General features: G+C 44.6%; 3 protein-coding genes across 7 annotated transcripts; 1 reads left to right on the top strand and 2 right to left on the bottom strand.

The window, feature by feature from the left end:
* Positions 1 to 18,972: 18,972 nt before the first annotated feature.
* Positions 18,973 to 48,012, bottom strand: CBX5 (chromobox 5). Of its 3 annotated transcripts, none has more exons than XM_021686790.1 (5): positions 47,838 to 48,012; positions 29,131 to 29,308; positions 24,286 to 24,472; positions 20,949 to 21,049; positions 18,973 to 19,319 (listed from the first exon to the last, which is right to left on the bottom strand). In XM_021686790.1, the coding sequence occupies exons 2-5, from the start codon at positions 29,265 to 29,267 to the stop codon at positions 19,169 to 19,171; spliced, it is 576 nt and encodes a 191-aa protein (XP_021542465.1). In that variant the 5' UTR covers positions 29,268 to 29,308; positions 47,838 to 48,012; the 3' UTR covers positions 18,973 to 19,168. The 3 variants fall into 3 exon arrangements, with proteins under 3 accessions (XP_021542465.1, XP_044770756.1, XP_044770755.1); XM_044914821.1 differs by having other exon boundaries at positions 20,949 to 21,046; XM_044914820.1 differs by lacking the exon at positions 47,838 to 48,012 and adding an exon at positions 31,119 to 31,204.
* A 545-nt stretch (positions 48,013 to 48,557) lies between these two features.
* HNRNPA1 (heterogeneous nuclear ribonucleoprotein A1) lies at positions 48,558 to 55,089 on the top strand. Of its 3 annotated transcripts, none has more exons than XM_021686726.1 (11): positions 48,558 to 48,659; positions 49,213 to 49,329; positions 49,606 to 49,752; positions 49,897 to 50,107; positions 50,199 to 50,291; positions 50,373 to 50,465; positions 50,751 to 50,825; positions 51,010 to 51,168; positions 51,750 to 51,905; positions 52,176 to 52,241; positions 54,953 to 55,089. In XM_021686726.1, exons 1-10 carry the CDS (start codon positions 48,645 to 48,647, stop codon positions 52,229 to 52,231), a joined length of 1,122 nt encoding a protein of 373 aa, XP_021542401.1. In that variant the 5' UTR covers positions 48,558 to 48,644; the 3' UTR covers positions 52,232 to 52,241; positions 54,953 to 55,089. The 3 variants fall into 3 exon arrangements, with proteins under 3 accessions (XP_021542401.1, XP_021542399.1, XP_044770754.1); XM_021686724.2 differs by lacking the exon at positions 54,953 to 55,089 and adding an exon at positions 52,477 to 53,191; XM_044914819.1 differs by lacking the exons at positions 51,010 to 51,168; positions 54,953 to 55,089 and having other exon boundaries at positions 52,176 to 53,191.
* A 2,412-nt stretch (positions 55,090 to 57,501) lies between these two features.
* On the bottom strand, positions 57,502 to 64,508 carry NFE2 (nuclear factor, erythroid 2). The gene is made up of 3 exons (XM_044914818.1): positions 64,472 to 64,508; positions 59,957 to 60,125; positions 57,502 to 58,758 (listed from the first exon to the last, which is right to left on the bottom strand). The coding sequence occupies exons 2-3, from the start codon at positions 60,068 to 60,070 to the stop codon at positions 57,757 to 57,759; spliced, it is 1,116 nt and encodes a 371-aa protein (XP_044770753.1). The 5' UTR covers positions 60,071 to 60,125; positions 64,472 to 64,508; the 3' UTR covers positions 57,502 to 57,756.
* Between the last annotated feature and the right edge of the window lie 5,796 nt (positions 64,509 to 70,304).

Genomic DNA, 70,304 nt, shown 5'->3' with positions numbered 1-70,304 from the left:
TTCATCTCAAAAACATTTATTGAGCGCCTACTATGTGTCTGGCCCCAGTTCCTCGCCTCGACTCCCAGCCCTCTGGCCGCTCCCTTGGCTGAAAGGAAGAAGCAGGAGACCCAGGAGTGCCGATCTCCAGTCCGTGGCGCGGGGTAAGAGAGCTGAAGGTCGTCCGCGATTGGGTCGAGCTACTGGGGTAGGGCGGGGTGGTCGGACGCCTGCGGGTCTGGTGCTCGGGGACCGCAGAGAGGACACTGCGCCAGGCGCCCCCGCCAGTGCTCGAGCCTGGCGCAGGATTTCCCATTCTTGGCGCAAGGAAGACCCCTTGTGGCTGTTGTGGGAAAAGCCAGCAAGAAAAGGGGGCTAGAGCGGAGAGGTGACAGTCCCCAGCCCGGAGTCCCTTCTAGGTCTAGCCTGCGGTAGAGACTTGTTCCCTGGGAGGGCTTGGTGGCTAGCTGTGCCCAGCAATCCTTCACCCCATTCCCACACCCTCAAAACCCAACTGGGATTTCGGAAATAGAGTCTTCTCTCCAAATCACGAGAAGAAAAACAGACAACAGTAGCAAGTGTGACTGTGGTTAGACTTCTGGAAGGAGTTCTCTAGAAGCGGATGGGAAGCAGGAGGACAGATCGCAAAGAAGGGATGAAAGAAGACAGGCTTTCCGACCCTCCCTTTCCCTGGCGTTGGGGAGAGGGACATCTCTGAGGCCCGGGCGGGTGTGGGATTATCAGCCCCCGCCCAGAGGCTGCTTCCCGTTCACAGTGGCCGAAGCCCCACCAGCAGGGCGGCTCAGGTGGTGTCGGCGCTGCCAGGGACCGCTCTCCCTGCACCTTAGGCTGGGTGGGGGGTGCACAAGGTCACCATGGGGACAGGGAGGGGACCCCATGTTCGTCACAAGCGACCGTCAGGGTCCTGAGATGGGACCTGGGTGGGGAAGATGCCCCCCCACACCCTGTCTGAACTCCTTTAGGGAGCGGAAGAGCACTAACGGTGCTGCGCCCCTTCCCCCAGCCGTTGACGCTCCCAGCTACAAGGCTCGGGCAGTGTGAATTTGCATATATTTGCATACCCAGCTGTGCACAGCTGCATCCGGTTTGGGGCCATAAATTCGTGGCGGGCGGCTGCGGGCACGCGGGCCCCACGCGGGGCGGGCGCTCTCTCCGCACCCCTGAGCCGCGCCTGTCACGCCCCGGGTGCTGGCGGGTTCTCACGGCTCCCGGAGCAGCGGCCGGAGCAGCCCTGCCCTCCCCACCTCCCCCGGCTCGCGCCGCCTTCTGGGCGTCTGTGTGTGTCGCACGGCCGCCGGCCAGGCCTGAAACGCCAGTTCCCGGTTCCTCCGGCTCTCTGGGACTCGAGCCGGTCATTGTCTCCTGAATGTAGTCCCCTTTCTCTGATGCCTCGGACCAGGGGCTTCCGGTCAGATTTTCTTGCCGGGACTGGTGTGTAGCCTCCTAGGTGGTAGTCCTGCCTCCGGGGGTCCCTTGCTAAAAAACAGGTCTCATCATGGTCAACAGCTGAAAACTGTGGACTCCCTAGGCTTGCAGAAGAAAGCTTATATTGTTCACTCATGCCAAGGAAAACCCCTCACATTCTGCCGGCATCTCTTTAGCTTTAGCCTCATCAGCTGCATTGTAGCCAGACCCGGGCACACAACCAGACTTCGGTTACACCAAACCGCAGATCCATTAAACTCCCCGTGAGCTCTCTCCATCCACCTGGCGTTTACCTCTGCATTGTTTCCACCTGGACTGCCGCTCCCTGCTGAGGTTGACAAACATCCTTCAGTCGGTATAAAACGTTCCCTCCTCTGGGGAGATCTTAAGCTCTCTCACCTCTGGAAACTTTTAATGGCATCTACCATATACACGTTTGGGTAATTGCACCCACCAGATTGCGGGGCCCCTTCAGTTAAGACAGGAACTGTGTCGGGGCGCCTGGGTGGCTCAGTCGTTGGGTGTCTGCCTTCCGCTCGGGTCGTGATCCCGGGGTCCTGGGATCGAGCCCCGCGTCGGGCTCCCTGCTCAGCGGGAAGCCTGCTTCTCCCTCTCCCACTCCCCTGCTTGTGTTCCCTCTCTCGCTGCCTCTCTGTCAAACAAATAAATAAAATCTTTTTAAAAAGACAGGAACTGTGTCTGCTTCTTGCTGTTTCCCATTTCCTAAGCACAGAGCCTGGCGCCTAGGAGATGCTCAGAAATACTGAAGGAGAGGAAGGAAGGAAGGAAGCTGGCGATTCTCCCAGGCACTCTGTATGTGTGGAGTACATACAGAGACACTCAGGGCTCTGCGGAGTGCCATCCCTTACATGATATCTGTGAGCCCACAGGTGAGTCCCTCCTCCCTCTCCAGTTCCTTTTTGGTCCAAGCACCCCTAAGATTGTGAGAGGTGAGAAACCAGGAGGATGAGTGGAGAGCTGATGCAGTGAGAGAGCACTGGACTCACAAGTCAAGAGGTTTAGGGTTAAACTCTAGTGCTGCATGACCTTGGAAAAGCAACGTTCTCTCTCAGAGGCTCTTTCCTCAACTGGGAATAATGAAAATATTATTGACCACTTAATAGGGACTTCATAATGATTGAACGAAATAGTTCATAAAATGCTTACTACATGTTATTGCAGGCAGATGACATGAGGTTCCCTCTTGCCCCTTTCCCTGGGGAGGACAGCACCTCCACTAAATGATCCACGCTAAGAAGAGTAAAGGATTGAGGTTTCCAGGGTTCGAATTTCACCAGTATGCATTCTTCAAGAACCTGTGGGACAGCAAGACATTATCCCATGGGGTGGGGGTCAGACCTGCTTATGGACTTGATGGTCCTCACTGCTCTTCCCTCAATGGCTACCAGGGGGCAGCACAAACCCCCAAATCCCCGCAGGCTGCCTAACAGCTAGAGGCAGGCAACCCTTCTGGGCCATCTCCTGAAAACTGACTGAGTCCTGATCCCCAGCTCCCTCCCCTGTTCTTACCATCCCCTCCCTGGCACATCTTGGTGTCCTCTCCCTCCCCCCATCCCCAGTGCCTCCTGCTTCTTCCTGTGGCTTTGTGCTCCCTTGGCCAATTTACAGCAGGCTCTCCCAGGCCCTTAATTGCCCAGCCTGCCCTTGATTGTGAACAGTCTTGCCTTAAGCAGGCACCCCAGTGCCCATTAATCAACTGACACCTGGGCAGATCACAAAGGGCCGAACTCTTGAGTTTTGAAGTGTAAATGCATTCAATGCAGGAAAGCTCCAGTTTGCTGGATGCTTGTCTTACTAAACATTGGTCCCTCTGACTCCGATGACAAGACCCTTCATTCCTTTTTTTTTAATATTTATTTATTTTAGAGAGACAGTGAGCAGGGGGAGAAGCAGAGGGAGAGGAACAAGCAGACTCCACTCTGAGCACAGAGCCCAACACAGGGCTTGATCCCATGAGCCCGAGATCATGACCTGAGCTGAAACCAAGAATCGAATGCTTAACCAACTGAGCTACCCAGGCACTCCCCAAGACCCTTCATTCTTAACATTGACTTTATCCCCCAAGAGATGCAGTCTGGATTCAGCTTCACACCAGAGAGGAGTGTGCTCAACATGGAGGGAATTCATCTAGGGTTCCAGCCCACTCCCACCTATAGAGCTTCGACCGGGCATTTTCTGGGTGAGACAACCAGCAACTCCGTTAGCACAGGAGGCCATAGGTGTGCATGTGTGTCAGGGATTGTGACATTCCTCGAGGCTGGGCACCACTGGAATGCCCTAACTTCTCCTCCCACTCTCCCGGACAGAAGGACTTGCTGAACCTGTCCCTGCTAAGACACTCATCACCTTTTTTTGGTGGCGGTGTCCAGGTCCCTGGACACAACCAAGATACCCCTCCCTCATGTAGTGCCTTTCCCCCCACTCCCTATCCACAGCTCACCTTTCTTACCTTTCTGTTTCCTCTTTCCTTTTCCTCTCCCCTTATGCACCCACCCTTTCCTCTCCCATTTCCCCTCTCCTTTCTTCCAAGCTTAGTTTCTTCCTTCTTACCCTCCAGAAATCCTATCCTTTCTCCATCTCAATTGCTTTCCCCTGCTTTCCTCGGGGAGCTCTCCATCACCTTCCTCCAATTCCCCCATTCTGCCCTCTGTGCTTCCCCCACCAAGGCCCGAATGATTTATGAGCCACTTTTTTGGAGATCCCAAACTCAGAAACAGCCTTCTAGTATTTCAAGGGACATAATGTGCAAACACGACTGCGGGGAGAGCCTCAGGGATAAGGGTATTGAGACCAGGGTATTGAGAGCATATAAGGGTATTGAGACCTGCAGAAAGCAGAAGGGCAGGAGGAAGGCCTGTGGGGCTGAGGCCAGAGGTGGCCAGACAGTCCGGGCAGTGAAGGTCTTGCCAACTATTGTTGGTGTTCTCGGTGAGTTTCACCCCTGTTGGTGATGACGAAGACATCCCTTGATGTCATATCATGTCATTCATTTTTTTTTAAAGATTTTATTTATTTGACAGAGAGAGACACAGCGAGAGAGGGAACACAAGCAGGGGGAGTGGGAGAGGGAGAAGCAGGCTCCCATGGAGCAGGGAGCCCAATGCGGGGCTCGATCCCAGGACCCCGGGATCATGACCTGAGCCAAAGGCAGACGCTCAACCGACTGAGCAACCCAGGCTCCCCCCATCATGTCATTCTTTAAATTACGTTCCCATCCTTATTCACTGTTCATTCTATAGAAAGTCTGTAATGACCACCCCCCAAACCCCAACTCTGTCTTAGACCACGAGCTCCAGAAGGCAGGGGTGACATGGAACTCCCATCAGTAAAGCTCTTGGCTTTCAGAACTCTCCAGGATCCTCACGAGGAAGCAACAGAAGGCAAGTGGATACAGGGGAGACAAAGACACAGTTGGGGTGCACAGATATAGATCTGGGGGTCATGAGCCTTATCAAGAAGCAGTAGCTGAAATTATGAGAATGGATGAGCTATCTCAGGAGGAGGGAACAGTGCAATGAGAACAAGAGCTGAGAAGGGTAACCTTGGAACCACCACTATTTCAGAGGTAGAAGGCTGAGATAAAGCAGCCAGAGAGATAGGAGGGGGCCTTGCGGACCAGGGATCCTGCCAGAATCCATACTTCATACCTTCATGATCATTTTAAACAGTGACTGTTAAGGGGCACCTGGGTGGCTCAGTCGGTTAATCATCTGCCTTCTGCTAGGCTCAGGTCATGATCCCAGGGTCCTGGGCTCCCTGCTGGGGTGGGGAGGAGAGTCGGCCTGCTTCTCCCTCTTCCTCTGCCTTTCCCCCCTGCTCGTGCCTGAACACCCTTGCACGCTCTCTCTCAAATAAATAAAATCTTTTAAAAAAATAGTGATTGTTACGAATATATAGTGCTATGGAACTATTTTATGATGTTAAGTGAAAAAAATACAAAATGGTATACACACTACCTAAAAACAAGAATTTGCCTCATATGGACAAAATCCGGTCAAGCACAAAAACATAAAAATACATTAATTATATTAACATGATAGAATTACACTTTTTCCAATTTTTCCTTATGTTTTATTACAATAAAAGACAAAACATTTTGTGAAAAATGAAATTATTACTCAGTATTTGATGTGAGTCCCCCACCCCCCACCAGGAAACTGATACCCAGAGGGGGGAATTAACTTACCCAATATCACACAGCCTGACTGACAGGCTGTGAATGACAAAGCCTGACTTGAACTTTCACCTAATGATTTTTTTTCCCCGAGTACCAGGGCTGTTCTGGGCTGGTGCTTTTGCTATATCTAGAGTGAGGTCATTTGTGAGCTTCTATTGCTTCCTAACCTCTCTCAATCCTGCCATTCTTTGTGCCTTTGGCCTTCCAACATGCTGACTGGCCTTCCAATAGCATGCTGCCCCTGAGGCCCTCTCTGGCCTCCCTGCCTTTCCACCTGAACAGACACATTGCCTGCAATTTTCTGCTTCTGATCTGTATGGCTGTCCTGGTGCAGAGCTAAGAACAGCTTTTGTTTGCCTCTATTAATGACTTCTTCCTCTTGGCCCAGAGAAGCCCACATAAGCACCTTCCAAAGCCTGTGTGCAATCCAAAGCACCTTTCAATCATATTCATAAGTAAAGATATGAGGATTATCTGCTACTTTGAATTACCTAGATCGTTGCTTCCCCTATTAGACTCAACTTGGACTCAGTGGGTTTAATAGATTCATATGAGCCCAAACCTACATTGAGAGTTGTTTCCGAATTCTCATATACACACAAACCTGCCATTTATTTGGGAGGAAGGGGCAGCTGTTTGCCCCCTCTCCTGTTGGCGACAGCAACAGCTAGTCAGTTGTGAGCAATCTCTAATGCACATGAGGGCGTCCCCTCTGCAGCCACTGAGACATCTGTACTGCCAGCCCCCAATCTCCCCTCCCCCTCCACTGCCTGAGACCACCTGAAGCAGGATTGGGGATTGAGGGAGGAAACCATGAGGATTCCAGGCCCTCCCCCACGATGCCAGGGTAGAAGTTGAAGCCATTCAGGATGCTGTGGAGGGCCTCCTTAAGTAATCAAAAATATATTTTAGATTTTCAGGGCGCTCATCCAGTTCAGAGCAAAGACTATTCTAACTCAGAACACATGAGGGTAAATGCTAAGTTGATTCACTGCCCAGGGCTCTTCAGAAGTGAAGCGCCGGCTGTCTGTGTCTGGGTGAAGACATTGTGCGGGCAGCCGAGGCACCTTGGAGGGCCTCACAGGCCCTTCTGTGAGCTTCCACAGTGCTCATCTGGGCTTGGGCACACACACATCCCCTGCACAGCATCTGATTTTTCCAAGCCTCTCATCTCCCAACCTTCCTCATTTCATTCCATTCTCCCAGTTTCTCACAGGGACAACCTTGTACCTCCCTCTTTCTCTTCCATGTCCTCTATCCAAGCAGTGTCGTCCCTAACCACACCAGACCCAGCTCCTTAATCCAAAGTGGAAACCCTCTTCTCCGCTTCAAATGAAAAAAGCAAGGTGGGGATAATACACCCAACCACTGTTCCTCACCTCCCTCTATCAGCAGGCTGGGCCTGCCTTTTCGGGGTGGAGGAGGGAATCGGGGAAATGGTTTCTACCTGCCCCATGATCCCTTAGGTTGATGAATGGAGCAAGAAGACACCCCTCTGCCCAGAGAAGGAAGTTTTAATTCCTATGCTGAAAGGGAGCAACAAATTCAGACAGAAATAAGGATGCAATTGGTTTAGCTGAACAGCAACACCCCAGACGCCAATCACCTCAAGGAGGGTTATAAAATTATCAAAAATGATAATCTTAAAATTTTTACCAGAAAAATACCAGAGAACTGACTCTGCGTTTGTGGGGATGACAAGGGTCTCTCTCATATACAAAATCATGAAGTACTCAATTAAAAATAGAAGCTCTTTTTCAAGGTTTAGAGTCCCTGTTGTAGACATCATTGCTGAGAGAATCAGGAGGGCTGAGGATGGAGAGATGCTCCAACTCCCCAAGAGGAGAAAGGGGAGGAGGAAAAACACTGTACTTTTCTTTCCCTCTCAATTCCTTCCTGTGAGCCCTCTTATTAGCGGTCTATTCCTAGAAACATGAAAATAAAACAGGGAGAGGAAAAAAAGGGAAAAGGGAACTGAGAATGAACAGGAGAAAAAGGGAGAGGCAGGAAGGGCAGAGAAATGATGGAAAGAGGGAGAATCCTCTGTGTCCTGGTCTCAAAGCAGGATTTTTCCCCATCCTCGGCAGCACTTGTGAGAAACAGGTAGGCCAGCCTTGTCCCGGGCTGGGAGCATCCTGGTGGCTCTGAGCCCTCTACCTCCCAGCTCCTTGTGCAAATAAGCCTGGAACGGGGAGGCAGGAACTAGAGGAGGGGGTACTAGATGAGGGGGGTGCGTGACAGGACAAAAGGGCAGAGTCAGGCCCTGGTCTCTGGGAGTTAAAACATAAGGCAGCAGAGGGTTCCAGTGGGGGTAGGGGAGTCAGGGAACAGGCAGCAGGGAGGTGCTGCATGGTGTTGGAAATAGCAGGAAGGTATGGTCCATCTTGTGCACAACGCAGCGCAGGCAAGGGCTTCAGTTCACCTGCCCTCCTCCCGCGCACTGCAGATCTCACCTGCTCCCAACCCCCACCCTTGCTGCAGACATAGAAGCAGAATTTCCTCGCTGCAGCCTGCAGCAGCTGGGGCCCATCCCTCAGCTCACTGCCAGCTTCCTTCCCAGAAGACAGCAGTAGCAGGAAGGGGGAAGAAAGGAAAGGGTGCAATGATAACCCCAAACCTTTTCATCTCAGCAGCCCCCAGATTTATCAGCCAGCACAATTCTCAGCCTCTCTTCCTCTCTCCCTGGCTCATAACCAAATGATCACACAAGGCTTTGCTGAGAAAAGGCATGAGGCATCGCCTCTCCCCATCTGGGAGGAAGCATCACATTATACACAGAAAGAGATGCACCTGTTTCCAGAGGTGGCATGGGGTAGAAAGAGCTCGTAAAGAGTCCCAGATTGTTGCAAGAAAGATAATAATTTGATGGGGTTGAAATTAAATGTCCAAATTGAGGCTGCTTATGAAATTTAAAGGGGGTGGAGAGAACATGGGGTGGAGAGACCAGGAATGAGAAGAAAAAAGACAAAGAAAGAGAAAAACACACACGATACAGTAGACAAAGGGGAGAAACCATAAAAAATACAAATAAAGACAGAAGCTGAGAGAGGAGGGAGCCAGCACCTGGAAAGCAAGATGTTACAGCTGCAGAGGGGGTGGGGGAAGCAGGAGAGCAGAGGCAGGGGAGGAAACAAAGGCGAGGAGCCACAGAGCCCAGGACCAGACCCTTCCCCTCACGTGCCTTCAGCCTGTCCCTGACTTCAAGCAGGAGGGTTTTGAGTGAAAGGGTTCGTGAGATTTCTCAGTTGTTACCTCCCCCATCCCTGCTGGAGTTAAGAGCCCCCCAGGGCCCGTGTGGCGCACTCCCAGCTTTTGCCTTGCTTGCCTCCACGCCCCTCCGCAGGTCACCCTCAAGGCTCAGGGAGTACTTGGCGTGTCCACAGGCTGTAACGGGCTTCCCTCTGCACGCACTCATGGGCTGTAGCCCTCAACACCAGGGCTCCCGCTTCCTTCCAAGGGTGGAGGCTGCCTGGGGGGCCGCTTCCTCTAACAGAGCGCGTGTACCCGGCAGCCCACCTAAGCACAAACCCCTGCACTCGGTCCTCCATTTTCCCCAGGCTGTCAGCGCTGCATCGATCTCACTAGCTCTGCAGCCCTTTAGTGGAGACAAAAGGGGAAACAAAACAGCCCAGCTCCTGACTTGTCCAGCACACTGAGAGGCAACATTCCTGGGAGAAGAGTTATGAGCAATGATGAGCTCATCTGAATGAGTGCCATGCAGGCATACCCCCTGACACACTAGAGGGAAACAAAACCAAGACACAGTTGTTTAGGAGTGGGAGTGCGGGTGTCAAAACCCCAGAGCCGCGCCTTGTGCAGGCCCTAGGCAGAGACAAAGTGGCGTGAGGGTGAGAGAACTAGGAAAGGGAAGGGAAGGGGAGAAGCAGTCCCAGGCTTCAGAGGTGGGAAATAAATAATGTCCAGAAGGGGCTGGCTCTGAAGTGGACCAAATGGCTCTCCTGTCCCATGTTTATGGGGTCACGGACCATTAAACCAGCCAACCTACAGATGTCTTCATAAGACTTTACGAGATTAGACTGGGGAGACCCTATAACTCAGCAGCAAGAAGAGAAAACAAGAGGGGAGAATTGCAGATGAGAGATGTGGGAAAGAGAGCTCAGCCTTCAGCGGTGTTCTGTCTCAGTGGGAGGAGGTCTGGGTTCTGGGACCCCTCTGCCTTCCTCATTGCTCTTCTGTTTCTGTCTGTGTCCATTAGATTCAAAACTGCACCAGGCTTTCATTAATTAATAGTTTACATATTTTCCTCTTAAGCCAACTTCCAATTGCTCCCCCCGCCCACCCCACACAGACACACCATGTTCCTGACCCACAATCAACAGGTAGTCAGAGAAATAGTTTCTTTGGTATTTGCGAAGCAAATCAGAAGAGATAATAAAATAGCTGTATTTGCAAGCTCACATACACTGGGATTTTCAAGCCTGACTTAGATTGTCAATGCGGTTTTCCACAAATTCTAATAACCAGGAGCTGACTCTTCTGAGGTCCCTGGGTTGCTGAAGGCTAATATTTATTCTCTGAGCCACTGGCAGCAGAGATGAGTGCAGAGACCAGGAAGGCACAGTCTGAACAGGTTAAGGGAATAGAGTAGGAATGGGATACACAGTCTCTTATTCTCTCAGGCTTGCGCCACCCTGTGGCAAGTCAGAGACCAGCAACTGTTAGAAGAAAGCCCTTGTTGGGGCGCCAGGGTGGCTCAGTCGTTAAGCATCTGCCTTCGGCTCAGGTCACAATCCCAGGGTCCTGGGATCGAGCCCCGCATTGGGCTCCCTGCTCAGCGGGAAGCCTGCTTCTTCCTCGCCCACTCCCCCTGCTTGTGTTCCCTCTCTCACTTTGTCTGTCAAATAAATAAAATCTTTACAAAAAAAAAAAAAAGAAGAAAGCCCTTGTTCTGGAAGTCTCGCTGCTCTTTTAGAAAGGCATGTGTGAGGGCGCCTGGGTGGCTCAGTTGGTTAAGCGACTGCCTTCGCCTCAGGTCATGATCCTGGAGTTCCGGGATCGAGTCCCACCATCGGGCTCCCTGCTCAGCAGGGAGTCTGCTTCTCCCTCTCCCGCTCCCCCCTCTTGTGCTCTTTCTCTCACTCTCAAATAAATAAATAAAATGTTAACAAAAAAAAAAAAAAGAAAGAAAGAAAGGCATGTGTGACAACTGGCTGACATTCCAGGGACCAAATTAAGGAAGGGTGTCAGACCCAGATCTTCAAACCACCACTCAGGATCCGTATTTGAAAAGCAACCATTTATTAGAACCAATACAAGAGTATGAAAAGAGGGAAAAGAGGAGGGTGGAAGAGGGGGAGAGAATGAGGTCTGCATCAATGTCAGTTGTGGAAACACATAAATTGCCTACTTTTAAACATTTACATTTAAAAGGCGAACATATATATATATCACTTATCCTAAAAAAATAAAAAAAAAATGAAAAGCCGACATGTTTGGCTGAACTAAAACCAAGGAACACAACCAAAACTCCCCCCAAACCAAAAAGGTCCATAGAGAATTCAATTTCCCATTTTTCCACTTAGAAATCTGGCTACCAAGCGTGATGTGTTTTGCTACTCAGGACGGGACAGAGTGCGGAAAGAAGCCCAGCCTCTCAGAGTCCCTCACATCCCATCCTGTGGGAAAGGGTGGCAAGGCTGCTGGGCCATGGGTATATCAACTCCTGGCTACTTGGCAGGAGGTCAGACTGTGCTCTCTCCATCCTCCAGAATTCCACAGAACTACCAGGTGCCACCAGAGCTGGGGGAACAGAGCAAGTCCACAAAGCACGGAGAACCGGGAATGTGACCGCAGCAAGGGGCCAGGACCTTGTGCTTTTCCATGGGTTACATGTCTAGGGCCAAGGAGAGGGAAAGGAAAAAGAGCCCTGTTGGGAAGAGGAGCTGGCTGAGCCCACATCTGGGCAAATAGAAATAGTGTCCGAACTTTTCCCAAACCGGAGGAAAAACAGGTCAAAGTCAAGTTCAGACTGTGGACACTGAGAAAAAGATGACAAATGAGTACAGTTAAGTTGGATGAAGCTTTAAGAGTGTTAAACATATCTCTAGAAAAACATTTCCCAAAGTGGCTCTTTTCTGGTAGGGGATGGAGAAAGTGGTTATGTTTATTGAACCAGCTGATTCTTATGGGGAAGCAAAGAGTGCAGTGACTCAGTTTGGGGTGGGGGGGGGAACTCGATAAAACCAACGATATAAATTAAGCCCACTGTGTTCACTTCGCTCCTGAGACAGCTGAAGTCTGTTCCAATCCCATGGGGAATGGGGCCTTAATTCCCAACCCGCAGAGAGAAAAAAGCAGTAGCATCCCTGCCTCATAGTTCCCTAATCCAATGCTCTTGGGTCTGAAACAGCCTCTCTTTGTGGATGCAAGATATAGAAAATACTAAGTGCCTTCCCCCAGAACATCCTATGTCTGGACTATTAAGACTCCAACATTCACAAAAACACTGTCAACACCTGAACTAGCAGCTTTGATGAGGGGTGGGGGGCAGAGAACTTGCCGAGGTCACTAGTAGTTCCAAACCTTGGGACAGCTCAGTGAGGACTAAAGCCTAGGTCAGGTCTAGACTTTAGACTTCGGCTCAAGGCATCCTCCATCGAGGACCCTAAAGTATTCTACCAACTTTGATTTACAATGCCTCACAACACCCCTGTGAGGTAGGTCAGTATCATTAACCCCATTTGACAGATGGGGAACTGAGGCATTGAAAGGAGTGACTTGCCCAAGGTCAGCCATTATGAATCGGTTGAGGAGGTTGGCACACATAGTCAGCATCCACTCAATTCTTGTTTCACTCCCTAGGGCATCTTACTTCTTAGAGTGCACGTGCAAGCAAAAGAAGTCAGCAGGTACACTTCACTCTGCAAACTAGATGAACTCAACCAACCCACAAGTATTAACAGAGGGCCTATTATTTATCTGGCATAATGTGAGGAACCTTGGAGACACAGACTGCTTCTGAAAATCATGTGTTAATTGATGTTTTGCAAATAAAATTACATTTTAAGCATTCAGGGCATGAATTCTTTTGTAAAGAAATACTCACTTCACCATTAAGAGGTGAGGGAGTAAGTTACACTGATTTTCCGAAGTTCTATACTGAGTAACCCCTATTCCTAAATCCTAAAATCCAAGAACAAGACCTCATTCAGGCAAGAACCTTGTCCCCAGCGGTGGTCTTGGTAGTGCTCTGAGCTGCAAGGTCGGGGGAGGGGCGCAAGGCTAGCAACAGCAGTGGCCGCAGCACTCTCTCCAGGCTAAGCCAGGCAGTGGGATCTGGCCACCAGATGCCCTCCTGCTGCCGCCTGTCCCTCCCCTCAATGCCCACAAGGCAGCATCTTTCCAACCTTTCTGCGCCAGCCCAACTCCAGGAGTTGGCAGGATCTTCAAAAATGGCTCTCGAGATTAAGGATATAAATGGTGACCCCTAGTCTTCCATTCAGAGAGAGGGGATGAAGCATTCCTTAGAACTAGTTGTAAGACTCTTGTAATATTCTTTAATATCCCAACAGGGGCATAACTCTTGGACGAAAGAGTAAAAGAAAAAACACCTTCTCCCCCCCCCACCCCCCAAACTTACAACTGGATTCTGGCAGTAATCATTATGATCCTTAACCTAAAACTAGGGGGAAAAATACTAAATCCACAGTTAGCCCCAGCTTAGAATTAAATCCTAAAGCTACTGGAAACTGCAAAACACTGACTTGAGCTTTAAAAGCTCTGTGACACAATTAAATTCTTATCTTCTCGGGTCTCCTTGAAGAATCTCCAGGCAGGAAGCCCCTCTTTTCCTCTGTACCCCCTCGAAATAGCCAGAGCAGCAGGACTCTACATACATCTGAAGCTCAAAGAATGATTTGCCAACACACACAGTATAATGTCCACCAGGGATACTCTCATTCCAGGCAGGACCAACCATCCCAAGACCTAAATATTAACCTTTTTTCATTGATTGCTGGTCACACTGGAAAAGTCCAGGTGATGATAATGTTCAAGACATTAAAATGACAATGACAGTTCAGGTTCAGTCTGTTTGGAATTCCTCAGAAAGTGTGATGAACTGGCCACTGGCACCTAGATCAACTGTGAGGGTCACACCTGCCAATGCCAGGGGACATCTCTCTCTCTCTCTCTCTCTCACACACACACACACACACACACAAACAGAATGGCAAGATAAAAAGTTCATTGCATTCAATTTAGCCTAATTTCTTGATAACAGTTTCCTATTAGATTTTCCGATTAATACTGATGGCTCTTACCTAGGCTGTGATAATTAGGTTTTGATCTATTGTGACATTAATGATCACAATCAGTTGACTTTGAAATTGTCTTAATTAATGGCTCTTCCCTCCTCAGCTGCCTCCAGCGCAGGTTCTGTCCCCTCCCCCCACCACCTTGTTTTAACTCTTTCTTACTGATCCCAGAGACAAACAGCATTGGAGGATCACTTTCTTCCCAAAAGCCAAGATTTTAAACTATTTTAAAATATTTCTGACAGAAGAACAATATGAGATGATGAAATGAGGATCAGGATGAAAAGGCAAGAGAACATGCTGTCAAGGCATAGAAAAAATTCCATGTCAGAAAACAACCAAAGTCAAGCATGATGTTAGAGTGGCAAGGACAAGCTGAAGTAACTCTAAAAAGATGAGGTAGTTTAAAATTCAAGAAATCCAGCGCAAGCACAAAGAAATTAGAATTGTTTTTATGAAGCTATCCAAAGAACCTTCACATTTTAATTATCCAGAACAGTTACTCTTCATTCCTGGGAATTCTCACTTCCAAAGTTAGTCAACTCTCAATGATCCAGACAGAGAAAAGCATCTTTTTCTTATGGTTACACAGTTCGGAATAAGAAACTTCTTCAAGTCAGACTGCTTCTCAGCAGGGCTAGGCCTCACTCTAGACTTCCCTAGATTGATTAAATCTGAAATGCCAGGGTATGTGCACTTCCCGGAGAGGTTTCCACATAATTGACACACGTCTGCTTAGAAATCACCACCTTGCAGTGTTGAATAAAACTACACTGCACACAGTAGATACTCATGTGTTAAAAGATGTGCCCCTAAGCCTTTAGCAAATCCCTTGTCATTGAAAAGTATGTCCTTGTTTTAGGCTTAAAGCCAACCTCAAGTTAATTCCCCCAAAAGGGATGAGAAACAAAAACGTGTGAGCAACTCTGATAAAATGTCCATGAGGAATAAATGTTACAGAACCCACAATAATGTAACACCACAGAACTGGATCTGCAACACAGATAATACTTTCCACAGGCAAGAATTAACCAGACCATTAAATACTTTGGCAAAGAGCCCATAACAGGGATCAAAAAGCGGGACTCTCAATCCCCACTCACCTGTTATTTTCTCTCTCAGCAACAGCACTGCTAACCAACCTTCAGTTATCCTTATTTTCTGGAATAAAACAAGCCCTTGTTATAGTCCATCCATGGCCAGTTAGCTCAGTTCATCCAAGGTCCAGGTCTATCCCCCTATGAACTGTCACCCTCCTACTGTCCCCAAATAAAAAATGTGTACCCATTTGTAGCATTTATTTCACTGAACTATTAACAGTCAGTTCATCCCACATCCCACATCCCACAAAGAAAGTTCTTTGTGGTCAGGGACTGTATCTTCTTGAACTCTGTACCCCCAAGGCCAAAAAAATGCTTGTGGAATAAAATGAATGTTGATGCACACTAAAGTGGCCAGAATATGGACAGCTCAATACAAATCCACACACTATTAATTGGGTGGGGCACTGAATTCTGAGCACATCGCATACTCCTGGGTGCAAGGCTGGTAACATCTCTGTTTTTGAGAATGTAACTTTTATGATTAGCCATAAAGCCAGCATGAAACTAGAATATACTGGATTCAAACCATTCCTCTCTCCACCTTGCCACAGGTATGCCTGCTTGGCAGTCTGATTACAAAGGTACAGACCTCCACACTACAATTTTTAATCTAAAAACCTAAACCAAAAGGATGGAATCATGGATGCAAAATGAGCTTTCCCTTTGATCTCATTTGTGAGGAACAACCTCCACATTTCAAATCTAATGACCTAACCCTGCCTGGTGTTCTCATGTCATTGGAAAGCGATATTTTAGGCCCTTGAATTCAAACCCTAAGGGCAAAGACAATTGCTCTCTAGCCCAGACACAAGATAGGTCCCTCTGACCCCTCACTGCACCTGAGGTGAGTTGGACTAAACACAGATCCAACAAAATTGCATGAAAATCCCAAGTACCCTCCAAAAAGCCCTAGGATCTGACCTGAAGGGAAGGAAAATGGACTGCAGGGTAGCTACAGAACAGGAATGAAGAGAGTTAAGAATAACCTAACTGCCCAAGCTATGGAACAGGACTAACCTTTCATCACCAACAAAGAGCAGTACACAGATATGGCTGTGGGACAGTCAAGGACCACCTAGACTTGATTAAGGAACACCACAGGCTCAAATGCTCCCTTGGGCAGACAAAAACTGGACTGCGGGAGGAAAATGATATGGTTCTCTCCAGGTTAAAAATGGGTGCTTCCATCAGGGCTGATGTTCCTAACAGCTAATCCTAACATGAGGGCACTGACCCAGTGCAGGGCCCAGAAAAGCAGCTATACTGACCTACTAGTAAACTCTGCTGGGCAAGGCTCTGCTACCTTCTATGGAAAGGGAGATCCTTGAATGCTGATTACTAGAAGAAATTCAGCATTAGAAAGAGGTTTGGAAAGAAGACTAAGTAAATGCAGGAAAAATATGCTTCGAGCACCAGAGACCTATATGTTTAGGAGTGCTTGGCCCATGGCTACTAACTCTTCTGAGGAGAAAGCCCCATGAAGACAGGTCTCCATTTGAGGTCACAATTCTGCAAGGGCCAGGAGAGCTGTTCAGAACTAACAAAGCCAGAGACACAAGGCAGGCATCTGGTTTCCCTTCTGCTGAGGGCTGAAGCCAGAACCGGACTCTGACTGCCTACATTCCAACCGAAGCAGCTGTGGGTAGGCAGGGAGAAAACAACTGTTCTGGCAGCATTCAGTACAAGACCATGATTCAATAAACTGTGAACAGAAAAGATGGAGTGAAGAATAAGGTATGAAAGAGCTGATGAGTAGTAGATGGTACTTCCTTTGCTAAAAGAAAATCAGATTTTGATGAATGTCTTAAGCATCACCTATAACCACAGCAAACACGTGCCCCAGCTTTCTCAGGACCAATCTCAGCAGCAACTAATTCTGTTGTGTTCTTTGTCCATATGTTGATTTTGGTCTGAAAAACAGTCACTATAGTTTACATGCCCACTGCTCCTGGGAGACACACACGGGCTCCATGGATAAGCTGTCATTTTCTCCACCTGCAAATCAACAGGCCCAGCTCACCACCTCAGGGGCTCTGGCCTACTTTTGTCTTATTCTTGTCTACCCTAATTATATCCTTGGCTACTTTGATGACAAATCTGCTTCCTGACCATCCATTCTTTCTTTCAGATGCCCATCAGATTAAGTACTAACCATCAATTATCTACCACTTGATCTAGGCCTTGAATTCTTTCAGAGTAAAGAAAGATGGAGATTAAAAACTCCTACCCACTTGAGGTACGGGTTAGGAGTTCTCACCCAATCACATTACCATTCAGAAGGATTTTCCTGGATGACTTAAACCAAGAGCTTCATTGTTCCAGTCTGTCATGTCACTGCAGCAACAGCTGTCTTCTCAACTGTGCAGTATAATTTTTGACATAATTTATACAAGCACACAGAATTCAATCAGCAGCTGAGCAGGAAAGCAATGGTAACAAATGCTATGAATGGGTATATGATTTGCATATTATTCAGCTCATCTGTGGACTGCAGCAATCTATCCATTCCCCTGATTACTCTGAAAAATCTAGAAATGGCTGACTGCTCCTGGCCAGAAAGCTGTAGGTCTTAAAAATCAAAAGCAACAACAAAAACAACCTCAATGGCTGGTGAACTCTAGAGTTAAGGCTATTTCAAGCATTTATTCTTAATTCCTCAGCTTTGGACTGGGACACGGATGCTCATAACCCTGCTATTTCCTTACTTTTAGTCTTGATTCTCTAGTCACCCCCCCCCCCCACCCAACTGAAAGAAAATGGCTAAAGAGAAGTAGGGCATTTCTTGGGGGGACAAGGATGGAAGGATAAGATCAAATAATCATCTCTCAATATAATAGCAAAGCACGAGGAAGCCAAAAAGGAAATATTCTGAATAGGGACAGAAGGTTGTGTCAACATGCTAATGCCAGGGCCTGTCACTCTGAGGTGATAGTCTTCCACAGAAACCTATTTTTAAAAATAAAATACAATGAAGAGTTTGAGGGTGGAAAAGGGGAAGAGTAGTAATACCTTGGGGACTCTTGGTGGCAAATCCAGGAGTCAACAAAGCAGGAAATTTATGACTATAAACGCTATGAATATTTAAAATTGATACTGTGGCCAATGGCTCCCCTCCAAGAATTCCCCACTGAAAATAATGGCATGGAAGGGAAACTTGGGTCCACTGAGAAGTGAGGGTCAGGTCTGAAGCCTCTTTGGTACCAGGAATGCTTTGGGAGGCCACAAAAGCTGGCAGGGCTGGAGGGTGCCTAGCACCTTGGCACAAGCAAGCACCAGGCAGTCACTCACACCTACATAAATATACAGTCCAAATGTGAGGGATGGAAGGAAAAAATACGTATATACCATAGGTGATCATAAAGACAACGTATCCTACCCCATCCTCCTCCTGTACGAATAGCTAAAAATCTCCACAGTTCATAATCTTGTCATTTTACGACAGACTACACCACCTTGCAGAAGCAGAATCAGGAATTGCTAAGAAACAAGGCCAAAAGTCCTGGGGCTAAGAGTGCCTTGACAAATCTGAGTGTAACATTTCAAGTCCTCCAAGGAATGGGGCTATTCTGGGAGGATAAGTGGGGATGAACAATAGAGGGTGGCCCAGAAGACCACACCAGGAACCCTGTATTCTACTGCGTAGAGCTGAATGAGATTGGGAAAGCCCCAACAGGTAGGCAGTTGCTATTGGCTTTTTAAAAAGACGGGAACATCTTTTCTATCCCAACATCTCAAAACAAAAGCTAGCTGGTCATCAACATGTTCTAAGAACCAAAGCAAGAAACCAAAATTCATCATCATTATAACAAAATCCCCCAATCTAAAAAGAAACCAACCCTGAAAAGATCAAGACTCTAAGGTGATTAAAAAGTTAAAACTCATCTTGAGGTCACAGGGGAGCAGAAGGAAGAGATCAGGGCAAAGGAAAAAACTGTGGGAATTACACAGTATGTAAATGCCTGGTCTTCACAGAGAGACACTTATCATGAATCAGACCATCAGTTATGTTACAAGAGAACCAATACCAACATTTCTCCTGTGGAGCACAGTGATAAGCACATTTTTTATGGATGTGTTTAGGATAGAAGGGGGTGGGCAGAAGGGAGAGGAGGCAGGGAGGTGAATGTATTATATACAAAGAGAAATGACAGAGACCACCCCCTCCTTTAGCTCTTTGCTGTTTCTTTCTCTTTGTTTTCCGCATCTTCAGGATATGCGTGCCATGTCAGTCTCTCTTCATAAAATGCTATCACAATCTGTGGACATTTTACATTAGCTTCTTTTGCAAGAACCAGGTCTGCTTCATCTGTGTCTTTCCTGGAGAGAGAGAATATGAGACTTAGAAGGAGAGGAAGTGAGAGTGAGAGAGAATCTATCTAAACCAGGGTTTATATTGTTATATGGATTTAACTGACTTGATTTCTTCTCCATCTTGATTTGAAGGTGAGAAGGACCCTAACAGCTCAGTATTTTCAAGGAGAAATTCAAGTAAATAAATTATCAGTGAGTATCATTTAACTACTACATCAGATGGAAGCAGAAATCTTCAGCTAGAACTTAGATGAAAACACAGCAGGCTTAATCAAAAGGCTGAAAATGAAGTTATATAAATTTTGCTCCTATAATTTTGATTTCTATGTATGAGTGAACACAATCAAACCTACAATCAGTCCTATTGATTATGCACAGAATGATCAATCCAGCTTCTGGATCATCTGAGTGAAAGGGTCTTAACCTTCCTCATCTTGTGGCCTTTTAAACACTCATTATCCTCTTGGTGAAAACAATGGTTTGGAATAATAAGTAAACAGAAACTTAAGTCCACAACAGTACTCACGTAAGGGAGAATAAGAATGTAAAATATAGCCACTAAAATGAAATGTAGGAATTAGCTGCAAATTTCAATTATCCAAGTTACAAACGCTCTACTACCACATATAACAAAAAATCTAGCCAGTCCCTTAACCAGTATTCCAAACCGAGAAAAAAAAAGTATTTTAAATTAAAATTCCACTGAGATGTGAGCAAAGACAACTATCTCCTTTTCTAGAAAATGGAGATGTTTAATTCATAGAGGTATTATGGGTGAGGAGAGGTGGGGAAAACACACAGCTCAGATCAGACACTCAAATTTGGACTGTGGTGAGAAAAAAAGCTAGTTAATATGTGAATGTAAATCATAAGTAACACATATGGCTGAGTGGGAAAAGCAGTCAATACAGCTCCTTACTTCTGACAGAGTATAATGATTCTTCAAATCTAGGCTTCTGGGTAATTTACCAGCAAAATTTCGATCAGATAAAATATTAAACCTTTTGATTCTACAACTTTAAGGTAAATTAGCTTCCTCAGTGGCAATGCAGCACGAAGCCTCTATTTAGAGACCAAACTTAAATCACAAGCCCAGAACACTTGGAAACAGAGAGGTAGTGAGGGTCACACCATAAATCACCCTGTCTTTAAGAAACCAAATTGAGGGAAGTAACTACCCTTTCCTCTAAGAGACACCCCCTCCACCGAATGAAGTAACTTACACTTTGCTAGTATTAGTCTTAATGCTTTTTGTTGAGATTATTCAGTTGTTTTGATCCTCCGTGATGGCAAAAAGCCTCACTCAACTCCTATCTCATGGCCACAGGCTCGTGGTCTGACGGTAAATGATTCAGAACTGTGTAAATAAATGGTTAGGTCATGTCTATATGTATCCTACCTCAAAGCTACCTTAGGTATTGGTGCTAAAATAATTTGGCTTAATACCAAAGCTTGAGAATGTCTTAAATCCACTCCCAACCCTAATTTCCATTAATACTAACAGATGATATCAGCCAAAGATCCTTGACAATCAAAATTCTTAGTTGGGGAATACTCCATCTTCCCTATCTTCCATATAAATTCAAGCCACTGGCAAAGAAACACAACTGTACAGTGAGGCCCAATCTCTCTCACCATTTCATTAGGAACATTAAATCGCCACAGGAATCTGTCGCCCCAATGATCTTTTCTGGTTCCAGTCCTCTCTCAAAGCCCCGAGCGATATCATTGCTCTGCTATAAATAGAAGATAAAGGTTACAGCTTAGAGAAGAGTAAAAAAAAACTCAGTTTCTCAGTTCAACAAAGCACCATCTAAGTTCATTTTTGTCACCAATTCAAAAAATTCTTAGAACTTAAGAAATACAGTACTGGGCCAGCCAGTGACGCCAAGAAATATTTTTTAAGAAGACGCAGTTGTTCTTCCAGTACTCCTTCAAGAATGAGCAGCGGCCCCTAAAACTCTTTCATAGTCCTTAAGATATTCTGGAGGCATCATCTAAGCACTCATCTAACCCTCTAATCTAATCTCCTTGATATTATGAATTGACTACCCCTAAATTGTTGCTTCCAAGATGATAAACAAGTCCATGCTTACCCGAACTAAACCCTTTTTCATTTTATAAACTTCAAATATACCAATCTTAATTTTTTTTAGACACTTAATTTACCTTAACCTTTACCAATATTTTTAATACTTCTTTCACACAGTCGTCTATATTGATGAAAGAACAGAGGTAAGAATGATTCAAGGCAGTATCATAAAACAGCAAATTTCTTTCAGAGCTCATGTACTGCAATACCCACACACTTGGGAGAAAAGGCCCTGGTCTGTGCCTATCCCCTCCTGATGTGGATGAGTTGTTAGCATTAGAGAACAGAACTGGACAGTGACTTAAAACAAACTGGTAATTTTCTTGGAGATTATTCAAACTTGGTCAAATGCAATCATGCCATTGAGACAGGAGCACAAAGTCCGATTCAGGTGTGATGGCACTGGTGAGAGCAAAACAGTGACATTTTAGACAAACCAGGTAATTTTAAAGACCTTATTACGGAAAATAATGCAAACTTATCTAGTAGCAACATAAAAAAGATTTAGTAAGATTGCCCAAATGAACTAAATCTCTGATGTCTGATTTTCATAATAATCTCTTTGATCTGACATTCACCCTGCTTTTTTCTGAGAGAAACAAAGTATTCAGGATCCAGGTGGTCCCCAAAGATACCAGAACCCACACTGGGAAGGAAATTCCATGCACGGATCAGGGGAGATACTGACTCAAAAACACAGCCTCTTTTGGGGGCGCTTAAGGGGAGGAGGTTCCCAGATGTGCACACAGCTGCTCACAGCTGGAATGCTGGCGCAAGAACTGAGTCATAAATCATAGCTGGCGGCTGAAAACAGTTTGCCACATAGAGAGGGAAGGGAAGAAAAATGTTCAAGCTGCTGAAAAGGAGCTGAGGCGAGGAAAATGCTAAAATCATCACACAGGCAGTAATCTTAAATCAGGCATAATGCCGACTAACAAATTTCTTCTGCAGTGGTCTAAAGAAAGAAACGCACCTTTAAACTCCTGTACCTTTAAAACATACAATCACCTATCTTCCCGGCTATCTACCTGACAGCCGCCAGCACTGCTGAGAATGCTGCCAGGGGCCCCAGATGAACATTACAAGGGATGTGTGGGGGTTGTTTTCAAGGTCAGCAGCATCAGAACCTGTCCTAGGAACGAAACTCTCTATGCTGGCCAGTAGGTCTAAGGCCAGACTGCTCCTTTTCGAAAGGACAGAAACCTTAGGTTGAGGAAATAGACACTGTATGTCACAAATGGCTAGTCACAAGTCTTCTGCTGTGCTGTTTTTTGGTCTCTTTAGTTAGAAAATGAATCAAATGACAAAAGCCAGAATACAAAGGACTAATAAAAAAGAAAAAAGAAAGAAAGAACCGAGTCTTAGCTCCTTAGAGAAGGGAAGGCATTCTCAAATTCCTTATCAGTACACTGTATCATAACGATAAACACACCAAAATAGAGTGGTTTTAAAAATAAGGTTGTAAAAAATAAAATTAATCAGGGAAACAAATAAGGAGAAAGACACGAACCTAGAGTCCACTTTCACTTGTAGCCTCCAATCTTTCACTCTTATTTCAATTCTTTTTCAAACGCTGATCTCCCATTTTCTCTACCACTTGTGTAAGTCTTTTAAAATACTGATGCCTAGGGCCCAACCCACAGAAATCTGAATTTAACTAGTCTGGGGTGTATCTTGGGTAAAAGGTCTTTTTTTTTTTTAAAGCCCCCCCACCCCACCCTGATGACTCTAATGTGCAGCCAGGGCTGAGAACTAATGTTCCAGAAAGGTGGATATCAAGTAGAATGAAGATAAATAGACGCTTATGGCTGTGATGCTAGAAGATTCAGAAGTGGACTTATTATGCTTTTATTTTATTAAACGTTAAGGGTATGACGCATCCTTCACCACAAAAGGCTTCATAACCTTGAAATAAATGAAAGGAATGGAAGCTGGGGTGGGGGGGAGTAGCGTGTGTGTCTATGTGTGTACACAGATGGAAAAGATACAGATGAAAAAAGAGGCAAGAGCAGTGTTTATGCTAGTTACTTGAGAACTAAAGATCAGTAGAATTAAAGCAACTACATCAAACCAAAATTTCATAAGCATACTTTTCAAACTGAACAATAAGATTCAAAAAAGATGAAAATTTATTTGGAATATGTAGAAATAATAAAATCAAAAGAGAATACACATGCCACTGGACCGTACACTTTAAAATGGTTAATTGTGGGGCACCTCGGTGGCACAGTCTGTTGAGCGTCCCACTCTTGGTTTCCACTTGGGTCGTGATCTCAGGGTCCTGAGATCAAGCCCCACGTTGGGCTCTGTTTTCGGGGGAACACAGAGCTGTGACTCTCTCTTCCCTCTCCCTCTGCCCTTCCCCAACTACACGCAGGCACGCGCTCTCTCTCTCAAATAAATAAATCTTAAAAAAAATAAAAACTAAAAACTAAAGCGGTTAATTTTATGTTATGTGAATTTCACATCAATTTAAAAAGGCAAGAGAATATAAAAGTTTGAAAGTGCTCTTTGAAACAAAAGGAAAAAAGTAGTAAACATTTTAAAGCCCTTTTCTACCCTTAAAAAGGTCACCAAGTCCCTCCCTTGTTAAGATAACTTAGCTGCCTATTTATGGAGAAGACAGGGAGCTGCCCGTTTTACAGGGACTTAATTTTGCTACTTTAATACAATTCAGTGGAATATATAGTACATTTCTCACGCAGCCAGGAGGGGGCGCTGTAGTTAATCAACATACCTCCTTGGAAGTTCTTTTGTTCAACAATTTACCTTGCAGGCCACCCTTAGAACTGAAACCACCAAAATACCGCTTGCGGGGTTGGAGGGGTGCGGCAAGAGGCAAAACAACTGTTTGTGGGAAAAGGGGGGAAAGAAGCTTACCTCTCTCTTTTTTTTGGATTTGATATCATCAGCATTGTTCGAGAAATTGGATTTCCTCTTGTTACTTTCTGACTTCTCCCTGGGTTTGTTATTTTCACCCTCCTTCATCTTCTTATACTTTTTCATAAACTCAGAAATTAGCTCAGGGCAATCCAAATTTTTCTCGGGTTCCCAAGTATTGTGCTCCCTGGGCACAAAGAATGGAAAAAAAAAAAACAAAAAAAGGAAAAGAATGAGGGGGAAAAAATCCAGCGCTTTCTTTTAAAGAAGACAAGTAGGCAAAAGAAAAAAAACCCTACACTTAAAAGAAATAACAAATTTGATCCTAGGAATCTAGCCAAGAGAAATGAAAAAATATATCCACAAAGAAACTTGCATACAATTACTTACAACAGCATTTTAACAGCCAAAAGACAGAAAACAATTCAAATGTCCATCAACTTGTGAATGGATGAATAAATGTGGTATATCTATACAGAATACTATTCAGCAACAAAAGGAACACAATACTAATTAATACATGCCACAACATGAAAGAACCTCAAATATAATATGCTAAGAAACCAGATGCAAAAGACTATATATTGTCTGATTCCATTTATATGAAACGTAGGAAAGACACACTTAGAGACAAAATGTAGGATTGGGATTAACTACAAATGAGCTCCAGGGAATCTGGGGAAATTATGGATATATTCTAAAACTGGAGTAATGTAATGGTTGACAACTCTCTGAATTTACTAAAATTCATTGAATTGTATACTTTCAATGAATGAATTTTATGGTATGTAAATTATACCTCAATACAGTTTTTTAAAACTCAAAATATGAATTCTGCTTTATAAAATAATGTGATTCCATATATATAATCATCTAATCAAATCCTGAGAGAATAATGTAACAAAGCATGCACCCCCAGTTATCTTAAACATGTTACTTATATTCTGAAGAAATGTCAATAAATTATTGGAAGATTGGAAGTAACTGTTAAGAAAAAAGGTATAAGGGCTTAAAAATCATTAGAATACTGGCAAACAGTAAGGAGAAGACTCAGAAGTGGGATTTGGGGGGCGCCTGGGTGGCTCAGTTGTTAAGTGTCTGCCTTCGGCTCAGGTCATGATCCCAGGGTCCTGGGATCGAGCCCTGCATCAGGCTCCCTGCTCCGCGGGAGGCCTGCTTCTCCCTCTCTCACTCCCCCTGCTTGTGTTCCCTCTCTCGCTGTGTCTCTGTCAAATAAATAAATAAAATCTTAAAAAAAAAAAAATTCACTAAAAAAAAAAAGAAGTGGGATTTGGAGTACATTAATTCAATGCTGTAGATTCAAGTCTACTGTTACTAGGTAGTCAAAATACATTTTTATATTAATAAGAAAACCCAAACTGAATAATTGAGCCTAATTAAACTTGAATCAAGGGAGTCCTATTATGAGGAAAACAAACAGTTATTATTCACAAAGTTGTTCTCTATTCCTGGCATGGGTTTTGGAAGACCAAACTACCAACTACATCACAAGCTTATGGAATCAAAGCATGAAATATACCTCCATGGGAAAAACCAGGCCAGGCATCCTCTTCACTCCTAGCCAGTGGCAAAGGTTCTTTTGGTTAAATAGTAAGGACTAGTTTATATTAAAGTACATCTGAAAATATATCATAGAAACAGTTTCTACAATCCTTTCATTGAGTTGAGAAAAAATTATTTAATGTATGTACTATCCATTTTAAATATTTTATTTTGGTTTTTAAATAAGGTATCTTTAAGATGGGCATGGTTTGAACACACGCCATAATAACTAGACTCAAATAAGAAGCAGAATAATGGAAAAAACTGATATTTACTCTAGATTTAAAACTTTCTGCAAAAAGAGCTTGAGAATGAAACAAGATTTATTTCGAAATCATTTGGGCTAAAACTAGAAAAGCCTCTCCTTCATAGCTCTTCTTTCGGCAAAAGACAAAAAAAACAAAAAACCTCATACAGTAACTTTCCCCCAAATCCACAAACCATATAGTTTTCTATCCCAGAAGAAATTAAGACACAAAAAGCGAGAGGTGCGCCAATACTGTAACATAAGCAAGCAGACACGGAGGGAGAGGACGAGTCTCTACTGGTAGCAAGGAAAGCCAGTCCTCTAACGGGATTCTCTCTTTTCCTACCATATTGGTATTGCTGCTTCTACAACAACCAATTTTCACCCAAAAGACAGCATGGTCTAATTTAAAGAGTCTGGGCATTAGGGCCAAAGAAATCTGATACTAGGGGCGCCTGAGTGGCTCAGTCATTAAGCATCTGCCTTCGGCTCGGGTCATGATCCCAGGGTCCTGAGATCGAGCCCCGCATCAGGCTCCCTGCTCAGCGGGGAGCCTGCTTCTCCCTCTCCCACTCCCCCTGCTTGTGTTCCCTCTCTCGCTGTGTCTCTGTCAAATAAATAGATAAAATCTTTAAAAAAAAAAGAAATCTGGTACTAGGTCCTTGTGCCAGCACTTACCAGTTACGCTATCTTCAGCAAATAGCTTCGCTAACTTCCTCATCTGTAAACTGAAAACACCTCTAAAGACTGTTATGAGAATGAAAGAAAACACATGAGGTAGAAGAATCTGACCACTGCCTAACAAGCAGTAGGTACTTAGTTCCAGACAATCCTAATAGGGCAAAATTTGTCCCTGTCTTTAATGAAATCCTGGGCATTTCCGAGAAAGTAAGGACAGTGCTTTAATTTACCTACCTCAAACTTTCTTTCCCTCTTTAATCTATGTAAGTTATCAGTAACTCAAATACAGATATAGTCTCAAGTACCTTCAAAACGACCAACAATTTCCAATGGTGATTCAAAAGGGCCCAATAGACACCCTTAAAATCTCTCAATGTTATTTTAATTCCTATTTCTAGGTCTCTCAAACTCATAATTTCTCATCTCTAAAGTATGCGGTGATACCATTCCTCTTCGGAAATACGGAGAGCATATTCTGATTGCTGTGCTACCCACATTTAGTGCTCTCTGTGCTAGAGATGCTAAGCATCCTGTAGTGCGTGCACTGTCCCACCTAAAATGCCAAAAGTGCTCCAAATGAGAAACGATAATTTCTGTAATGAAATAACCTTAAGTATGTTCCAAAGGCTCCTGATTCAGACTGTCCAAAGGTACTGTCAAAATTTGAACCTTTTAGTACATTTAAGTCCTACACTTTAAAACTGGGATGTTCAATGTGCTAACTACTAGCCACATGTGGCTAACTGAACACTTGAAAATGTGACTAGTGTGAACTGAGATGTGCTATAAAATGTAAAATACACATGAGATTTTTAAGACTTAGCATGAAAAAAATAATGTAAAATATCTTAATTTTCATATTGATTAATGTTGAAATAGCACTTTGATATACTGTATTAGATAAATTATTAAAATTCACTTTTCTTTAACGTGGCCACCAGAAATGTAAAATTACCCATGTGCCTTGCATTATATTTCTATTCCAGAGCCACTCCAAGAAGCCTACACCAGTTCCTACCAGTGCATTGGGGTTCTGGAAAATCCATTCTTTGTTATCAGGCATCCTGAGAAGAGAATTAATAAAAAACTGAGGCAAGCGGTGCCTGGGTGGCTCAGTCGTTAAGCGTCTGCCTTCGGCTCGGGTCATGGTCCCAGGGTCCTGGGATTGAGCTCTGCACTGGGCTCCCTGCTCTGCAGGAGGCCTGCTTCTCCCTTTCCCTCTCCCCCTGCTTGTGTTCCTGCTCTCGCTAACTCTCTCTGTCAAATAATAAAATCTTTAAAAAAAAACTGAGGCAAAATGTCTACCGATCACACATATTTTACCTTTCAAGCTACCTCCCTCTGTGCTTCAATGTGTCTAGTTCTATCTATTCCAAGGAAAAAGAATAATCACCTTTAGCACTTCAGCCTATAGCCAATGACTTCCTAACAGACATTCTAGTCAATACTTCAGTATCATTCTTAAAGCTCATTGACTTTTAAAAAAAGGGTTTTAAAGGTCTTCAAAAAAAACAAAAACAAAAAGCCAGACAGATTAAAGTATTAATTGCAGAAAGTAGGTGGTGTGTATCTGAGTGTTCACTCAATTTCTTTTGCCTCGGCTGTAGATTTGAAATTAAAAAGATAAATACCAGGAGGGAAAAAAATGTGGCCTCAGATTTAAGTTTCTCATTAAGATGAGTCCTTCACCCTAGGTCACTTTTGAGATCCAAGGATCATTTTGGAAAGCTATGGGCTATGGAATGGATGACTTCTGCTTAAATGTATATATTTTAGCTTAGTTATATCCAAAAGAATATTAACAGTAACAGTTTATACTTTTTATTTTTAAGTAATCTCTACACCCAACATGGGGCTCGAACTTACAACCCGAGATCAAGAGTCACATGCTGTACCAACTGGGTACCTCTCTTAACTGGAGTTGACTTTGGGCCAAAGGAAGAAGAGAAGCCAGGTGCCCCAATAACAGTTTATACTTACATTGAAGCTTACCTGTCAGACTCTACATATACCCAACATCTCTATGACAAGTACTATTTCCTATTCCTATTTTACTGAGGAGGAAAAAGATTAAGGAACTAAACCAAGGTCACCCAGCTCATAAGAACAAGAATCTGGACCTAAGCAATCTGGCTCCACGTCTATGCACCTAACCAATTCATTATACTGTCTCCCAAAAGCATTATCATTAGAAGACGAGCTCCAAGGGAGACTCTGTTTAGTTTATTGTTGCATCTTCTGACTCAGAAGGAGCGCAGGTGAGGAGAGAAAAAGACAAAGATGGCAGTGGCTCATGAGGAAGGAAACCAAGAGTCCACCTCTGTAGAGTCCTAAGGCCTAAAGAAGGCACTTACTCAGAAAAGCCTTTCCACTTCAGTAGATATTCCACTTGCCCCTTAACTACACGCCTGTCTAGCACCTTCTCGACGACATACTCCTCCTCATCCTCTGAAGAAGAACTGTCAGCTGTCCGCTTGGTTTTCTTTCCCATGTCGCACACCGTTCCACCTGAAGGACTAAGGCCACCGGTTCCTGCAAAGAGGAAGATCAAAATGATCAGAATCCATGCAAGGAGTTAAAGCTTTGTCTCTTCTTGATGGAATGCAGGGGGTATAACACAAAGTTGCCAGGTACCCTTCTTTTGGGTCTTGAAGCATTCTTACAGATGGTTCCTAAGCATATAAGAAAAAAATGGTCAATCCCCACTTTCCCAAATACACCTTTTACTTCAGCTCACAAGACCAAAATCATTATTATATACACAACTGTCTAACTCCTCTAATTTCAGATTCCAAAAGACAAGTGGTGTGGTATGTTACTCCCGGGAACTTCTGTGAATGTTAAAAAGCCAGGATCTCAAAGAAATGCAGAAAACTACCAGTTAAAAGAACAGTGACAGAATTAAAATCTTACCTATAAGGTGAATAAGGTTCTTCATAAAAATGAAAAAAGCCCCAAAATGTAACCTTCCTCTGCTCTGAGGATCTTGACTAGTCTCTTAGCACAAAAAGGCCTGCTCAGGCATCTTTCACCACTGTCTTCAGTGACTTGGTTTATCTTTCCCTTAAACAAACTGAGCTTGTCCCTACAGAGCATCCATCAGTTCACAAAAGCAAGGCTAGGATCTCAGATACACTAGGCCTCCTTTTTCATTTTGGGATGGGAGAGAGGCAGGGAGAAAAAGAAATTTTTTTAGTCCAAAAAATAAAAATTAGTTACTGGATTGTTCAGTAATTCTCATGGCTCAACTAATCCAAATGGTTAAGGAGGTACCTCTCTTAACTGGAGTTGACTTTGGGCCAAAGGAAGAAGAGAAGGAAAAAGAAGTCTGGCCCCAAACTCACATCAACACGAAGCCTCAAAACACAGAGGAACCATTCACAGGCCCAAGGAAAGCTGAAGCAAGGCAACACAAATGGAAATTGAGTTAAGCTCAGAAATATGCACAACCAGGGGATACTCAACTCAGAATCTAGTTTTTAAAATTCCCACATTGTTGTTTCCATAATCACTTTTAAGAATTCTTCTTTATCCATGTTAAGTGGTGCCTACAGTCTGGATTATAGAGTAGCAGGAACTGTTTTCTTAGCTGAACTCCATTTTTATTTTTCTGTAATCTTAAAAGATTTTTTTCAGCACTCTCTAAAAATATTTCCATCCTGACTAGAAGACAACTCTCAGGAACAGGGAAGGCCACTACTAATCTCACAATTGTGTTCAAGTCAAGTAGCATAAAAAGTTGCATTTATCAATTTAGTTCAAGTTAGCAAAATTTAAGGAATTATTCCAAGAACATCTAGTTGGAAGCCATATCTCCAGAACCTATTACAATAGGTCTGCCCACCCAAACAACTGTCTGTACCCATTACTGCCCTGTAAAAAAAACTTAAGTTTTTATTAAAGTACTTTATTTGGAAGAGGAGGTGGAGGGGGGAGAATGTAGACAAGAGTTTGAAAATAATTTTTCCATGAATTTAGAAGAGAGTCCTAAGCTTCAAGAAAAAAAATCTTATTTATTTAAAATAAAAACAGCCTCCGACCTCACCAGAGACAGGAAATGTCATATTCCAGGGAGAGTACCCCACCCCCACCCCCACTCACCTTGGAATTTCCGGGAGCTGAGCAGTTTAGGTCAGAGCGCTGGGGTTAAAACCAGCCCCGGGTTAGATGCATGCAGTTAAGCATTGTGGCTATGGCCTCCCCTGCCTCACGAGGAAAAACAAGGATTTACATATGTGTTCTTCAGTTTGAGGGAGGAAAGAGAAAAATCTCCCTTTATACCTTCATGCAGAAGAGGAGCCCCAAAGGTAGAAGATGAATGGGGGTTCCCTCCTTTACCTACCGGATCGCCCCAGTCCTTTCTTTCCCTCTGGGCTAACAGGAGGGGCCTCCCCTCCCAGGTCTGGGGCTTGGCGGGCTGGCAGCTCCCCCGCCCCCACCCAGCTGCCTGGGAGCCACTGCGCAGCTGTCCCAGCCCGTTGCCATGGCAACTGGCAGCCGTACTAGACTGGGGGGGGGGCGGAGAGGCAAACGGAAAAGTTAAAAGGCTTAACTTTCCTTTTCAGTGAAGACTGGGTGGAGAAGTTGGAAGGTACTCCCTTGGCCTCAAAGCTGAAGGCATTCAGAGCTCAAGGGAATTGGTTCTTGGGTTTTAAACCCAACACTGTATTCCTCTAAGAGCACTGGGAATTAATCAATAGCATTTTAAGATCATGTAACAGGATTATAGCTCAACTGGAAGGGGGAAGGGAAAAGCCAGGTCCCTCTACAACAGGATCCGTACAAACCACTCACCCCTAACCCAGCCCACCAGAAGCACTTTAAATAAGGCCTTTTCTACCATCTGTCACTGAACAGTTAATTAAAATTGCTTGGGGGATGGGGGGATAGAAGGAAAGGGGGGAAGGGAAGTATTTCAAGATACTATACAACTTTCCTTCTTTGGGGGATTACTAGATACTGAAACAGAATCCAGACACTTGAAGCACCAACAAAGAACCTGTCCACTGAAATTACAGGTAGAAAAAAGTGTAATCCTTAAGTATTTTTAAAAAGAGAGGGGAGAGCAGTCCAGTCACAACCATTATTGTTGAATTAAAACCACTTTTCGGGGTGCCTGGGTGGCTCGCTTAGTCAGTTAAGGGTCTACGTTCTGCTCAGGTCAGGGTCCTGGGATCAGGCTCCCTGCCCAGCGGGAAGTCTGCTTCTCCCTCTCCCTCTGCCCCTCTCCCCCCTCCTCCCCAGTTACGCTCTCTGCTCTCTCAAATAAATAAAATCTTAAAAAAAAAATCAAAACACTTTTCATTAGTAGTTATTGTAATGTTATGAAACAAATTTTTAAGTAATTACTACCTACCTGAAGCATTAATATATAATAATTTAAAACTCCATATATCAATAATCCCTAATACTTGAAAAAAGGAGGACTGAGATAAAGAGAAGAGCTACTTAGAGACTTGCAGTCCCATAAAGTTTCTTTTCTCCTGGCCCTAAAGAACATTTTGGAGAGCTCTAAAGCCCTCCTCTGCTTTACAATTCAGGTCTTTAGAGCCAGAGGTTGCTGCCATAGGAGAGTAAGAAAAAGGGACAATCAAAAGCAAAGATCCCAACTGGGGAAAAGGTGGAGAATACTGATTATTTCGGTTATCAAACAGAAGTAATCATAGGGTATGAGAGTAGACAGTTTTTAACTACAGAAGATTTCCTCAAATTTGAATGTACCTGTCAGAAAATCTCTGGGTAAAACTGCCTTTTTGGACTCTTCCTAACTTTTGAATACTTTGTGTAATTAAGGGATATAAAAACAATGCTAAAGGAATTAGATCAGGGTTCTCACTGTGTGATTAACTTGCTATGTGTGACCTTGAGTAAATAATTTGAGATCTAACCCCAGAATCACTAAAATGGGCCAAATCCCCACTGCCTACCTCCTAGGGAAACAGTGAGTTTAAATAGAGACCAAAGAGCTGGTAAGTCCTCCCAAAGAGAAGCTTTTGTAAAAATATAGGGCCAAATACAACAGCAGCAGGAAATATGTGACCTTCCAAATTCCTAAGCTGTTAAACCCTATCACACGAAGTTAACTCCTGCAGCTCAAAATATTAGTAGACAGCAACAAAGAAGGAAAAGTATCTTTGTTAACTAGGTACAGGTAAACTAATAGAAGCTTCAGAGAATAAGCAGGTACATTCTCTCTTAAGGGTAAAATACTTATTCTTACTCCTTAAAACTCAGAAAAGCATTGGAGATGGCAATATGAAAAGACTAACAGTAATTCTGTGAAGAGATAAAGAATGACAGCAACATTAGTATTTTAGTAAAACCTTTCAGGAAAAAAAAATGTGAAATCAACAAGAAGGACAAAAATATTCTGGTGTCTACCCCCCTACCTAGAACATCCGGAAATAATGTCAGATCAATTTCCTCCTTCCCACTCTTTAAGAACTGCCTAAAAGGGCACAGAGCTAAGGTCTCTTTCTCTTTGGGAAATGGGTTTTGTAACAGCTGACAAATCAAATTGGGCCTGATGCCAGGAGTCAGAGTCCAACCATAATATTCTGTAAAGAATGGCACGCAACTGTCTTATAAATCTCCTGGACAGTCACAGATCAGAAGCTGGCAAGGATGACGACATAGTTCTGATGGAATGTGTCTTATCTTAACCTTGAAGTTACAGATCTGCTCAGGAGCAGCAGTAAGAAATGAGAAATGCACTCAGACATCGGAGGGAACATAATTCTCTTTTAGACAGTGCGACCCAGTGTATTAGGGTCAAATGAAACACAAAGCCAGACGGACAATTTAAGGGCTAGAGCCTGTACCAGATAAAGCATCAAGACTGGTGGTTCACGCTGAGCTTGAGAGGAGGGAGCGTTCAAGTATGAGAAATGAGACATGGCTGGCAGGATGATGGAGTGATTAAGGTAGAATCCCGATACCATGAATAAGGAAGAGAGGATGAGCCTCTGAGCGCAACCCTATCCTTGTAGAAATTTCCATAGGAAGGGGTGAGCAGCTTCTCAAGTTTCTAGAGTCTTTCAGGCATTAACAGCTCTCAGCCCTTTCTTGACTATACACAGTAACTCTCTGGTAAAGGCATCAACAACTACACACAGATTCCAGCAATTTAATTGCCCATCCGGACATGAGAAAAGAGAAGGCCCCACCAACCGTTCATATCAATGACACAGGCAAATTCACCTTATAGGCCTCTGAGTGCTGGGCAAAAAAAACCCTAAACCAGGGATCTGGTGAGAAGTCAGCCTTGGAAAAACATCAAAGAGCTTTGTGGTCAGGCCCAGGCAGAACCCACATTCCAAGTCGATGACAGAAGACTTCTTTAAAAAAAAAATCTTCCAGGAAAAAAAAAAAAAAAGGAAGAGGTAAGGAAGTGAAGCAGAAAGAGAAGGACCAAAAAATCCCACTCATTATAAGGGTTTTAAAAAAAAATGCGTAAGAAACTGTCAGTCCCCAGAAGTTAGAGAAGCCATTAGAGAAAACTGGGGCAATCCAGAACAACAGAGGTAATGGTTAGCTATTTGCATTTATCAATCCTGGATTCACAGAATCGCCCACATAGGGTTTCTGGGATCTCTTTGTCCAGTTCAGGCTTTGCTCTAGTCCCTCCAGTCACTACTTGGCAATGCCAGCTGTCTTGGTGGCTTTTCTTAGATCTTGGTGTAGCACATTTTATTTTCATCACTACTTACGAGCAAAAGTATATATACAACATAATTCTAAATCTTTTTCTGAGCTTGCTTTGTATTTTTAAAAAAGTAATGAAAACCAACTGGTAAATTGCCTCAGTGAACCACCCACTGAACTATTTGGAGGTGGTAGTCAGACCAAATGTCAAAACACATAATCGGTGAGCTCTCTTCATTTTAGAGTTTCTTTTTTCTCCCCCCACAAAGATTTTCTATTTAAGTAATCTCTACACCCAATGTGGGGCTCAAACTTACAACCCCAAGATAAAGAGTCACATGCTCTTCTGAGCCAGCCAGGCACCCCTATTTTATAGTTTCAATATAAAATCTCTAAGCCCAGTAAGAAGGCAAAATCCTCCAGAAAGAGGGGAAAGGGATGAGGGCATATGCAAAGCTCCCTATCACATGTATTAATTAAATATGCTGCGGTTGGGTGACTTCAGTTGGCCCAGGCTTGAGAAATTCCCATTTCTCCCCAATGGGCTTTGGGAAAGTTAGTGGCTTAAGAGAAGATTAGATAGTCAGCTGCAGCATTGTCTTCAAGGTGTCCTCTATATAGCCTATTGTAATAAATAAAACAGATGAAAAGAAACCAAATTTACAGAACCGTTTTAATCTGGTCTATATTCTTTGTTCTTTATGGATCTAGAAGCACCAATGATTTTAAGTTTGTAACACATACAGCATAAAACTAAAACACCCTCTATAAAGATGTTTTCTCTATTAGATTTATGATTTCCAAAGTATTAGCCATGTGGCATTTTAACAAAAACACACCATAGAGATACACATTACAGCTGTCCTGGCTGTCTCAGGTTTTGTTAAATGGGCTGATAACTATCACTCCACCTCCACCAAAAGCCCATGAGCACCCAATTCAAGAGGAGTTAAAAGCTTTTTAAATGTCTATTTAAGAGACTGGATTAGGGAAGAGTTGAGGAGGAAGATTAACTATGGTCGTTAACACCCCTATCATTAACAAGCCACATATAGACAACACAAACTTTATTAATAGAAAGGAGTGTGGAGAGAGGAAATGCTCTCCGTTTGGCTAGTGCAACTCCAGTTTTTGATTCTTTAAAAATCAGGCCAGGGCACTGCCTCATCCAGTCACAGAATTATTCTGGGGCAAAGTATCCTGTTTGTTGATTATCTAAGCCTCCTGCTCCAGTGAGCAAGGGAGTAAAGGGCCTTTTGTTCTTTTAGATTAAAACATATACATTATAAACAGAGATAAAGGCTGCCTTATAAATTTTATTCAGCTGTACTCTCCTCCAAGCTCTGACCACCATTAAAAAATATAAACGAATGTGTACTATAACAATTCTCAGAACTGCTTAAAAGTTATCAGTCTGGTTCACTGGCATATTTAGCAGTAACACGCACAAATTCTTGATGTCTCATTACGAGATCACAATCCCAGAACATAATTTTATATGGGATTTTTTCCTTTATTAAAATCCCCTGAATTTCTTCTCTCAAGTGTCAGTCTTCTTTAAATTTAGTTAGGCCACACCTAAACCCATCACTGGGCAAGGTTAGATATCCAATTGTTCCAAGATTTATGAGAAAGTAGAATTTGGCACCACTGTGGGCAAATGTCTTCCAGATGGTGCTTTCCAACAACTTTGTCCTTGCAATGTACTGAACTCCTCTCAAGGCACCACAGTCTCAGGTGGGTGTTATTCTCATACCCACTCCTCTCTTAATTAAATGTGATGATGCATGAACAAGTAGATCCAGTCACCTTTCATGAAGAACCTGGCAATTTTACCATACATAAATCTTAAGAAATATGGGTTATAGCAATGTTGGAGTAGTTACTATGAATCTTGGGTTTTTAGATACCACTTTGGCAGAGCATGTTCACAAAATATGGAAGGGTTAAGAGAGATGAAGTATCCACCCCCAAGTAAAAGAACAGTCATATTTTTCAAACAGCCATAAAATTAAGACATGGTGCTTATCTGCCAGCATCCAGCTTGTACAGATTTTGGACATCAGCAGCTTAAGGGTCACAAAGACCCCTCCAGGTTACTCTAACAAATCCTTTAAGGAAAAGCCTCTGCTACACCAGACAATTTATGCTCTCTCATAGCCTTAGAGAAGACATTCAAGACACATAAAAATTAATTTGCATAACCATAAACTAAAATCTCTAAAATATCTCTAATTTAACTGTTGAGATGCTATTATAATTTAAGGCAATATGCTAAAATTTGATTAATACATGCTGACAAAAAAAGAAGTTTTTATATAATTGGAGTTAGATATCTCAGACTGTAAAACTTCATGGAGTAAAAGAGAGAATTCCTTCAACATATGGCATAATTCTATGCTTTGCCATTACCTTGGTATATTAGCAACATGAATTATATTGAAGTCATAGCCTACAATTTAGATAAATAAAATCAAGGCAATACTGAACTTTTTCCCATCCATGCAACGGTATCCTTGGCAGCTCCTTGGCCATCTATTATGATCCTGACCAATTTCTCTCTGTGGCAATTTAAAAGCTGTAAAAAAATACATAATGGGTGATGACAGGAGAAACAAACCCACACCAGAAATTATTGAACCTTGTAGGTCTTTGCAAGTGTCTCTATTGACATTTAAGTGTGAGTTACTATGCCACAGTATCATAAAAGTGTGTTTTACACTTCAGATATATTGATAGTTAAATGCAAAGAAAGGCCACCACCAGATTAACGGCTAAAAGGGACAGCCAATCTCAGACCACCCAGCTCTTCCACTGAGCGTTCTGATGTGTTCCTTAAACCAAATAAGATGTTTCTATCTTTTTATCTGGGTTCCAACTGCAATCCTAATTTAAATCCTATGCTGAAGGGATGATTAACATTGCTATTCTGATCCTCGTTCTGAGATATTTATTGAGGGCTTGGTAAGTAAGTGTCAAGCATTGCATGGGCACTAAGTCTAACCCAGCCTTCAACTTAAGGGCTGAGGATTTTAACAATTTCTCCTTGGTGAAGTCAGCACTGGTTAGTCCTGTCCCCAAAGGCTGTTATAAAAAAGCTTCTAGGGCGCCTGGGTGGCTCAGTTGGTTAAGCGACTGCCTTCGGCTCAGGTCATGATCCCAGGGTCCTGGGATCGAGTCCCACATCGGGCTCCCAGCTCAGCGGGAAGCCTGCTTCTCCCTCTCCCACTCCCCCTGCTTGTGTTCCTGCTCTCGCTGTCTCTGTCTCTGTCAAAAAAAAAAAAAAAAATTTTAAAAAAAAAAAAAAAAAAAAAAGCTTCTAAAGAGGCAGCTTGTTAACAGTGGCAAAATCAGGACTAGGAATAAGGAGATGTGGTCCTCTCCCAATTAGGTAACTGAAAGATCAAACTAGCCAGTTTAGTTAATCTTAACGGTGTTATTTGCCCTACTTATCTCGTAAGTCTACTGTGAAGGGAAGAAAAAAATCTGGAAAATACTTTTAAAAATATAAAGGGGGTGCCTGGCTGGCTCAGTTGGTGGAGCATGTGACTCTTGATCTCAGGGTTGATCTCAGAGTTTGAGCCCCACCTTGGCTGTAGAGATTACTTAATAAAATCTTGGGGAGGCGCCTGGGTGGCTCAGTTGTTAAGCGTCTGCCTTCGGCTCAGGTCCTGATCCCAGGGTCCTGGGATCGAGCCTTGCATTGGGCTCCCTGCTCCGCAGGAAGCCTGCTTCTCCCTCTCCCATTCCCCCTGCTTGTATTCCCTCTCTCGCTGTGTCTCTCTCTGTCAAATAAATAAATAAATAAATCTTTAAAAAAAAAAAAAAACAATAAAATCTTGGGGTGCCTCAGTGGCTCAGTCAGTCGAGGGTCCGACTTGATTTTTGGCTCAGGTCATCATCTCAGGGTCGAGGGATAGAGCCCCGTGTCAGGCTCCACACTCAGAAGGGGGTCTGCTTGAGATTCTTTCTCTCCCTCTCCCTCTGTACCCCCCCCCACCCCCACCCCACAGGCTCACCCTCTCTCTAGAATAAATCTTCAGGAAAAAAAAAATCTTAAAAAAAAAAAAATACACACACACACACAAAAGAAATAGAAGTTTGCCTGATAATAGATGTTAAAAATAATGAATGCTTTAATTGTTCCTTCCTCACCTATTTTCTGGAAGAGTTTGTAGAATTGGTATCTCTCTTCCTTAAAGGATTGGTAAGGGGTGGGGGGAAGGTTTGGTGAAACTTACCAGTGAAGCCATTCAGGCCTGGAGTTTTCACTGGGGGAACATTTTCAACTACAAATTTCATTTCTTTAATAAATATGGAGCTAGTGAGGTTCTGTATTTCTTCTGAAGTGAACTTTGGCAGTTTGTCTTTCAAGGAGGTGATTCAATTCATCTAAGACACTGAATGCACTGGCATAGTTGTTCGTAATAGTCTCTTACTACTTTTTCAATGTCTCTAGGATCAGTACTGATACCCTTTTTTTTTTTCTGGTTTTTGTTCTTTTGTTTTTTCCCCCCCCCCATCAGACTTGCTTGGTTTATTAATTTTATTGATCTTTTCAAAAACCAACTTTCACTTTCATTGATTTTCTCTATTTTTGTTTTATACTTCACCAACTACCTTCTGCTTTTATCTTTAGCATTTTCTTTCTACTTAATTTGAATTTAACTTGCTCTTCTTTTCCTAGGTTCTTAAGGTAGAAATGTAGGTCACGGACTCTAGACCTTTCTGCTTTTTTAAAAACTGAAGCATTTAATACTATAAAATTCCCTTTAAGCACTGTCTTAGTTACATCCCACAAATTTTAAGGTCATGTTATCATTTTTATTCAGTTCAAAATACTTTCTAATTTTGTGATGTCTTTGATCCATGGGTTACTTATAAACGTGTTAATATAATTATAAATGTATATATTTCAGTTCCATTGTTTTTTCTTTCATGTATTTTGAAGTTTTATTATTAGTTGTGTAAAATTTAGGGTTCTTGTGTCTTCTTGATGAATTGATCCCTTTATCATCTAATCTGGTGTTAGCTATCTGCCCTACCTACCTCATGTCTGTTATGGAAAAAGAACAAAACAACTCTTTGGAAAGTATGCAGCAAACAGAAGGTAAGATATCTGATGATACAGGAAGTTAAAATAACTTTAATAAATTTTCTGAACTATCTGTAAGTTATATCTATGCTTGTTTCCAATTACTCATATAAATAGGGTTTGCCGATGTTTTATCAGATCCTTACATGTAATTTATTGTTGTGAAATACTGAACAAGTTAGCAGTATATTACTCTCCACAACTCCCTGTGAGGTAAGTGAGTCTTACTGATTTAGGGATGAGAAAGAAGGTACATGGAGTTCAAGGATCTGCCTCAGAAACCAAACTTAAGATAGATTTCCCAGCCTGTTGGTTGACCTCTTTAGCAGGGCATTTTATTCCGACATAATTATGCCTGCTGACTCAGATATGAACTTGCTTTATTCTAAGAAATGGAGATTATAATCAGAGAAATACTTGAATTCAATTTGGTTCCTCCTCCTCCTCTCCATGTAAGAAATAAATAATGAGAGTGTACTAAAAATTTGACCTTTGAATAGTCCTTTCAGCAATACCATCTCAACCCCATGTTTTGTAGTGTCGTTTCTAGCAATGAAGTACGATGGAACAGGCACTCAGTTAAGTCTGAAGGGTAAGACTGCATGTGAAAAACTAGCTCCACAACCTAGTTTCAGGTAGGAAAATCTGTCACTGTTTAATTTTGACAAACTATTCTTACTGGAAAGGAAATCCAGACTACACAGTCCACAGCCTCATTAAGATGAGAGTGAAAAACGGCCCAACCTGTCCATTATACCTTTTTTTTTTTTAAGAAAACCACACACAATTAACAAATTTGTTACCCTATGTTAATACCCCAAGGATCTGACAACCAGCCAACAAGTCAGTCATCTATCCCTCAAATCCTAGGCAAAGGCCTCCACTGGCCCAAAATATTAGAATGAGTTCTTCACTCACATTTAAAATCACTGACTTCAAAAAACAAACTCCCAGACAATTCAGGCATTATTTCATGAAAGTCTTTGGTCTAGAAGGCTATCAGCAATCACCTATCCAATTCTTTCCATATAAGATGAAGAAACTAGGGACCAAAGAGGGCAAAGGGCTGACCCAAGGTTGTATCAGTAGTTAATGACAGAAGAGGGAAGAGAATCTAAGTTTTCTGAGCTTTTTTTCCCATTTGCCTCTCATTTAAAAAATAACTTTTCTTGGGGCACCTGGGTGGCTCAGTTGGTTAAGTGTCCAACTCTTGATTTCAGCTCAGGTCATGACCTCAGGGTAGCAGGCTAGAGCCCGGTGTCAGGCTCCACGATGGGTGTGGAACCTGCTTAAGATTCTCTCTCCCTCTGCCCCTCCCTCTCTCAAAAATAAATAAATAATTTTTTCTTGGGGTGCCTGGGTGGCTCAGTTGGGTTAAGTGTCTGCCTTTTTTTTTTTTTTTAATAAGAATTAGTTTATTTATTTTTATTTATTTATTTTTTTTATTTGAGAGAGCGAGAATGAGAGAGAGTACATGAGAAGGGAGAGGGTCAGAGGGAGAAGCAGGCTCCTCGCTGAGCAGGGAGCCCGATGCGGGACTCGATCCCGGGACTCCAGGATCATGACCTGAGCCGAAGGCAGTCGCTTAACCAACTGAGCCACCCAGGCGCCCAAGTGTCTGCCTTTGGCTCAGGTCATGATCTAGGGGTCTTGGGATCAAGCCCCGCATCTGGCTCCCTGCTCCGTGGAGAGCCTGCTTCTCCATCTCCCTCTGCCACTACCCCCTGCTTGTATGCCCACTCTCTGTCAAATAAATAAAATAAAATCTTTAAAAGTAAATGTTTCTTGAAATCAAAAAGTTAATTAAATTAACTTTTTCCATTAAAAAAAAAAAGATTTTAGGGCGCCTGGGTGGCTCAGTTGGTTAAGCGACTGCCTTCGGCTCAGGTCATGATCCTGGAGTCCCGGGATCGAGTCCCACATCGGGCTCCCTGCTCTGCAGGGAGCCTGCTTCTCCCTCTGACCCTCCCCCCTCTCATGTGCTCTCTCTCTCTCATTCTCTCTGTCTCAAATAAATAAATAAAAATATTAAAAAAAAAAAAAAAAAAAGATTTTATTTGAGAGAGGGAGCGCATATGCGCAAGCGGGCATGAGCTAGAGGGAGAGAATCTGAAACAGATTCCCACTTGAGACTCCATCTCACAACCCGAGATATGACCCGAGCCGAAACCAAGAGTCAGCCATCTAACCGACTGAGCCAGCCAGGTGCCCCATAACTTTTTCTTTTTTGAATTAGGTAAAATTTATTTGGATAAGGGTTAGAGAACTAGGTTATAGTGGTCTGAATATGGCCCCCCCCAAAGATACCCAAGTCCTAATCCCTTGAACTTATGAACATTACTTTATATGGCAAAAGATGTGAAAGGAAAAATTTATCCTGGAGTATCTGGTTGGCTCTTAAAAGCAATGACATCTATCCTTATGACAGGCAGTTCTGAGACAGAGACACAGAAAAGAAGACAACGTGAAGAAAAAGCAGGGAGAGATGAGGCTGACAGTCACCAGAAGCTGGAAGAGGCAAGGAAGGGACCAGAGGGGGCTCAACACCTTGATTGTAGACTTCTGGTCTCCAGAATTGTAAGAATAAATTCCTGTTGTTTGAAGCCACTAAGCTTGTGGTAATTTGTGCCAGCAGCCACAGGAGACTAATACACAGGGGAAATAAAATTTTAAAAATCATAAACTGGATATATATAAAACCAGTTATTGATCCAAAAAGAACTGTACTTCAAGTAACCCAAAGAATGCCTAAAACCTTTAAATATTAAATACCTCATTTCAAAGGGTAAATTAAGGCGATCAGAGAATGTAACTTACCCCCCAAAATACTGGCAGATCCAGGAAGACAAACTCAGCAAGGTCTAATATTTACATAGCTGCTAACAAGAACAGTGTAGGTTTTTCCCCAAACATGTTAGCTGGTAGAGCTCCTGGACAGACTAAACATAGGCACCAGTTGTCACTGTGGGTGTTCTGCCAACACAAGTGTAAAGTTGTCATCAGAAATGAATATGTGGCTTCGAGTAGCTTACAGAAATCCAACAAAGCTGTATCTTGGACTCTGCACAAGCCAACTCTTCTCAGGATGACCTGGACTCTTTCCCATTAGTACAATGATCAGCTAAAAGGCATCCTCTATAAGGAGGAAAGGAAAATCAAAGTTTATGTCAGGGAAAAAAGATAACTGCCCAGAGTTCAAGTTCATGAATAACAATGTGTAAATAGCAGCCATGCTGAGTCAGTTACAAGTGATATCTCACATTGTAATTTACTACTTTTAAAATCAATATCCACAGCACACAGCTTTAAGTCCAATTTCATGTAAGGTAAGTGGAAATAAAAAGAGACCAAGCAAAAGAACAAGAAAAGGAAAGAAATGCTTGGATTTGTTAAACGTGCTATTCCAATAAGATATATAAATCATACTATGTGGTTAAATAAAATACCTAAATAAAAATTACCAATCTTCCTCAGAAACCTCTGTACCCTGGATATCTTTCTCTTTTCTAGAGCTACTAACAAGGGCTCTGAAAACTACCAAAACTTTCCTAGAAATATAAAAATCCAGCCACTGCAGAGTAATGTTCTTTTTTCTATTTTGCCTCAACCATTACCCTGCTCACCTACTATCCAGATAGCTTTCTACTTATTGGGTTTTCAGACAGACCAGTGAAGATGTGTTATGTTCCCTTTTAGTGAACACTATCCTTTTAGGTTTGGCAGCAATAATATATCCTTAAGTTGTAAACACAAGTACTTGAAATTTAATCTTGTAACACAGGCTAAACATCTTGTTAACAGACCAGTACAAATGAACAACAAAACCAGGTTCTCCAAAGGCAAGAAGGAAGTGTAAACTTAAGATTTTCAATGTGGGGGTACCTGGGTAGCTCAGTCAGTTGAGCATCCAACTCTTGATTTCGGCTCAGGTCATGATCTCAGGGTCCTGGGATTGAGCCCCGCTTCTGGCTCCGCACCTGGCTGTGAGGGGAATCCGCTTGAGGATTCTCTCCCTCTCCCTGCCCCCACCAGCCCCTGGCTCCTGCACACAAGCGTGCACACGCTTCCCTCTCTCTCAAATAAATAAAATAAATCTTAAGGAAAAAAAAAAGTTTTAAATGTGATAGTCTCAGAATATCAATGAAAAAGTATCCACTAAAATTTCCCTACTGGAGGGCGCCTGGGTGGCTCAGTTGGTTGAGCGACTGCCTTCGGCTCAGGTCATGATCCTGGAGTCCCGGGATCGAGTCCCGCATCGGGCTCCCTGCTCGGCAGGGAGTCTGCTTCTCCCTCTGACCCTCCTCCCTCTCATGCTCTCTGTCTCTCATTCTCTCTCTCTCAAATAAATAAATAAATAAAATCTTTAAAAAAAAAAAAAAATTTCCCTACTGGAGAGAAATATTCATCAGATCTATTAACTCTAACACTGTAAGAGAATTCACAAAAAAGCAATGTGTACTTGCACATCACAGTAAACGAAGAAGCCTATGTTCAAATCCTGAAATCTTTCAAATTAAAAACATCAAATAAAGGGTCATGGTTAATTTGTTCATAAATCCAAGCAGCTGGGGCTGGAGATGGGTGGAACCCATTCGGAGTACTCTAAAACGACAAGATTTACCTATTCTTCAGATCAGTTTTCTTTTTTCCCCAATCTGTGGGTCTATACACAGTGACGAAACCAGCAAAAACTAACCTGCGTTTTTAAGAAAATGAAAGTGTACTGTAGATGAGAAAGTACCAGAGTGCTTTGCACATATATTCATACAGTGAAGCTTGTTTCGATATGTGTACAGTATCAGTGTAAATGTATTTCTTAGTAAGGGTCAAGATCAAAAATTTGAGACACATTGATCCAAAAGAATCCCAGTAGCAAGTGAAAATGTAGTAAGAATCTAACCCAAAGTCCACCTTTGTTCAAAACATATCTGCCATTATTTAGGCAGCCAAACAAATACAGGATGCAAGGATGCAATCAATCATGTTTAGAGTGCAAGAAATGGTAAAAACTTAATGAAATTTTCCTTTTATCCAATGGAATGATGATCTCTCTACATCTGAAGAGATAACCGTTAGGATTTAGTGATCCATTTACCAAAGGCCACTTCCTAAACACTTCACCCATCTTCTCCCTCTAATTTCCAATTATTAAAATAAAAGATTTTGACAAGATAATCAACTCCAGCGTCTGTCATGTTACTTATTTATTCTTATAAGTTTATTTAAATAATCTCTACACCCAATGTGGGGCTCAAACACATGACCCCGGGATCAAGAGTCGCATGCATACTCCTCCACTGAGCCCAGCCAGGCACCCCCAGCATCTGTCACTTTAAATCAATGGTTTTCTTTTCTTTCTTTCTTTTTTTTTTTTTTAAGTAATCTCTACACCCAACGTGGGGCTTGAAGTCACCACCCCGAGATCAAGAGTCACGTGCTCCTCCGATCAAGCCAGCCAGGGGCCCCTAAATCAAGTTTTCAACTGAGAAAGATTTTACACCACCATCACCCCCACTGACACCCCCAGGACATCTGGCAATGTCTGGAGACATTTTGATAGTCACAAATGGGGGTGAGGGAGGAGATGAGATGCATTTATTAGCTCAAAATGTCAACAGTGCTGCAAGAAACCCTGTAGATCAAAATTGTATTCCTTTTGAACCTAAATAAATTAGGGGCAGATAACCTTAATCTAGATCCCTTTAGTTCTTAATAAACTCAGCAGAAGCAGCTGCATTATTAGCATACCAACAAACAGTTTATAACAATTTGCAACAAATTTGTCCTCTTGCAAGTGTCAGAGAACACAAATCTCTCCTCTGTTCATTACAAGGTCAACTAAAATTAACTTTTGTACAAAGTCACAAAGGTCTCCAATCAGAAGTGTACTTCATATGTAGTTGAAGTTATTACAGTATTTAAACATTTTTCTATTAACCTTAAGTCAGTGAACAAGAGAGCAATTTAGATTCTGATATGGCCATTATGTAATGAAAATTTCTTTTACAAAACATCTTCAAATCAGCTGAATGGGTGTTACCAACAGGTGATTACAATGCCTGTAAAATAAACACTTTGAAGGAAATATAATCAAGGCAATGGAATAATCCAGGTGATGGCTGACTCCTCCTGTCCCTAACACCCTAAGTATCACCCTTGTTAAGCAACTTATCAAAATTCAGATATCCTCAAAGGAAAAGCAGAAAGAGAACTTAGAAACTCTTTAATGGTGTAAAGAAAGAACATACACAGGGGGAAAGTTCCTCAAAGAAGAGACTAAGATGAAAGCATTGAGACATAGATAATGCTTGTGAAGTCCTTAGCACGATGTCTTATCTACCTAGCAGGTACTAAGTACACACAAAAAAGTTATCTTTTGGGGGCGCCCGGGTGGCTCAGTCGTTAAGCGTCTGCCTTCAGCTCAGGTCATGATCCCGGGGTCCTGGGATCGAGCCCCGCATCGGGCCCCCTGCTCAGCGGGGAGGCCTGCTTCTCCCTCTCCCACTCCCCCTGCTTGTGTTCCCTCTCTGCTGTCTCTCTCTCTGTGTCAAATAAAATCTTTAAAAAAGAAATACAGGGCGCCTGGGTGGCTCAGTTGGTTAAGCGACTGCCTTCGGCTCAGGTCATGATCCTGGAGTCCCGGGATCGAGTCCCACATCGGGCTCCCTGCTCGGCAGGGAGTGTGCTTCTCCCTCTGACCTTCCTCCCTCTCATGCTCTGTCTCTCATTCTCTCTCGCAAATAAATACAATCTTAAAAAAACAACAACAACAAAAATAAATAAAAATAAAAAAGAAATACAAATTTTAAAAACTTTTTTTTAAAGCTTTTATTTTTTATTTATTTGACAGAGAGACACAGCGAGAGAGGTAACACAAGCAGGGGGAGTGGGGGAGGGAGAAGAAGCAGGCCTCCCCGCTGAGCAGGGGGCCCGATGCGGGGCTCGATCCCAGGACCCCGGGATCATGACCTGAGCCGAAGGCAGACGCTTAACGACTGAGCCACCCAGGCGCCCCTTATAATTTGTATTTTTTTTTTTTTTTTTCCTAGAATGAGAGACAGAGAGCATGAGAGGGAAGAGGATCAGAGGGAGAAGCAGACTCCCTGCTGAGCAGGGAGCCTGATGCGGGACTCGATCCTGGGACTCCAGGATCATGACCTGAGCTGAAGGCAGTCGCTTAACCAACTGAGCCACCCAGGCACCCTATAATTTGTATTCTTATCCTGAGGATCACCTTAGTTCTTAAGGAAAACACAGCACTCTCTCGAGGTGTAAGGATAAAAGAGGAGGTAAGAAGCAAGTGATTATGACTGGAAACACAAAAACTGACTTTTTCACCTTTATTTAACCACAAATTATGATCCCTGAAAAGACTTAAACATTAGAGATCCAACCTGCCTAGATCTCAATCTATCCCTAGAGATAACACTTTATATTATGTAGCCTTCCAAAACTTTGTAAATGGATTTACAAGTATCCATTTGTCCGTAGAAACATGCATCATTATGTAGATTTTTCTCAGGCGCCTTTCCACGACAGTAGAGATTTATCCTATTTGTTCTAACATTGCAAGTCAGTCGTCCTAAAGAAGTGAGTTTCCAAAGACCTACCCTGCTCCTCTCAAAACCTATAAAGTGCTGAGTGGTGAGAACTAACGATGTGGCGGTGAAAATGCCAAATTCGAAGCAATACAGGAGCAAACTTATAGTTTCCCTACCAGAATGGTATGTGGGATGGAGGCCTAAAGGCTTCGTTAGAGAAGTCATTGTGGATAAAATATGCACCCGCCGCGCCATCACACGCATTGAATCCTCTTCACTACCCGAAATTTTAGACCTTCCTCTTCTGGACCGCTGACTGGACGACCTGCCCGAGCGCTTTCCGTAGGCAATGCGCCTACTGGCTCCAAATTTGGTCCATCCATTTAACCGCCCGACTCCTGCATTCCCCATTGGAAGTCAACCCGCTGCCTCTTGGAGGAGCCCAACCTACCGCGCGCTCCGTGCTCATTGGCTCAGGGAGACGCTGCTCAGGAGCAGAAAACCCGCCTCCCACATTCCGATGGCCCAAGGACCGATCAGTCGCCAGCTAAAGGCAGACCCAATTGGCCCATACACAAGCCAGTCAAACTCTCCGGCAGCAAAGCTCCATAGAACTTACGGGAATAAAACATCCCGCCCATGTTCTTCCATTGGTTGGCCGAACGCACCGCTCCCCCTTCACTAGCCCCCACCCCGCGGTCCATTCATTTCACACAATAACGGGCCCAATTGGAGTCAGTTCAAGACCTCATATGGGTAGGCAATTCTATCCGCCACTTACCCGGAATCGAGACCGATCACTCACGCTAATGTCTTCCCTGTTCCTCTGTGGTGAGGCCAGACCACAAGACACCACCGCCGCCGCCTTCTGCGCAACGCCAACCGCCCGCCAAAACGGATCCTTCCCTGCGCCTGCGCGACCAATCCTGGGACTGGACCCTTTCTCCGCCCATTACGCCTGCGCAAAACGGGGCACAACTCCCGCCATTACGCAGGCGCTGTAGATTCGCCGCCGTCTCCCGCCCGCCATTTCACGTGCTCCAAGCGCCAAGCGGAGCTTCTTAATGCGCCTGCGTAAACTCGCCATTTTACTACACATGCGCTCAGCAGGCGGTCGTTGCAAAAAAAAAAAAAAAAAAGTCACCCGCTAACTTCTTTCCTAAGACATAGTATTAACCGTACTTTGCCAAGTGGGTTGAACGTAATTTCCAGGCGTGAAGGATTAAAAATTTATTTAAATACCTTAGGTACATTCAAATATGAATGATTGCTTGGCGAGCCAATCACACTAGTTAAGGGTAATATTACCCGGGAACCAATGGCCCCTAAGGGGTGGAGACTACGTAGAACGCCCAAACGGATGACGTTATACAGCAATGCGGGACTACAGACCAATAGCAGGGAGAAGCTATTGCAAATATCCAATCAGAGATACTCAGGGGCGGAGTCTACCAATGCCTAAAGCGAGGAGGCGGGATAAAAAAGCGAGGCCGAAGGTAGGCTGGCAGATACGTTCGTTAGACTACTCCTTTTTGCCCGTGGACGCCGCCGAGTAAGCATCGTTAAAGTCTCCCCTCCCACCGCCGTCATGTCTAAGTCAGAGGTGAGTAACAAGCTGTCTCCAATCTAATTTTTTTCCCTCGTTCCTTCCTGAGTTCGGTAGGATGCGGCCTGGTTCGGTTCCTTGCTCCAGCTCATTCGGCAGTTCTTCGGTTGCTGCCAGGGCCTACCCCTCCCAAAGTTCAGGTCGCCATTTTGTCCTCGTCGTCGCCATGAGGCCGCCGTCCTGCAACACTTGGTTATCACGCCGGGCTTTCCCCTCCTGGCAAAACAGTTAGGCACATTTGATTGGTTTCGTTTTACTTTGTCTCAGGGGGCGAGTTCTTAAAGAACAGTTCCAGTTCCCTGCTGTTTATGTATCCTTCCAGCCCAGTCCTTTTGTTGCGCGTGCGTCGGAGGGAGAGTAGGGACGCATGCGCTCGTGGCTTCCCAGCCCCCAACATAGCATCTCTCCTAATGGGAAGAAGCACGTGGCTTGCTGTGACCCGAAGGAACAATAAGGGCTATGTAACATAGTTGTCTGGTTTTGCTTTTCCTAACTGAAAGGTGTTTGGCGTTATAGCCCCCACGTAACGAGTTTTTTCTCCTGTTCCTAGTCTCCCAAAGAGCCTGAACAGCTGCGGAAGCTCTTCATCGGAGGTTTGAGCTTTGAAACAACCGATGAGAGTCTGAGGAGCCATTTTGAGCAATGGGGAACACTTACGGACTGTGTGGTAAGACTTGGAAGAGACAAAAGGCCAGTAGAACTAGTTCATTTACTTGGATTGTTTTGTTGTAATTACTGTGCTTATGAAGATTAACAGGATTATAGTTGAAAATAATTCGACAAGGGAAAGTAGCTTTACCTAATTAGAAGGTCCTAGTTAAATTTACATTAGATGGGTAGTGGGAAACTGAAAGGCTGATACAAAGACTTTCATTAACCTTACTCAAGGTAGAAATAATAAGTTCTGGGGTTTTACTATGTATTAAATGAGTTAACATTCCAGGTAATGAGAGATCCAAACACCAAGCGCTCCAGAGGCTTTGGCTTTGTCACGTATGCCACTGTGGAGGAGGTGGATGCAGCCATGAACGCAAGACCACACAAGGTGGATGGGAGAGTTGTGGAACCAAAGAGGGCTGTCTCAAGAGAAGTGAGTAATTTTTCCTTTCTCTGACGATTTAGAACTGTGCCACTAGGTGGACTTCAATTTTGTGGTCTTAACACACTTTAATGATCTTTATCAGGGATGCCTTTGCTGATGTAAGTAACTTAATTGGGTTTTTTCAAATATTAGGATTCTCAAAGACCTGGTGCCCACTTAACTGTGAAAAAGATTTTTGTTGGTGGCATTAAAGAAGACACTGAAGAACATCATCTAAGAGATTATTTTGAACAGTATGGGAAAATTGAAGTGATCGAGATCATGACTGACCGGGGCAGTGGCAAAAAGAGAGGTTTTGCTTTTGTAACATTTGATGACCATGACTCTGTAGACAAGATTGTCAGTAAGTATCAGGGGCATGCTCTTTGCGAAGGGCTCTGAAGTCCGTGTTACATTCTAAACTCTGAGATGGTGTTCTCTTGATAATTTTTTAGTTCAAAAATACCATACTGTGAATGGCCACAACTGTGAAGTAAGGAAAGCCCTATCTAAGCAAGAGATGGCTAGTGCTTCATCCAGCCAAAGAGGTGGGTTTATTTGATTAATCAGTATAGATAGCTAAGCAATTTCAATCTGTATGATTTAACATTTAAAACTTATCTTTTAAGGTCGAAGTGGTTCTGGAAACTTTGGTGGTGGTCGTGGAGGTGGTTTTGGTGGGAATGACAACTTTGGTCGTGGAGGGAACTTCAGTGGTCGAGGTATGTGTGGTTATAGCCTACCACTAAGAATAGTAGGCTTGTAGTTTGATTATCCCCATATGATTTATCCTCTTTGCAACCTGTAGTAGATGCAGCTACTGGCCAACATTTCCAGAGTTAAATTTTATCCAAATGTAGTTTTGACTTTCTCACTAACCAGGTTAAATCTTGAGTATAAAAACAATTTTTGTAATGCAGGAATTTTTAAAAGATTTAGGTTTAGAAGGGTAAAAACAATGTATAATCTATATACTTCAAAAAGTGGTATAAAATTCTCTCTTCCAGGTGGCTTTGGTGGCAGTCGAGGTGGTGGTGGATATGGTGGCAGTGGGGATGGCTATAACGGATTTGGTAATGATGGTAAGTTGAAGGAGTTCATAGGTGAAATTTCTTTTGGCAACCTTTAGACTAGGTTAGTAAACTAGTGCATGACAAGCTCAGCTCTGATAACAGCATGCTGTGTGCAGGCTTTTAGGCATTACACTTGCACAGGTTTTGATTGTTGAATACTTTTGTCTTATTGAGAAGAATTGTATTCTTGTAGGTGGTTATGGAGGAGGCGGCCCTGGTTACTCTGGAGGAAGCAGAGGCTATGGAAGTGGTGGACAGGGTTATGGAAACCAGGGCAGTGGCTATGGCGGGAGTGGCAGCTATGACAGCTATAACAACGGAGGAGGCGGAGGCGGCTATGGCGGTGGTAGTGGTAGGTATCCAGTGATCCAAGTACTCGGTGCAACAGCTAGATTAGTCCTTTAGAGTTTATGCCCGTAAGGGGATTTGATGCTCTTAAAAGCATTATGTGGTACAATGCATGGTATTCTTTTTTAATGGGCTTGCTAATGCTACCTCCTCCTAGCTTTAAGCTGGGGCCGCCTCACTCCCAAATTAGATAGATGGATAAGTGGATAGCGGTGTCTTTAATCAGAATTAGATTAGTTTCCAGCAGGATTTTGTATCTTAACTCCTTTGGATTTTAGGCACGTAGTGGATATATCCAGCATGTGTTTGCAGTGCCTTGGTTGGGTAGTGGCTTTCAAGGCTAGACAATATGTTGTTATGCCACGGTGCATTGGATAAACCTTTTTAAAGTACTGGGTTATTCATCTCAGTGCCTTGCCCAGAAAAGGATGAAATAGTTAATCAAACTTCAGAGCTACCACAGTTTGGGAGGAAGGCAAGCAGAACATGCAGCTTTTTTTTTTTTTTTTTTTTGCTCTGAGCACTAAATAAAATTCAGAACTACCATCTTCGAGTAACAGATAAAGGTCCTCTTTCCATTCTTAGGAAGCAACTTTGGAGGTGGCGGAAGCTATAATGATTTTGGCAATTACAACAATCAATCCTCAAATTTTGGACCCATGAAAGGAGGAAATTTTGGAGGCAGAAGCTCTGGCCCCTATGGTGGTGGAGGCCAATACTTTGCCAAACCACGAAACCAAGGTATTGTATATATGCATTGTTGGAATGCTAGGTGTCTCTAGCTAGTTCCAGTAAAAAATACGTTAATTTTTAGGTAATGTCTGTATAGATAGTGAAACGCTGACGATTTAAAGCTTTTAGGAAATTTAAGTGATGGGGTAATTTGCAATCGAATTGGGAAAGTCATGTGAGCTCAAACTCTAGAAAATTTGAACTTTGATTGCCCCCCCTGTATAGAAAGTCTTACTGTTGGCACTTCCAAAGCGTCAAAGGAACAAATTGTATTTTTAGGTGGCTATGGTGGTTCCAGCAGCAGCAGTAGCTATGGCAGTGGCAGAAGGTTTTAATTACTGCCAGGTAAGTAAACACCTTTTTATGTTTTAAGTTAATTTTTGTAAATGATAATGAAACCCAGTAACCCTAATGTAGCTGAGCAGTGCAACATAGTTAACATTATAATTGCAGTAAAATTTTGGATATTAAGTTAATATTCAGATCAGCAAAATTTGTGGGAAACAAAACTTGCTATTGGATTGTAGCTTTGAGTCTTAATATGTTTAGATTAACAACTTTATTCCATATTGTTCAACAGGAAACAAAGCTTAGCAGGAGAGGAGAGCCAGAGAAGTGACAGGGAAGCTACAGGTTACAACAGATTTGTGAACTCAGCCAAGCACAGTGGTGGCAGGGCCTAGCTGCTACAAAGAAGACATGTTTTAGACAATACTCATGTGTATGGGCAAAAAACTCGAGGACTGTATTTGTGACTAATTGTATAACAGGTTATTTTAGTTTCTGTTCTGTGGAAAGTGTAAAGCATTCCAACAAAGGGTTTTAATGTAGATTTTTTTTTTTTTTTTGCACCCATGCTGTTGATTGCTAAATGTAATAGTCTGATCATGACGCTGAATAAATGTGTCTTTTTTTAAATGTGCTGTGTAAAGTTAGTCTACTCTGAAGCCATCTTGGTATACTACCCCAACAGTGTGAAGTTAGAATTCCTTCAGGGTGATGCCAGGTTCCATTCGAAATTGATTTGCAACCTGCTTGGGCACAGACGCCATTGTCTCCACAAACCTTGGTGTAGTTGAACTGACAGTTAATGTGTTGTGACCTGGAGTTCACCATTAAAAGGGTCACCCAAGCAAAGTCCTGGAGTTTATTTGGTTATTAATATGATTGTTGGCACATCCTATGCAATATATCTAAATTGAATTATGGTATCAGATAAAATTATAGATGGGATTAAAGCTTGTGTATCATCCATTATCATGTGTAATCAATAAACGATTTAATATTCTCTTGAATGGAATGACAACTGTATGGATTTGGGACTGGCAGAGCTTTGGACTTCCCTACCCACTACCCCTCATAATGTTGAATGCTTCTATCACGATTCAAGTTCAAAACTCTGCCAGAGAATAGAAACCAGCCGCTGGCTAATGCCACCCCATAAGTGCACAGATTAGAAGTGTTTGGGAGACCTTTTTAAACTGACCAGCACCAGTAAGAATATCTTATTTTTAATACAAAAACAGGCTTACATTAAAGGAAAACAGCAGTTTTACTTTGTTCTGGTGGGTGGGTCCTTAATAGAGGTTTATAGATTAATCATATTATTGAATCTATTTGGACATTAAAATTATGGAGATGGTGAGGAACCTTATTATATTCATGTTAACTGCAGTTTTCCTTTAAATATGGTACATCACACAACCATCCTAAAATGTTAATTGTATAGAAAATGATTTCTCTAAAGCCTTTTACAGTTACTTTTAATATCCAATCATTGTTATTTGTTACATAGGTTCTTGAGCCCTCCCTTTGGTACCCTCAATTTCAGTGCCATTGTACCTGATTAGCATAGAAAATTGTTTATCACTAGGACTGTGTATTCCATCCCATGGGTGTGTTACTTGGAAGTTTGGGGAGGAGGGTGGGCAGGGAGTGGGGGGGAGGTGGGTGGGAAAGCATGGTTGATAGTTCCATGAGTTTGATATTGGCTGAGTTTGCAATGGCAGGTGGAACCTTAACTATTGAGGGAGTTTGCAGATACCTCAGGATTCGTGACAATGCCTTTAAAGATCCAGGAGAGATGTTCAGCTACTAGGAACTGCTAGCAAGTATAGCGCGAATGGCTCCGAGCTCAGACACTCTACAGCTGAGAGTAGACACTTGTGGTATGTGGAGTACAGATAAGCCAGGGGCAGGCCACGGCACGCTCCATGAAAGCTAGGAGGGAGTGAAGTTTCAGTGACCCATCGCAAGAAAGGAGGCAGACAAGAGTAAGGCACACCTGGCTCTTAGGACTAGCAGTCAGAACCAGGAGGAAAGGTTTTATTGCTATGCTGGTAGGTAAGAACAGATTTTACTTACATCCATATAGTGTTACCTAAAATCCGATTTTCTGTTACATTATCCTTAATATATTGAGCCAAAACTAGTCCAGTTAAGCTGAACTTGGTTTTTCTGGAGATCAGTTGTTTTAAATTGACACCCTAGACTTGGCTCCCAAATGAAGTGAACACTAATTCTACTGTGACAATATATTTTTGCCCTTTAATTTTAATTTATTTGCTACCTTCCTTTAACCCATTTCCTTAAAACAATGGCTCAAAGTAATGCATTAGAATCTTCCCCAAAACATGGTGGGAGGGAAGGGTGGATCATTAATTGGGGGGGGGTGGGGGATTTACCCTGAGCTGGGACTTGGTCTCAAAAAAGCTAGTTTCTAAAGGTTGTTTACTTTTCTAGGGGGGAGTCTGCTACTCCAGGCTAATCAACTCTCTTTAAAAAAAAAAAAAAAAAAAAATCAGAAATTCATCTGTCCAAATTTATGGCTAAAAGGTAAGCTATTTATGAACTTCATGATCAGCAAGAGTGCTTGGTATTGCCCAAGTAAAGAATGGCAAGCTGTGCCTGAGAACCAAAAAAAATGAGATAGTCTACCTTAGCCAGCAAAATGTCTTAAAGTAACTGGGTTCCCAGTAAACAGAATGAGTATAATTGTAGGATCTTTGAAGTGCATATGTAAAACACTTCGTAACTTTTTTTTTTCTTTCTTGCAGCAACATCCTTAATGAGGACAACCTTTATCCGAGCCACTGCACCTCATTTTCACTGCCATGCAGTTGTTAGCTGCTTTGCAGCTTAAATTATTCAGTTTTATGAATGGACTTTTTTAAATAAAATGCTTTTAACTTGGTTCTGGTGTGGGTTTTTTCCCCTTCATGATAATGGTAGGTCGGAATTTTTTAGCAGAGTTGAAAGTCTGTCCCTTTTCATTCCTTATTCATGCTTCCTTGGATCCTTCTAAAGGAACAAGTTAGACTTTAGGTATGTTAAGAAAGGTGGGACATTTAACATGTTAAGATTAGGTTGTTGGGAGGGGTCCTTTCCATCCCACCCTTCCCCAAACTAAAAAATGAATGATACTTAGCTTTTTGGAGTACAAGTGGTAATACCATGTATTAATATGTAAAAGTTATCCCATCAGCAGCACGGTCTAGTGAAACCAAACTGGCTCTTGCTGTAGGATTAAATCTTGGCCCATCACTTTAAAGCTGTTTATAATTGTTCTGCAAGTATTTATTGCGAGCTATTTCTGGCTTCCAAAAAATCTGGAACCAAGTTAAGATGAATATGGAGGGGAAGATCAAGTTTTTCAAAAGTGACGCAAAAATTTGGGAGCAATAATTAACCCCCTAGGAAATGCTTAAACTTTACCGCCTTCGCAAAAAGATCCGGCCTTGATTTTCAAACTAGTAAAAGGGGTAGAGAGGTGTAAATGTATGGGCAGTCTTTATTGTTATGATTTTAAGAATCTCATTTGTGGCTTGGAGTTACTAGAACAGGTTTCTCTCAATCCTGGTTTAGAAGGACAGGACAACACAGGCCACCGGGTACTAAATACAGCTATTGAAGAAAATGACGTTATGCTTCTATCACATTCTATGTACTTCACAACATGTTTTACAAATACAAGGTTGCTAGTTAAGCTAACTTTTTAGATGAAAATGACCTGTTTAAAGTTTTTGAATCTGGAACAGAATCCAAATCATGCTCCAAAGCTGTTCCACCTTTCGCTTTAGTTAGGTACACACCAAGTAATGTACTACAATAGATCTGACTTCAGGAGAGGGGGACATTTCTCCCCATTTTTATCTCCAGTGCCTACGACAATACTAGAGCCTAGGTGCTCAAGTGTTGGATAAATGTCTAAATTTGCCTCTGAATTACCACTTTTGTGAGCTTGCTTAAAAGTGGAAAAAAACTGCCTGATGTCTTTTAGGTGAACTAATCAAGTTGCTGAACAGCTAATCCCAGGCACTGCCCTTTACAACTTGATCCTGCATTTTCAATTTTTTGAGAAAGTTCACAAGTTGTCTGAACTGTTTTCAGATCTATTAGGAATCAGAAGCCTTAAATTGCTTTCATTCCCCAACCTAGCTTAGAGACCACGTTTCTGAGAATCTGTAAGCATGAAGACTCTCCACCTTTGATCATTGCCCGCTTTTCATGTCTCACAACTGAGTGTCTATCAGAACTTGAAAGTAAGAGTACGTTTTCCTTGTTGGAATGGAGCTACTAAAGTTGAGTAGAAGTATAAATAGAAGTAAAATACCCCAAAGAGGTAATTTGTGTAATCCAGTGACTGGAAAGATAGGAACCACCCAACTCCATTCAAGGAGATGGTGTAATGTGAGAGAAGTTTGATTGGAGTTTGATGTGATAAAGGATTCTAGAACTTAAATCGTGTTCTACTTAAGGAAAAGAAAGACCCTAGATCTTTGAGGATCTAGAAAAGGGAGGCCCCAAAACGATTGGATAGTGTGTCTAATGTAACCAAGGAGACAAAAGTTCCCAAAAGGCATAACCTACTCCTCGGGGAGCAGGATTTACCCAGACTTGGGTATGAAGTCCCTTGAAACTATGCTGTCCAATCAAATTCTCTCAAATCAAGAGCATCTCAGACTTCTGAGAGCTCTGGCACATCAGGATGAGGAAATCCAATAGAAGTAGGCAGGATGGAGAGAACAGAAAAAAGGCCTATGGGCATTCTAGACTTTTCTGTGCTCCACAGACAGGAGAGGTCTGAACCTCAGGGACCTTGCACAGAGGGTGTAGCCAGCATTGGCAGCAATCCCCACTCTTTAAGTAGTGGGCCCCCCGGGAGGGTGGGATTCCTCAGATCATCCATGACCTCTGGCTCTCAAAAAGGAGATGAAGATGGGCGCCTGGGTGGTTCAGTTGGTTGGGCGACTGCCTTCGGCTCAGGTCATGATCCTGAAGTCCCGGGATCGAGTCCCACATCGGGCTCCCTGCTCAGCGGGGAGTCTGCTTCTCCCTCTGACCCTCCCCCCTCTCATGCTCTCTCTATCTCATTCTCTCTCAAATAAATAAATAAAATCTTTAAAAAAAAAAAAAAAGGAGATGAAGGTGATAGATCACACTGCTCAAGCCCAAATTTTTTGCATACCTCTGTCATACAGAGCTACAGGAGAAAGAAATGAGCTTGGCAGGATTCCTTCCCCACCACTAACAAGCACTGAACTCAGTACTCGGCTTCATCACCCTCTCTTGAGAAGGAAGACACAGTGGAAGGCTATTTGTGTAGAGCGCTTTATATACCAAAGCTCAAACGAGGTGGAGGTTGGAGACCTAGGAAGCTGAATCACAGAAAAGAGATTCCAGCCCTCCCCTCATACACTTGTCTCAAGGCAAGCCTTACTGAATACACCTTGGACCCTCCAAATGCCAGGTTTCCCATTGTCCCCTTCTGGTCTAGAGAACCCAGCTTCTTCTGGGGAGTACCTTTATCAGAAGGGAATAAAGGAAATCTCCATCACCAGTCCCACCCCTCTGGGCCAGCTTAGTCTGTGGCCTCCATCTTGGTCCCCCGGGGCACCAGGAAGATGGCCCCATCAGCAGCCTGTTGCAGAGCATACTCTTCAGGGGAATAGCTGTTGCCTGCTTCATCCCGCAGGTGCTGGAAAATGTCACAGTACAGCTCTGTCAGCTGTTGGCGCATGACCTCCAGGGTCCGGTCAGCCTCCCCTCTGGCCCGGAGAAGCCGTTCCCGCTCACTGCCCAGCCGCTCCAGTTCCCGCTCCAACTGCACAATGGTCTCCAACTTTCTCTTGCGACAGTTCTGGGCGGCCACCTTGTTCTTGCCCCGCCGTCGGATGTCCCGGACTAATGCCAGCTGGCTCTCCGTCAGTGGGTACCGTGCCAACAGCTCATTAAAGTCATCTACCGGCAAGTTGACAATCTTGTCCGTCGGGAAGGGAATCTTCATGGCCAGGGCCCGACGCTCATCCCGACTTCCCGCCTCCCCCCGTGCAGTGGACTTGGCCCGCACAGGGCCTGAGGAGGGTTCTAAGGGGGTCTCTGCAGGTGGCAAGGCATAGTTGGGGTGGGCCAAGGAGTTGGGCATAAGTGAATAGGGGTACTCCACTGGGTACATCTCTACATACTCGCTGCGCCGCCGACCAACCTCTGTCCCCTCCAGCTCAAGAGATTCAGCGTCACTATAGTTGAGGGATAATCCTGAGTCAGATTCTGGGTCTTCTTGGGGCTTGGGGGGCCCCGCTGGCAGCCCAATGTCCAGGAGAGCCAAGGGATCTGGGAGGGGCTCACTGAGCAGGCCCGAGAGGGTCAGTGCCTTGGAGACTGGTATGGCCATGTTGCCATAGGAGTATGAAGGGTCTGGGACATGAGATGTGGGTGCTGGAAGCTCATAAGGTGGTGGAGGAAGGGGGAAGCCAGCATCTGGGTGGATTGAGCAGGGGCAGTAAGTTGGGGGTGGCGGGGGCCCAGGGTATGGGGCTGGGGCTGGGGGCTCAAACGATGGCTCACTTGGAGCATTTAGGCCCTGCAAGGAAAGACACAAAGAGGTTTTGGAGACAGGCTGAAGAGAAACCAGCTCTCTCGCAAGACCAAGCTGGGTCCTTCTGAAAGACACAGTAAGATAACAGGGGAACAGAAAAGTGCTAAAAATCATTCGAAGCTTCCTGTAAGGTTGCAGTGCAGCTATTTCAAGCAGAAAGCAGCTTAAACAGGAATGGAAGTCACTGAGGTCAGACTTCGGAAGGGACTATCTAACGCTGCAACAATATGGAATCTCCTCCTCTTCAGGAGAAGTTCTTACTGGGTTGAAATGGCACTTCTTCCTTTATTTCCTTCAGGAAGACAAGAAGTTGTTATCTATGATGACCGCCCTCCCCCCCCCCAACCCTTTCCTGCTGTGGTTATCTAGGGTCAAAAGGGTCAAGTTCAGACCCTGGCCATGCCCTGGGTGCACAGCAGAGGGAGCTGCTGAGCAGGAGGAGGGCTTAGGGCAGATCATGATGGCCCCGGGCATTGTGGCAGGGAAGAGAAGGGGCGGGGGGCGGCGCAGAGCCAGGTCTGGGGGCTGAGGCACCTTGGGGAGCCAGCATAAACTCTACCCTCTCCTCTTCAGTCCCTCTGTCCCTGCCCAGGTGCGGAGAGGAGGAGAGAACATGCTGGAAACAGGGCCCCCAACTCACATGGAGGAGCCACCGTGCTCCAGCCCAGATGGGGACAAAGGCATCATTGTTAGGCCAACAGACACCCCTTTGTCCAACTAGTAGGAGGCGAGGACCCCGTCACAGTCTGACCCCCCCACCCCGCCTTCTCCAGGCCCCTGAACTACTGCTCTGCTACCTGAGGGAAAGGGGCCCAGCATCTGAGGACAGGGGAGGAAATGAGGGAAGAAGATGGGCAGGATTGGAAGAGAGGGAGTTCCGAAGGAAAGAAGGTGAGAAAAGGAAGGCGGGGCAGGAGGTGGGATAGAGAGATGTGAGCAGAGTGGCTGCTGAGAGAGCTTACACCCCCAATCAGATCCTTCCTTCCCCACCACTACTTTCCCCTGCTCTTCCACACCCTTTTCCCCTTAATATTCTGGTCTTCCATCCAGATCTCCCTCCTACTCCAGCCCTTCCTTTTCCAGTGCCTGGAACATTCCCTGCTTGCTCCAGCCCCCTGCCCCAGTCCCAGCCAGACTCCCTCCTTTTCTGCTCTTTCCCCCAGGTCCCCCCAAATCTGCTCACCTGCAGCTCAGTGATGGACATAATTTCTTGCCAAGTCAGCTCCATCTCGCCCAGCTCCGGAGTGGGCAACTGTGTCACCCTGTCCCTGCTCTGCTGGGGAGGACACGGGGGCATCCTACTGGGCCAGGGCCTGGTCCAGGATCCCCAAAGCACAAAAGGCCCCAGAAACCTGTGTCAAAGGAGAAACAGGTTAATAATAATAATAATAATAATAATAATAATAATAATAATAATAATAAAACCAGGAGATATAGGTTAAGGCTTCTCCTGCTAGGGGCCAGCAACTTTGTCCTGCCTCCATGGAGAGCTCCCTGCAGCCTCACCTGAGAGAAGGAGAGGCCTCATCCCCTGAATTATGTTGTCCTCATCAACCGACTCCTTAAGCTGCAAAGGCTTTCTCTGCAGTGTGATCTCCACCTCACCTGCTATGGCTGTGGTCAGGTCCTTTGGGAACACAGTGGGTCCTTACCTTCTTTTTCAGATGAGATGCCTTCCCTTTCCCCTTCTTCTTACTCCCCCAAACTGTATCACTGGCCAGGGCAGAAGTCACATCTTCTGGGGGTTTTTTCCCCCATTTTCTGGGGCAACATCAGGGATCACTCCTGCTTTCCTCCTCTGTCCTCAGTTTTCCTCCTCTGTCTCATCTTCCAAGGTTGAGAATGAGTGCTTGGGGATCCCCAAGGAGCATGTTGTGGGAAGAGCAAAGCAGACAGCCCCTCCCCTTCTCTGAGATATGGCCCAGGCCTGGTGGCTGATAGCAGCTCTGCCTTCTCCTCCTATCCTGACTCTGGGCTCCCCTGCTTGGGCCTGATAAGAGGTTTATCAGCTGGAGGCAGCAGAGGAGGAATGGTCTCTGGAGACACTGGACCTCTGTCCTATGTCCCTGTAGGGTCATCTCGGCCATATCCCAACCCACACAGCCAGGCTTCCAGGGTTCCTAAGGTAATATAACAATCATAGCAAAGACTTATTAAGCACTGTCAAGAACTGTGCTGATGTTTTACAAGCATTAGTTTGAGATTGATTTTCACAAAGATCCTATAAGGTCCATTCAGAAATTGGGACCCAACCTGATCGATAGCAGGCGCAGGTCTGGAAAATACACTAGTTGACCCTGTGAGCCTTTACTGGCCTCTCAGACACCTTGCCAGCCCACTCTTGTGTCTCCATACTCTGAGCCTCTAGTGGTGGTTTACCTCAGTCAGTTCTTTCTGAGGTATCTGTCTCTTTTCTTCTGAGGGAATATCTCTTTAGAGCCTTAAAAACACAGTCCCCTTCACCCCCCCCCCCCCCCTTTTTTTGATCTGAGCTCTAGCTGCCAGTCAGCCACAGAGCAGCAGTGTGAGGTTGGGCAAGCCATCGCCGCTGCTCTGAGCTTCTGTTTCCTCATTTATAAAACCAAGGAGTTGGATAAGTTGAACTCAGAGGTCCCTTTCTGCTCGGGCAGCTTACTGTTCTCAGCAAACCCTCCCCCACCCCGCCGCCTTCATCTTCTCTCTATCTGCCCCTCTCCTCATCCTGCCTCCCTATCCCCTGACACCCATCTCCCTGCACCTGTTCGCCCAGCCTTTAACAAGAGATGCCAAGCAGATTTCACAGGGGCTTCCCAATATCTTAGGGCCAGACACAGCACCCCACCCCTACCATATAAGTAAAGGCAGGCAGGCTGGGGGTGGGAGAAACTTATAAAAGGACAGAGGATAGGATGGGATGACCTCAAATTGCATGACCTTAGATCACCACAAGGATGGCCTGTCACAGCTATCCAATATGAAATCTACTCTTTGACTTAACCCCAAATTAGTAAGAACTCCGAATTATCCATTGGAAGGAGGATCTCCCTTAGCCCTTGCCCCCCCACCCTTTGTTATACTGCCATCCCCAGGGCTGGGAGCTGGTGTAGGCACAGGCGCTTGGCCAGTGGGCAAAGTGGGTGGGGTGTTTATGTCTGTCCAGGATGCCATTTCAACACCGGAACCCCACCCTCCCCCACCCAGGTTCTGGAGGAAATTGCCCAAAGGCAAAGTGAATGGAGAAGGGGGTTAGGGGGCAGGGACAATGACTCTTGCCTCATAGTCCTTCACACCACACCCCCCCCCCAACTTTGTCCCTCCTTGCATCTTCCTGGATCTGACTCTTAGGTGCAGTACAACGATCCCGCCCTAGGAGGCAGGCAGGAGACCAGGTTCTCTGGCCTTCCAAATTCGAGACTTAGGGCAAATCACTTCCCCATTCAGTCTCTTCCACTAAATGGAGACAGGACTTCGAGAGGCAGTCACCAACTTGATTGTGCACCGCAGTCACCTGTTGTACTTGTAAAAACATGGGCTCCTGCGAGTCGTCCCAGACCTACTGAATTTTCTTTTCTTTTTTTTTTTTTTAAGATTTTATTTACTTATTTGACAGAGAGAGAGTTAGCGAGAGCAGGAACACAAGCGGAGGAGTGGGAGAGGGAGAAGCAGGCTTCCTGCCAAGCAGGGAGCCCGATGCGGGGCTCGATCCCAGGACCCTGGGATCATGACCTGAGCCAAAGGCAGACGCTTAACGACTGAGCCACCCAGGCGCCCCCAGACCTACTGAATTGAATTCATAGGTGCAGGTACCCAGCAAGCAGCATTTTAACAAGCGCCCTAGTGTTTCTGATGCCAGAGGCCCACCCCACCTTGAAAAATGCTAAACTAGTCCAACCATATGTATTTACAGGAAAGAACACAAAGCCAGAAAAGAGCCTGGCAAATGACCTCCAGACTTCTCCTAGCTTCAGACCCAGGCAAAGCTGGGTTCTAAGCTGCCCTGGCCTCCGAGACTAGATATCAGCCCCTTCTCATGCACCTTTGGGACAGGGAAATGAGAATCCAGAAGGGTCCCTGCGGGAGGCAGGAGGCCGGAGAAGAGGGAGTTGATGAGAATCTCTGGATCAGCTCCAACCACCTCTCTGGTGCAGGGGCAAGTTTGCACCAGGCCAAAGAGGAGTAGTATGTTTTTCCCTAGATACTCAGTGGTTGTTGGTGGTCTATCTACCAGGCATAGGCCCCTCTGGGTCTTAGGAGCCTACCTTTCCAGGATGGGCCTGGGGGCCTGGCGCTGCCACTAGCGGTATAGGAGGGTGTAGTCAGAATTGAGTCAAACAGAACATCACAGAAGATGCAGAAACAACAGATCCTGGGAAAGTAGAGTGGGCCTCCCTGTGTCCCTTTTGCTTTACAACATACAGTTCCCACTTTCCAGTTTAACCTGCACTTTGGGGTCACACAGCCATCTTCCTCCCTACCAACATGTACCAGGTAGGACTGGAGCCATCTCCAGGGACTATAATCCGTCCTCCTGACTCTGATCCTGATGGTCCTACCCAGAAAGCTCTTATCACAGTCTCTGAGTACTCACAGAATGATATAGAGCTTTATATTTAAAGATTCAAAATGAGGACCCTTTGTGGAGGGATGCCTTGATGGGGAGAAAGAGAGAGGGTGCTTGCCTCTGGGATCCTGTTCTGAGGTTGATTAGACCACCCCACCTGTCCAGCTATCAGTAGAAGCAGGGAAGGGATGGGGAGGGATCCACGAAGCCTGGGGTGTGAGGTGGCAGGTGAGCAGGCTATTCAGAAATATTAGGACCAACCCCAAAAGAGGGAGAGACACATAGAGGTGAAATAGAGAAAGAGAACGGAGGAAAAGGGAAGAGAGAGAGAGTTAATCAGAGTGAGATTTAGTCTCCTGAGGGTATACGTGACTCAAACAGGTGTATGGGAACAAGGGAGAAAGGGATACGTTTATGTTATCCCCATTCGGTCCCTAGAAACCAAACTCCAGTCATCTGAGGGCCAATGACTAGAGAATCCCAGCCCCAGCAGATCTGTTACCTTCCTCTTCTCTTCCACTGCTACCCAGCCTCCTACTTCCCAAGCTGCTAAGATTTCTGGTCTGAAGGAACTGCACTGGGGTAGGACGCCCTCCTCTCCCAGCCAGTTCTAGCTGAGCTTGACTGCCCAGGCCCGGAGATGACAAGGGGCAAAGGAGGCAAGAGCTCAACAGCCCTGCGCCCACCACCCCATCCTTCTGCCGTGCTCCCCACCCATCCAGGCATCCAGTGTCTCCAGTTCCTCACCTTCCCCCAAATCCTCCCAGCTGGCCAGACAGGGCAGCAAGATGGAATAGAGTAGGGGAAAGGCTGGTACCATACACCTAAGAGTCTATCGGCTCCCCGGGGGCAGTCCCCTACTGAAGGGTTACTCAGGGTCACCCCCGGCCCCTCAAAGGTGCCTCAGAGGACCACTGTCTGGTCCCCATCTACAGCCTCTCACCCCAAGAATCTCAGAGTGCTCAATAAGTCATCTAGGTCTTCTCCCAGATGAATTCCCAAAGATGTCAGATTCCTAAACCAGGGGCAGCCTGGGAGGGCCCGAGATCTCCTAGGGATGTGCAGAAAGTTGGTGATTTTCTCGTCTGCCACCTCCACCTCCCCAGCTTGCCGCTTGGATCCCACTGGAATCGCCCACCCACCCCGCCCCTCAGGCACCTGTGGCAGGGTCCGAGCTGGGTGAGGAGAGTGATGTGGCTCCCGGTGCTGTCTCTGGGGAGGCTGGGCCTGCTCTGACACCTCCTGGGTGAGGATCCCTGCTACCTCTGAAAACGGGGGAGGGCTGCGCCCCGCCCCCAGGCCATTACTGAGCGCTGAGTGTGGAGGCTCGGCCTGAGCACGGGGAGCGCCGGGTGGCGCACCAGCCTCCTCTCCGAAGACCTCGGCCTGAGTTCTCCGTCCTTCCTCCAACCCTCCCCTTTCCCCGTGGCCCTCCTCTCCTCCTGCCCCTTCTGGCCAAGAGAGGAAACTTGAGCCCGGTGTGGTTTCTGCCCACACCCCGCCCCCACCTTGCTCCCAGCCAGCGGGGGCACACATGGCTTCCAGCGCCTCCCAGCCCTCCTTTTGAGCCCAGGAGTCCGGCCAGGCCTGCGTTTCTCCTATGCATATGATAAATTCCAACCTGGTAGCCCACTCCAAGGTGACCTCTAAACTTTATACAAGTCTAACCTCCTTCCTTCTGTCCCCTTGACTCTCTTAGGGACAGGGAAACTGAGTCATAGCAAGGTGGATGGCAGCTGAAGATAAGGATCAAATGTCTAGTGTCCCAGTTGTTTAGGCAGGTGGGCATTTAGGGCATTGCTTTTACTTCAGGAAAGCCTGGGTTCTGGGAGAGAGGAAGGGGAGCTATTTTGGGGAGGAGGGGCAGTTGCTGCTTTGATGTGTCCTTTCACCTGTAGCCTTCTCCCCTCCCCCAGCAGCCTCAGATGTCCTAGGACAATGGCCTCTTTCTTGGCTAGGTTTGTTGTCAGTGTGTGAGGGGAGTTAGGTGTGCATGGGGGTGCCCAGCAGGGACAGTATTCACCTCTGTTAAAGGGGGCCCTGGGTGCCCTTTGTCCTCCTTTCTTTCAGGCAGGGCACCCCAAACACATGGCAGCTGTGTTTCTCTGGACAGGCCAGCACATGTGTGTAGGATATCAGGTTTATCCCCCAGCACCCACAGCAGCTCTTTCTCAGGCCAGTAAGTACCCCCAGAAGTCACTCCATCATCCCTTGATCTCCAACACACAACCCAAGACCCAGGCCAAACAGATCTCTCTCCAGAGACCAGAGGAGTCTTGCTTCCTCCTAGCTTCCTTTTAGTGACTCTCAACTGTAAGGAAAGTCCTTCCCATGTCTAGCTTCAGTCCTTACAGCTGCAGCTTAGACTTTTTCTCTATTTTTTCTTACAATAGTTCAAGTTCTATTGGAAACAATTAAAGATGGGGAGGCAGATGGGTGCCACCCCAAGGCAAAGCTGGCACACAGCCAACATCCTCTGATAGGATCATGTTCACTGTTCAGATATTGAAAATATTCTGTCCCGGTTGATAAAGAATAGCTGCTGGGAGTCCTCCTCCAAGTGTTCCCCGCCCTGACACCTCTACATCAGCACCCCAGTTCTCCCTTGGGACCTTCCACAACTAGCAACACAACCAAGCAACTCAAGAGGCAGTTTGATACAGCTTCCTTGCAGCTTGTGCCTGGGCGGCGGGGGGGTGGGGTGGGGGTGGGGATTGATCAACCCGCACATCAAACCCATGGTTAAACACTTTGGATTTCAGCTCTATCCCAGGAGACCATGATTCTATATGCATGATCTGTGTAGGACAAGAGGGGACCCATGGCTCCATGACACGTTACTTGTGGGTCCAGAATCTCTTGATGACCTGGGCATGAATCTGGGTCACATACCTGGCATCTGGGTATTCAGATATAGCTCTCTCAGTGGCATACTTATTCGGGCCCCTCAGAGAGGATGATGGGTGGTGATAGTCACACTTGTGGCTGATTAAATAATGGTATCAGGTTACAGCTAGTGAACAAACATTTACTGAATGAAAACTACCAGCTCAGGACACTGTTGTGGCATTGCAGATACAACTGTGGATAACACAGACCTCATCATTCATTAATCCGTTCAGCGAATATTTATTGAATGTCTACTATGTTTTATACTCCAGGAACACAAAGATGAATAAAACATAGTCTGTGTCCTCACTCACAGTCTAGTTGGGGAATTACACTAGTAAAGGTCTATATAAAGTTCTATGGAGTTGAATTTCTGCTTGATGAAATTCAGGAAAGTCTTCACAGAGGAGGTGACAATTGAGTGGGGCTGTGGAGAATGACTAGGGGTTCACCTGGCAGAGAGAGGGAGAAGGGTATTCCAAGCAAAGATATGAAGGCACAGAGCCATAAAACATAGGGTAGTACTTTGGGTCTATTAGGGTGGGGTGTGGGGGTAGGAAGTAGTAGAAGATAAGCCTGGGAAATTTGAGGCTAGATTGTAAAGTGTCTTGAAAGTCAAGCTAGGGACAATTTTATCTTGTAAGCAATAGGCAGTCATAGAAGTATCTGAAGCAGTTTCCTGCTTATTTCAGGGGGACAGACATGATCATGTAGGGTGGACTAAGTGAACAGACAGCCTTCACTGAGGCCAGGCAGAAGTGTCTTTCCCACCTCTCTCCTACTCCCCTCCTATAGGAAGAGGCCATGACTGCCGTTCCCACGCTGTGTCCTGCCGCCAGAACACCCTTGACAGCCCTCAGGGGTGGGAATGGTTCCTTCAGCCTCCTCCTCGCAGATTTCTGATGTCCAGAGTCAACAGCCTTCTCTCTTCAGTCTCCTTTGTCTGATTTATGATTAGCAGGGCATTAGGAGCCTGGATGGGTAGTGCTTGTGGCTGGGCAAGGCAGAATACCTAATATTTTCCTATCCCAAGATTCCCCCACTTCAGCAAAGGTAGCAGACAGAATATGGAGAAAAACATGGCAACGTATCTTTACTGTTACACCATTCTCCATCCATGTTGCTCACCTACCCCCAAAAGGCTGACTTGATACCCCTGATCAATCCATCCCCCCCTCACCCCAACGCATGTGCACACCACCACCAGCATTAGGTCAAGCCACAAGCAGTGTTGCCAAACACCCCACTGGGTTATGCAACCAGCTTCCCGAGTAGGGCGGGGTGGTAGAGGTGCAACCAGGGGAGGGCCATGGGTCCCAGAGGGAGATGGCTGCCTTGCCTGCTTGCCTGCTGGCCTGACCGCAGTGGCCCCAGGGGGCGGGGGCAGGCCTGGCCCTTTATCAGTGCCCTGCAGGGTTGCACCCGCCACCCCCTGGCTTCCTCTCTCAACAGACGGAAAGGGGAGGCAGCCACAGGAGGCAAGGGGAGGGCTGGGCGTTATCCTAGGCACCAGAGCCTGGCGGTTACCCCGGATGGCAGGGGGAGGTGGTGGAGGGGGTCTGGGACCTGGGAATAGTTAAGGCCCCTCTTACTAAAGTAAACCGAGGCCCAGGTATTGGAGCCAGATCTCCTAAGCCATCTACTGGGGTTTTTCCTTGTGTTCTAGTTTGGGTAAGGATAGGATAAAAAAAAGTTGAGGAGGTCCTTTCCAGTGATAAGAATTCTTAGAGGATTGACGCAGGAGTTGAGGGGAGACTGAGTCCCATTCTCAGACCAAAAAAGCTCGGGGCTTACGGGTCCAGGGAGTTGTGTAAGACTGAAGTTCCCAGACTCTGACATCTAAGAGTTAAGCCCTGGTAGCAGAGCCTAGCCCTGAACCCAAAATGGATGAAGACTAATAGATGAGTCCAGAGTAGCTCAGAAGAAATAACCCCTGGGGCTTCATTCTAAATCTCGAAAGAGACATGAGCATGGTGTATAGCAGAATGAGGGAGGACCAGATCCTGAATCTTCAGACCTGGGCTTGAGTTTCAGCATTTCCTGGTTATGCGGGCTTGGGCAGCCCAAACTTTCTGAGTTTTCTCTCCTCACCTGAAAAATGGAGATGATGATAATAATACCTATTTAGTGGTGTTGAGAAGATGAAAAGAAGTCAATAGGAAAGTGAATCTGTTATTATTAGGAGATGGAAGCTTCAAAGCCTGGAGGCCAGAGCGTCTCAGGGGCTTGGGGAACAAGACTAACCTATCTGGAGGCCACACTCCTGTGTGAGAGACTTGGAACAGAACTGCAGCCAGCCAGTGGACAGTCTGACTCTGGGAGACATTCAGGCCTAGGACGCAGCAGTTTGTGGGGGCGGGTGGCAGCTAGACTTCCAGGAACTAGCCCTCAGGCCATGGCTCTCCCATCAGCACTACTGGGCGGGGCCAGTTTTAGCCACACAATGGGCACAGGGCCAGCCTTTTGGGCTTCAGTCACCTTCCAGGAACCCCAAACCCCTACCCCCACCTCACCATGTTGTAATCCTCTGCAGGGGCGGAGCTGCCTAGGAAGCCCCAACCCCTGCTCCTTAGAGGATGAGACTTGATGCCTATTTTTTAAAAAATATTTTATTTATTTGTTTGTCAGAGAGAGCGAGCACAAGCAGGGGGAGCGGCAGGCAGAGGGAGAAGCAGGCTCCCCGCTGAGCAAGGACCCCAAAGCGGGACTTGATTCCAGGACCCGGGGATCATGACCTGAGCTGAAGGCAGGTGTTTAACCTACTGAGCCACCCAGGCGTCCCTTTAATTTTTTTTTTTAATTAAGTAAGCTCTGTGCCCAACGTGGGGCTCAAACTCACCACCCCAAGACCAAGAGCCATAGGCTCCTCCAACTAAGCCAGCCAGATGCCTATTTGCTCCTTCTCACGGCTATCCTGCTCATTCCAGTCTTCTATCTTTGCTCAAGCCGCTCGCCTCCACCAAAATGCTCTGCTTGGCCCTTCCTACCAATCTGAGGCAGTATGGAGTAGAAGAGAGATCTCAGTTTGTCAGCTAAACACAGCACTGTGCATTTTGGCAAATTATTTAACCTCCTTGAGCCTCAATTTCTCCTAAATGGGGAGAATAGAGCTCCCGACACAGGTGATTGTGAGGGATCAGATGAGACCACGTACGTAAAGCGCTTACACAGAAAGTCCATGAGCATCGGTTCCTTATATGTACCAAATAATTAATAACCTGATTTAAATGTTTTATTTGCAAATTGAACCATATGATTTTGTGTTTTATTATATTGCCTTGTAATAGTGACGGTATAAACTGTATTGTACAAAACTTGACTCAGGCCCGATAGCACAAAGGCTAAGAGCATAAATTTAGGGGGTGCCTGGCTGGCTCAGTTGGAAGAGCATGAGACTCTTGATTTCGGGGTTGTGAGTTCAAGCCCCACATTGGGTGCAGAGATTATGTAAATAAATAAAAACTTAAAAAAAATAAATTCTTAAAAATTTTTTTAAGAGCATGAATTTTGGAGTTGGAAATGCCTGTACTCTGACAATCACTTTGAGATCTCAAGCAAATTCTTTAATCTCTCCAAGCCTAATTTTACCCACCCAGTACTTTGGGGGATAATAACAATACATGTTATCGTGAGAAGTAAATGAGTTAAAAACCAGGTATGTGTGTTTAATTCAGTGATTCAGTGCCTGGGATATAGTAAGCACTATTAAATGGTACATATGTGGCACATCTAATATTATTAATAAATATATTAAATTATTGCATTAAATTGTTGTGAACTAATAAACGTATTGAGAAGGAGTGCATTTTATGTTTTGTCTTTTTTATATATACCTCAAGGTGTCTAGTTCTGAGTATAAATACTGTCACTCAATCAACAAATATAGAGTATTTGCCAAATTGCTAAATTTGGAGGATACCAAGATAACTAAGTTGTGATCTTTTGCCTTTGGGCACTCACAGTCTAATGGTGCAGACACATGTATAAACAGGTAAGTGGATATGGCCAGTGATGTGAGAATAGATAAATTAGGGTTTTTTTGTGGGGGGGATGCCTGGGTGGCTCAGTCAGTTAAGTGTCTCCCTTCGGCTCAGGTCATGAT

This window comes from Neomonachus schauinslandi, chromosome 5 (assembly GCF_002201575.2).
Source record: "Neomonachus schauinslandi chromosome 5, ASM220157v2, whole genome shotgun sequence".
Classification (NCBI taxonomy): Eukaryota; Metazoa; Chordata; class Mammalia; order Carnivora; family Phocidae; genus Neomonachus; species Neomonachus schauinslandi.
Note: the sequence above shows the minus strand (reverse complement) of the source record. Positions and strands in the feature narration are given on the sequence as shown.

What these genes read in the sequence shown, in the direction of transcription:
- HNRNPA1 (XM_021686726.1), top strand. An exon ending in CTCTGTAGACAAGATTGTCA is followed by an intron (nt 50,108 to 50,198) that starts GTAAGTATCAGG and finishes ATAATTTTTTAG; the next exon opens with TTCAAAAATACCATACTGTG. An exon ending in TAACGGATTTGGTAATGATG is followed by an intron (nt 50,826 to 51,009) that starts GTAAGTTGAAGG and finishes GTATTCTTGTAG; the next exon opens with GTGGTTATGGAGGAGGCGGC.
- CBX5 (XM_021686790.1), bottom strand. Translation starts at nt 29,267, where the DNA reads ATGGGAAAGAAAACCAAGCGGACAGCTGACAGTTCTTCTTCAGAGGAT. An exon ending in AAGTGGAAAGGCTTTTCTGA is followed by an intron (nt 24,473 to 29,130) that starts GTAAGTGCCTTC and finishes CTTTGTGCCCAG; the next exon opens with GGAGCACAATACTTGGGAAC. An exon ending in TTAATGTTCCTAATGAAATG is followed by an intron (nt 19,320 to 20,948) that starts GTGAGAGAGATT and finishes CTCTCTCTCCAG; the next exon opens with GAAAGACACAGATGAAGCAG.
- NFE2 (XM_044914818.1), bottom strand. Translation starts at nt 60,070, where the DNA reads ATGCCCCCGTGTCCTCCCCAGCAGAGCAGGGACAGGGTGACACAGTTG. An exon ending in TGTCCATCACTGAGCTGCAG is followed by an intron (nt 58,759 to 59,956) that starts GTGAGCAGATTT and finishes CTTTCCTTGCAG; the next exon opens with GGCCTAAATGCTCCAAGTGA.